The sequence below is a fragment of the Puma concolor genome, chromosome B2 (genome assembly GCF_028749965.1).
Source record: "Puma concolor isolate L17-30 chromosome B2, mPumCon1.1.hap2, whole genome shotgun sequence".
Classification (NCBI taxonomy): Eukaryota; Metazoa; Chordata; class Mammalia; order Carnivora; family Felidae; genus Puma; species Puma concolor.
The window spans coordinates 140,358,507-140,430,595 of NC_141671.1; positions in this window are offsets into that span (position 1 = coordinate 140,358,507).

Consider the following 72,089-nt stretch of genomic DNA (forward strand, 5'->3'; position numbering starts at 1 on the left):
AATTAGGTAACAAAAGCTGATGAATGCAATGTGTCAAGTTGGAGATAACAATAATAATGCTAGAGACGTAGGAATAATCCCACATGCCAGCGACCATATTTTTGCAACATCATTTTTTCAAAATTTCAACAATATATGAAAAAACATACTGAATCATTTCAATTTACCTTTGGTAGAGCACATAGAATTAAGAGTATTCACAAGAATTCACAAGAATTAAGAATCCACAAGTTCTCTATTCATGTTTTTAATTTAAAAATGGTAAGTATTGGGGCACCTCCATGGCTCAGATGGTTGAGCGTCCGATTTCAGTTCAGGTTATGGTTTCATGGTTCATGGGTTTGAGCCTCTGGTCAGGTTCTGTGCTGACAGCTTGGAGCCTGGAGCCTGCTTTAGATTCTGTCTCCCTCTCTCTCTGCCCCTCCCCCACTCGCACGCACGCGCGCTCTCTCTCTCTCTCTCCCCCCAAAATAAATAAACATTATGTAAATAAATAAATACAAATGATGATTATTAAATGTAATCTCTCTGCCCCTCCCCCACTTGCGCTCTGTCTCTCTCTCCCTCCAAAATAAATGAACATTAAATAAATAAATAAATAAATAAATAAATAAATACAAATTATTATTAAATGTAAGTTACCTTAGGATAAAATTTAAAGTCCCCCATTTTAATTCTGATGTTTAATAAATATCCATGGCAACTGAAGTATTGTATTAAAAGCATCCTTTTAAAAAGTTTCTCTAGGGGCGCCTGGGTGGCGCAGTCGGTTAAGCGTCCGACTTCAGCCAGGTCACGATCTCGCGGTCCGTGAGTTCGAGCCCCGCGTCGGGCTCTGGGCTGATGGCTCAGAGCCTGGAGCCTGTTTCCGATTCTGTGTCTCCCTCTCTCTCTGTCCCTCCCCCGTTCATGCCCTGTCTCTCTCTGTCCCAAAAATAAATAAACATTGAAAAAAAAAATTTTTTAAAAGTTTTCTCTACAAAAACAAAGAAACTTCAGCCATAGAAAACTAAAAGTCAGGGTAAGATCTTATATTCCATTTGGTCCCAAATGCTGATCCATGGAAGCTGTCTAACTCACTAAGTATATCTCACAAGGGCACCTTACTAAAGTTATAAAGTGCCTTGTGTCTCACCATGAGGTGTCATTTTTTTCGTAAGTCTTAAGACTTGTAAGAAATCAGAACCTTGTAAGAAATCAGAAACTTAGCCCCATCCCACCCCATTTTAAAGGATCCTCAGGAAATTCATACATACGTGAAAGTTTGAGAAACTGCTCTTAAGATGCTGGTGGGTTTTTCTGTTTGTGTTTTTTTTTTTTTTTTTTTGTATTGCCTTTTGTTTGTTTTATTTGGTTTTCAAAACACACAGCTAAAGGTCATTCAGAATTGCCAAAACTTGGACACAACCAAGACAACTTTAGTAGGTAAATGAATAGATAAATTGTGATACCTCCAGACAATGGAATATTATTCAGTGCTAAAAAAAAATAAACTATCATGCCATGGAAAGACATAGAAAAATCTTAAATGCATGTCGCTAAATAAAAGAAGCCAATCTGAAAAAGCTATATGCACTATGATTCCATCTATATGACATTTTGGAAAAGACAAAACTATGGAGCCAATAAAAAGATCAGTGGTTGTCAGGGGTGAGGGTGAAAGGGGAGAGAATAGGCGGAGCACAGAGGATTTTTAAGAGAGTGATGGATAATGATGGATACATGTCACTATGCATTTGTCCAATCCCATAGAATGTATAACACCAAGAATGGGCCCTAGTGTAGTCTATGGACTTTGGATGATGATGATATATCAGAAAAGATTCATCCTGGGTAAAAAAAAAAAAAAAAAAATGCCATTCTTATGAGTGATGTTGAGGATGAGGGAATGGGGTACATGGGAAGTTTATGTACCCGGGCTAATCCAATTTCTCATAAGTGGTTTCTGATCTTCAGAGAGGAGACTACCAGGTGGCATCATTTTTCATAGACCAGTTGAAATCAGGGTAGCAAAGGATTCACAGAATTATAACAGGAAGATGTTTTTGTGCTTGCTCACTTTCTTTTTCAAAGTCTTTTTCTTTAAGCCTCTTCTGAAATGTGAAGTAGAACCCGGCCAGCTGGGAGCACAGACATTCCTGGGTGAATGGACAGAGTGTCAGGCAATTTTTGCAAAGGGACAAGCTGCAGAAATCAATTGCTATAGACTGTACCTACAGCTAATTTTGAGGAAATCATACATACGGATGGAATTTAAGATTTCTGAGAGGGAAAACAAATGCTCTCCCTGAGTCACCAGGCTTAGGAAAATATAGACCATGCCCTCAATGTGTTGAGAGTTATTTTGGACAAATAAAACTAATTCAAATGTCTTGAGGTCTGGGGCAGGAGAGTACCTTTATACAGAAAGTGCAAAGCTTGCATATGGAGAATAGCTATTGTGATGGAAAAATACCAAGTCACCTTTCATTTTCGTAGTACTATTTGCGTATTAAATCACTCAATCATCATTATGTCTACTGAATATTTACCTATGGAATTAAAGATTTCATTTGAACTTGACAGGCTTTTTATTTTTTCCTGCTTTACTAGTTATTTGCCTTCGTTGAAAAAATAGTGAAAGGCCATTGGAATTTCCTAAAGCATATTCTACACATGTGGGCAAACAATTTTTAACTGTTCTCTTCACACCAAAATCTGCCTGCTTAAATGGATTGAAGTTATTTTGGGGTGCCTGGGTGGTTCATTCAGTTAAATGCCTGACTTTTGATTTCAGCTCAGGTCATGACCTCACAGCTCATGAGTTCAAGCCACATGTCGGGCTCCCTGCTGACGGTTCAGAGCCTGCTTGGGATTCTCTCTCTCTCCCTCTCTCTCTGTCCCTCCCCTGCTTACTCTGTCTCTCTCTTTTTTGCAAAATAAATAAATAAAAACTTAAAATCTTTTTAAAAAAAGAACTGAAGGCATTTTTCCTGAAATTTTTCGGAAGTCGAGTTATTATAACATATAAAGGAAAACAGAACTTGTAGTTCCTTCTGGGATAAGAAGGAAAGCAGGCAGGTTTGGCAGAGAACTCCACAGCATCGGTGGATGTGAATTTGTGTGAGCTCACTGGAGAAGACAGAAGATGAGGTCTGTATGTCAGGAAAATTATATAATTGGTGAGGGGCAGGACCATTGCAAGAGGTACCAAGTAGGGCCAGCAAAATTTGGGCAAAGCTAGAACAGAAATTTAGAACAGAGATAACAACCTAGCCAAATGGTTTTATTTTTTTATATCAGATCTTGCTAAGCGATTATGACAATGTAGAGGATATGGACATGTGTGTGTATGTGTGTGTATGTATGTTGGTGTGTGTGTATATAAAACAAATATATAGGGAAAAATCGTAAATGTGTTTGTCACCTATGTATTCCGGCAACAAATGTGGGTTTATTATCAATAATGAACCAGACAGTACATGCTGGAATGGGAATCAAATACAAATAATGGGGGCTCCTGCCATTAAATACTTCATGTTCTCACAGAGGGAGATTGGAGTGTGTGTAGACAGAAGGAACAGTAGGGTACGGTTGGGGTTGCAGGAGGGGACTAGAGCAGCATGTAATACTTGACAAAGGAAATGCATCTTGATGTGAATCTTCACAGAGGAGAAGGCATTAGCCAGCACTAGAGAGACAAGGGTGAGCAGGGTCATGACAGGCGAGAAAATTCCAGAGGGCCAGAGACTTGGAAAAGTTCATGCCCCTCTGTAAAATAAGCAAAAGACTTGCTTTTTATTTTCAGGATAAAGTATGTAATCAGCAAAGAGAAAGCATTTCTGGAACTTTAATCTTTTTTGGATCGTAAGTAAATAAATAAGAAGCCTTTCACAGTTGACTTCCCTCTCTTCAAAGTTAAGGAGAGGGGAAAGGTCATCCGGCTAATAAACAGAAAAACTAGACCGGCCTTTTCTGTAGTGGCCCATTTGGGACACTTTCATTTAGTCTACTTAAAATTTTAGAGTTAACCAGCTCTAATTGGTATCTCTACAAGATGCTTGCCTGTCATTCATGTGTGGTTAATGTCAGTGCCATTAACAGACAAGTAACTAAAATACAGAAAAACATGATTAAATGGAAGTCTTTTCAAACATGCAGACTCTTTAAAAAGCCATTTAAAGAAATGGTTCACTTTTTTTTCCCCCAAGATGTGAGTTGGAATTGAAGCAAGGCTACTGTTTTTCCCTGGAGATCGATTTTTCTAAGCTTGTAGTTCAGATCAGTCAATGTGATTATCCCCCCTGCCAAACAAAGTGCCCACCTGTTCGAAGTCACACTGAGTAAGAAAGATGTTCTTTGTGCTGTCATAGGACTCCACGTAAATAAGGAGAATAATTATGTTCTCACCGTTTGTGAAATGTTTCTGTCATTCTAAAGGAAAAAATTTGGATCAGAGCCTCAAGTACAACTGCACTAAAGACTTCTTAGAGTTAGCTAGATCACCCTTTCTAAGGGGCAGAAAAGTCTAAAAGAGAAATATTGCTTTTTCTAATGAAATCCTGAAGACCACTCAACTTCAAATCACAGAAAAACAATATAAATTGAAGAGAGCTAAATATAAAATCTTCCTGGAGCCTCTGAGGGGCTTAGTCAGCTGAACATCTGACTCTTGATTTTGGCTCAGGTCATGATCTCACAGTTCATGGGATCCAGCCCCGCGTTGGGCTCCATACTAACAGTGCAGAGACTGCTTGGGATTCTCTCTCTCTCTCTCTCTCTCTCTCTCTCTCTCCACTCTCTGCCCAAGTTCACTCTATAAAAATAAATAAATAAACTTAAATTAAAAAAAAATATATATATAATCTTCCTGTCTGGAAAAAAAATGTACCCTCTTTCCCAGCTGAAATACTGTAAATCTGTAGAAACGGGACAATTGAGAAATGAGAAATGAAAGAATGTTATTCTCTATTTCTTCTGAATACTCCACAGCCTGCCACTGCCTGGGAGGAAAGGAAAACTAAATAATCTTGAAATTTCCCCAATCATGGGATATTACCAATAGAATAAAGGAGGCTTGAAATATCAGAATGGCAAACATATCTTTTTCAAAGTTTCTTTTTCTCTTGACACCAGAAAAGTCTGGATTTTTTTCTTTTTCTGAGAAACTACCAGAGATAAGAAACGCTTCTCCAAATGCAGAGGATCCTTGAGTAGAATTCACCACTTGCCTTGAGAAACAGTTTTACCTAGTGTGTTTTTGTTAGGCTGAATAATTTCCTGGTAAGAGATTAATGCAATATGGACTTTTTATTCAAAACATATATGTGATTCATACCCTGTTTCTTATTAAAAGTAGCATAATATTTTGAATAGTTCTCTTAAGTTTTAATTGAGTTATTATAAGAGATTTATTAAAAGAGACAAAATTTGATATATTTATAACAGGAGTGAGTCTATTTGTGAGTCTATTAATTAGCTTAAGTGATTAGAGCAATGTAGGGAAATGGGAACCCACTGTTTAGGCCAGATTATTAGAGTCTTAAGTTGACATCACTCTAAAAGTAGGAGTATTTAAGGCCACTTTACAAAGTAAGTGTCAAGGACGAGTCCGTAATAAGACAATAATTTATTTTTCTGTCACTGCCATCACCTTGGGGTTGGTTAGCTGTTTCATCATTGCAACAGATAGATCAGAAAGTTTCAAAGACAGCCACAACGTTTCCCTGCTAAGCCATTTCCATCTCTCAGTGTTCAGAAGGAGATCATTTGCAGTCATGGGAGAATTACGTTTAGTCATACACAAGACAGCGCAAAACTAAATCTGATTTCTTGTGACTGGGAAAAATGTCACAATTTCAATGTTTCGTGCCAGTAGATTCTCATTCTCATATGACTGTACATTTCATTTTCATCACTGATGTTGTGCTTGAGTGGAAAGAACAAAAGCCTAGCGTCAGGGGCCCTGAACTAAGTCCCCTGCTCATCTGTGACAACCGGTGGCAGGGCACTTAGTTGCCATTCCTGTGGCGTGGTTACTACACCAGTCAAAATGCAAGAATGGACTAGATGATTTCTAAGATTGCTTTAAACTCTAGAAATCTATGATGTTATGATCATTAACGTTGCTATTGTTATCATTTAGGAGCCCCATATTGTCTTCTATTGGCCATTTCAGAGAGCAAGCCATATAGAGTACTTCCAACTTAGATATAAATTTATAACTATGATACAAAATGTTACATTTTGTTACAAAATGATGCTCGAACTTCCCAGAGATTGAAGTCTTTTTTGGCTTGGAACACATAATGATTGATTCAGCACATAGCTCAAGTTGGAGAATAAAATGTGGGTGTCTCAGTAATTGTAGCAGCAGGAGGGAGGGAATTATGGACGGTGTCCCCAATATGAAGTATGTTGTATTACCTTCTTTAGACATTTGGGAGCTTGCTAACAGAGAAAAAGACTTCAGTTCATGAAAGTGTAGTATGAGATCTAGTCCCTAGGAAAGAGTAGTCCTTCCCAATTACCTTATACATAAAGGTTAAATTTACATCAAGAGATTAAATGGTTTGTTTTCCAAAAGAAAGTGCTACTTATAGCTAATACATAATAGTGCCCGTATTTGTTTGCTAGGGCTACCATAACAAAGTATTCCAGACTGAGTGGTTTAAGCAAAGAAATTTATTCTTTCAGTCCCTGGAGGTTGGAAGTCCAAGACGATGGCATCAGCAAGGTTGGTTACTTCTGAGGGTCAAGAGAAAGACCTCTTCCAGACCTCTGTCCTTAACTTGTAGATGTCCTTCTATACCCTATGCCTTCACACAGTCTCCTCCACGTGTATCTATGCTCAAACTTCTTCATACAATGACAGCAGTCAAATTGGATTAAAATCTACCCTAATGCTCTTGCTTTAATGTAATGACCTCTAAAGACCTATCTCTAAATACAGTTGCATTCTGAGGTACTGGGGTTAAAACTTCACCATATGAACATTTGGTGCACATTCAGCCATTACAGTGTCAAACCAGCGCAAAGCCCTTTTCAAAGAACTTCACATATACTAACTCATTTGCTTTTCACAAGAACGCTGTAAGTTCTACTCTTACACAAAGAGGTTATATGTTTTGCTCAGCAAAGATGTGGCAAAACAAGGATTCTAACTCAGGCCATCTGGCTTCCACATATATGTTTTGAACCAGTTTGGCAAATACTAGCTAAAAGTTCCCTAAATTCCCTAAAGGTTCCCTAATCCCATTTTCTCTTCCTAGGCGTAAAAGAAGCCTACTTCCCCCGTATTCTCCTGTAGTTAGTTTGGAGCTATATGATAGAGGATTGGCCAGTAGAGTGTGAGCTCAAATGACAAATGCCACCTCTCAACCTGGCATCTAATGTACCCCAATATTTCTTGCTCTCTCTACTCTTTAGCCTACTGAACAGAACTATTGTTCTGTGGAACGATAAGGAACCAGAAGAGGCCTGGGATATGGTGGCCCCCAAAGATGGAAAGACCTGGGACTGCTGAATCAGTCCATGAAGAGGTTATTAAACAGTCAAATGGAGCATAAAATTAATGAAAAATAAAATTTTATTGTATTAAGCTACTGAAATGCTGGGATGCATTATATCAGCTAGATCACTTACCCCTGACCAATAAACATGCCAGCATAGACACCTTTTACTCAGAAGAAACCTAAAATGACATAGACTTCTCCTTTTGTAGAAGAAAAAAAAGCTAACATTTAGAGAAGTTAAGTCACTTCTTCAAGTCAGACTATGTAGGTTACATAATGATAGATGAAAAAAATTAGAATAAGAAAATACACTGTCATCATGAGGCTTGCTGTCTATGGGAAACTACTATGACAATAATATGCCCTAGTTTTGCCACCTCAAAATTATTCCTCAAGAAAAGTCTTCATTTTTATGGTACATAAGGAGTTGAATACATGGTTGTGAAAGATGGACACTTGGGCTGCTTTGGTTGCATAAAGTGCATCTTTCTAGGACCAAGAGAGGGTGGGGAGCTGTCATATGAAAGTACTTGCTGAATATCCTTTCTATGACATTTATGAACAGCTTCGTGACTCTGACATGTGAATGAAGTGAGCTGTTGGTTGATAATGCACTAAATTGGATAAACCATCATGAGCAATTTTCCTTTTTCTCCTCCATTTTAGGTGCTTTCAAATTTTCGCTATTAAAATTATACTGAGATGATTGAAACCTTTTCTCTTCAGATATATTATTGTCATTTAATATATTCCAAAAGGTGGAGATTTACTCAATACTCCAGGGAATTACCAGAAATGTAGCATTCTACTTCACCTTTCTGTTTATGTTCCATGATGTTACCTGTTAGTGTCGCATGCATTTCCTTTATTAGGTCAAGGAAACATGCTTCTATGCCTAGTTTTTACACACTGGCATTGAATTTTGTCAAACAACTTTACTCCATCTATGGTATGATAATACGCTATTCTTCACATTCATTCTATTAATATGATGAAGTCCATTGATTATTTCATCAGTGTTGAACGAACATGGCATTTCTGAAGTGAACATAACTGGTGGTGATGAGTTATCCTTTACATATATTGATGGATTCAGCTTGTTAATATTGTGGTAAGGAATTAACAAAAATCTTTCATCTGTTGAGGAAAGATATTGGTGTGTAGTTTTCCTCTCTTGTAATACCTTGTGATTTTCGAAAGCCAGACTTATTGTTTAGATAAAAGAGACTGAGGAAAATAGTCCTTTAACAGAAACACTTATGTCAATATGGTTAAGAGTTGTACTGTGTTTACTGATTGTTGTAGCTATAGGTACCAGAGATTCCAGTTTTGTCTAGTGTTTTTGTTTTAATCTTTTCTCTTGGCCCTGCTTGGGTCTTCCTTTAGAACTTCTCAGAGTCTATGTCTATAGTTCTTATAGCTGTCATCCACTTTTTTGTTTGTTTAACTATCTATCGATCTATTTATTAATATTTATTTGAAAATATTTTTAATATGTATATATTTTTGAGAGAAAGAAAGAGAGAGAGAGCACAAGCAGGAGAGGGGCAGAGAGAGAAGGAGACGTAGAATCAAAGCAGGCTCCAGGCTCCACGCTAACAGCGCAGAGCCTGATGCGGGCTTGAACCCATGAACCAGGAGATCATGACCTGAGCTGAAGTCAGACACTCAACCGACTGAGCCACACAGGCTCTCTATTTTAAACTGTTTATTTATTTGTTTGAGAGAGATAGAGCAGAGGGAGGAGCATAGAGAGAGAGAGAGAGAGAGAGAGAGAGAGCAAGAGAGAATCCTAAGCAGACTCTATGCTGTCAGCACAGAGCCCAATGTGAGGCTTGAACTCAGGAACTGTGAGATCATGATCTGAGCTGAGATCAAGAGTCAGATGCTTGACCGAATGAGCCACCTAGGTACCCCAATCCACCGTCTATTATTCTAGAGTCCTGTTGGTGGCATCCTAAGGAGTAGGAGATGGGGAGTTCTCTAATCTTCCAATTAAATCTTAGTCATTTATTGGGCCATAGTCAAGATGTAGCCTTTGCAAGTATTTAAATGTCTTCCAGCACTACAGCTCTTTTGGCCCTGTCCCATACTCTCTTCCCTGGCTGTAGCTTTCCCAAACTATTTCCTTGAATGCCTGCCCTCATTGACCATGTCTCTCTCACTCCTTTAGGTAAGAAAGGAAGACTAGAAGAGGCAAGAGAGGAAGGATTCGCCTTCCTCCACTAACATAAGATTTCAGAATTGCACTCTGGCAAATATTTCCCCTGGGGAGTAGATCTTTGTGAGGAGAAGACTCTGAACATGTTTCTTTCCTTCCCTCTGTCAGGGCCACCAGAGGACCATTGTGGGATCTCCCCATGAAAGCCTAATAAAGTCCTGGAGATAAAACCAATGCAAGTGTGAAAGCCCCCTAACACTATAGTCCCAGGAATTGTCCCGCTTTCCAGCTGCCCTCAGCCATCCTAAGCTATTCACACATTTAAGTTCTGCTACAAGTTTATAGTTCCATTGGCTTCTGCTTCTGGTAAGTGGATCTTGGTCGCTGTATGTCTTTCGATGCACCTTTCTAGACTTGAAGACTTACCCTGTGACCTCCGTTCTCTCACAGGTTTAATAAAAGTCACTGATTTTCAAGGGTTTTTTTTTGGGGGGGGGGTTATATTTGTTGTAGGAATAAGAGTGATGAGTCCTAAGTTCTTTACATGTCAGAGATGATACTGGACAATAACTGTCTTTTTAAGTTTAGTAAATGTTTAAAACTTTGACATTCATCTCTACAGAAGGGTCAACTATTCAATAGCAAACTTACAGAGTTGAGCTTAACTGGACTTTAAATAAAAAAGTTCAAACTCTTGGGGCGCCTGGGTGGCGCAGTCGGTTAAGCGTCCGACTTCAGCTCAGGTCACGATCTCGCGGTCTGTGAGTTCCAACCCCGCGTCAGGCTCTGGGCTGATGGCTCAGAGCCTGGAGCCTGTTTCCGATTCTGTGTCTCCCTCTCTCTCTGCCCCTCCCCCGTTCATGCTCTGTCTCTCTCTGTCCCAAAAATAAATAAACGTTAAAAAAAAAAAAAGTTCAAACTCTTGATTATATTTCTTGTATTGGAAGGTATTTTAATCTTAGAATGGTATTATTCAAAATGCATAGGCCGGCATTGTTTTATTTTTTTCAATTTTGTGAAATACAGCACGATATGGTGACATTTCCTATTGCAGCCTCACATTAAAAAAAAAGAAAAATATTGCCAGGAGGTTGATATATGTGTGCCTCACAAAACACAATGTTTTATGCTTTCTGCTGGAAGTTCCATGTTAACCTGTGCATTCATGTGATTGAGATTACATATGGGAAACAGATTTGGTTACTGCAGAGTCAGATGAATTATCTTTTAAAAAATTTATTATGATTATAAAACTAATACAGAAAAAGAAAACTCTAAAAAAGCATATTTTGAATTCCTTACAAATCTATAACAGAAAAACATTGCTCACATTTTGCTATTTTTTATAATATTTTTTGTTCACTCCTCACATATTTTAGGGAATAGCACTCTAAAATATGTCCCACTGGCTTCAGATATTTTCAAAGCAGGAGCTTATCCAGACATTATTATGTGTGTTTAGATATAATTTAATGTCTAAAATTATTTTATCATTTATATAGCTACTCTGTATTATTAAATATCTAGATTATAATCATTTCATTATGTTTTGTCCACATTTATTAACATATTTTTAAAATTCGTCTCCCAGATTTACTGAGGCAAGTAGCTTTATTGGTTTTTCAGAAATAAACTTAATAATTTTTCATTTGCATGAGCTATATTCTACTGAAGATACCATTAATTGTTTCCTATGCGTTGGGCAGTAGTTTTGAGTGCTTTACCTGTGATCAACTGAGGAACCGTATAATGTTGATTTTGTTGTCTTTTCCATTTTAAAGAGGAACAAACTGTGGTACAGAAACATGAAATAAATTGTTTAAGGTTAGCCAGAAGGCAGGCAGTGGAGCTAAGATTTGAAGCAAGAAAGTTTGGTTCTGGTTTCTGGAAGCCTCTCCACAATGTTTCATTCCTTTTTCCATTTTACCACATCTTCATCATGTAACAATTTTCTAATTGAAAAAGTTAAAGTAGCGTACACTTTATTCAATAAGTATTCACTAACCAATTACTATGTCTTAGACACTGTTCTAATTGCTTGTGATACATCCATGTACAAATCAGACCTAGATCTCTGCTCCCATGAAGCTTACATTATAGGAAAGGTAGAGAAAATACAAGTTATGTAATTAATGAGTACATTATATATTATGGTAACACTCAATAAGTACGTCTGTAAAATCAACATTAGGGGCGCCTGGGTGGCGCAGTTGGTTGAGCGTCCGACTTCAGCCAGGTCACGATCTCGCGGTCCGGGAGTTCGAGCCCCGCGTCGGGCCCTGGGCTGATGGCTCAGAGCCTGGAGCCTGTTTCCGATTCTGTGTCTCCCTCTCTCTCTGCCCCTCCCCCGTTCATGCTCTGTCTCTCTCTGTCCGAAAAATAAATAAATGTTGAAAAAAAAAAAATTTAAAATCAACATTAAACTAGGTTTGGGGAATAAGAACTTAAAGGGACGGCAGGTGGTAGTACTAAGAGAATAGGAGAACTTTAAGCAAAGAGAGTCATGAGCAAGCTGACCAAGGAGGTAGGGAGAGACAGAGGAATAGTGCGAGGTAAAGATCTAAAACTGGAGGATGCCTGGTGTATCTGAGAAATAGCAAAGAGGTCAGTGTGAGACACGTAGAAGAAAGTAGATGTCAGGATATTAATGAAGGCAGATTTTGAACTGTTAAAATTTGACTTTTACTTTGCATGAAGTAGGTTGGGAATGATTGTAGAGTTCTTTCTTTATATAAAAATTTTAATGTTTATTTGTTTTTGAGAGAAAGTGAGAGAGACAGAGAGAGAGCAAGTGGGGGGGGGGTGGAGGGACAGAGGATCCAAAGTGGGCTGTGTGCTGACAGCAGAGAGCCCGATGCACGGATCGAATTCAGGAACCGTGAGATCGTGACCTGAGCCGAAGTTGGCCACTTAACCGACTGAGCCACACAGGCATCCCAAGAATGATTGTGGGATTCTAGGCAAAGATCCAACTTACTGAATTTATGGCATATCTTTGATTGCTAAGGAGGTTAGCTATTTTGTTCTTTAATATCATTTATTTTCCTGCTTTATAAATTACATATGGAAATCTTTTCTTTATTTTGGTCACTTGGAGTAAAGTTTCCTCTTTGCCCACAATGTAAAGCAGTGCCTGGTAACTAATGCTGAAAGTCTCAAAGCAACTTCATGATGTAATATGGGATAATTTATAGATTCAGAAAGAGCTGAAAAACCAAGGTTCTTGGTGGATGGAAACCAAGATAGCTCTTAGACTCAAGCTCTTAGAGTCAAGAGCTCTTAGACTCAACCAAGATAGGTCTTAGACTGGAGACCAGAAACACCACGCAACACAGCTCCAAGTGCCTTCGAAGTACCTTCAACTGTCAGGAGAGAATTTGGTTTATTTGCGTAGGTCATATGCCTACTTTTTTGATTGGGGGTTGGGCTACTGACACTGGTAATTTACCAGAATCATGGAAATAGAAATAAGGTCGCTTTGCCAAAAGAAGATATATCAGATAGACAAAGAAGAATATCAAACCTAGTGTTCAAAACATTAATTTGTAAGAAATACTTACATATAAATGGTATGAATCATTTACTTGGCATATTTGTTGTAGCCTGCCAATTATTTTCCAGTTTACAGTAATGTTCTTCTTTATTAGATGGGTATACAAATGTGTTCACTGTATCATCTCCTAACTTGGATGGTTTTGGAAAATACTGTTTTATCAAAAGCTCTGATTAAAGGTGAGAGGTTTTCTTTTATGGATCTTTGAAAATGATGTAGAAAGATGGACTCGCATTTGTATTATCATGGGGATAGTTGGATGGCTAATAAGATGCCACGCTTTCTCGGTAGCTAATAGCTTTTCTGGGCTAGTTGTTGAATTGTTTTCAACACACACATTTCTGTATTGTTATGAAGCCTATTTTTTTTTCCATATGCTTTATATTTTATAAAGCACTTCTACTTATTTCATCTCTTATGAACGAGAGCCACTTGATGTAGGGGGGCAGGTGTTTCTATTTCTATTCAATAGATAAAGCGAAGCACGGAGAAGACAAGGTAAGGCTTATCCGTTCTCCTGCGAGACCCTAGCCTAGATCCAAAGACTCCACATTTGATTATCTCAAAGACCTATCCATTAAGGGAGTTTTTGCCCTTAAAAGTAAACAGTACATTACGTGAAGTATAAATTTTAATTGAAGTATAATTTTACTTGGATTATAAATAAGAATACTGTTTATTAACATATTACATTAATACCAATATAGTGATGTATTCAAATAAAATTGTACACAATTTATGGAATAGGGAGAGCCACGTATCATCTTTACCTTCTTCAGAACGTGAATTAAATAACCACTGTTTTTATAGTACTCCTTTTCTGTGACTCACCTCTTCCTTTCAGGGTGCATCTGTGAGAAACCCTGAAATTCGTAAATCAGCTCCAACCTTCAGTTCTGTAGGATAGTCATTAATTTCACAAGAAGGCAGGAAGTTAATTGTCTTATAGTAGACTGCGCAAGCATAAGCCCAGTAGTCTTGCTGAGTGTTATATGCCTGACCACAGTCATATCTGATGGCAAACAGCAAGTATGTACAACTGGGTAGAGAGTTTAGTCAGAATTCCAAGATTCATCAACAATTAAAGCTCTGCAACTTGGGTTTATAACTGGGGAACATAACTTTGCAAAACCATTTTATATTAATTATCTGGTTTCTTCAGTTCTTACACCTGAGATGCTGTTTGATTACACAGAATTTTAGCTTTATACTTAGACAATACATGAAAATGATTAAATTTAGGATGACAAAAACTTACATTTATTAAATGCTTACGAGCCAGGCATTTCTTCTAGGTGTTTTACATGTATTAATGCATGTAATATTTACCGCGTTACTGTGAAGAAAGGTCTGTTGCTGATCCATGTGTTCCAGGTGAGAAATTGAGGCCAAATGTTCTGTTAGCTTGCCTATGTTCACACAGCCAGTCGTTGAACTGAGGAGTAGTTCTCAGGCTATTCCTAAAGGCTAAGCAGCCTTTAGACCAGAGCATTTGCACTAAAAATTACACTGTTGCCTTTCAATAAAGAAACATATCAAATAACTTGGATTTTATTGGTCAGAATCTTTCTCATTTTGCTAAATATGAGAAAAAAAATGTGTGGGTCCCAGCTCAGGTTTTGGCATTATCTGTATTCAAACTCCAGCTTCATTTTTTGAGTCAGTTTCTTATCCTTAAGCCCAAGTTCTCAACTATAAGACGAAGGCAAGAATATCTGTTTTGTGGTTATAAGAAGTAAAGAATTAATAATATAGTATTATTTATATTATTTATTTTTATTTAATTTTTTTAATGTTTACTTATTTTTTGAGAGAGAAAGAGAGAGAGAGAGAGGGAGAGAGACACAGCATGAGTGGGGGATGGGCAGAGACAAAGACACACACACAGAATCCAAAGCAGGCTCCAGGCTCCAGGATCTGTCAGCACAGAGCCTGATGGGGGCTTGAACCCACGAGCCCAGAGATCCTATTCAGAGCCAAAGTCAGACGCTTAACTGACTCTGCCACCCAGGCGTCCCTTTGTATTATTTATTTATATATATTTTTTCTAATATGCTTTTCCCTCATAAAGACTATATGGCAATTACACTTAAACCACTCCAAAAAACAGGTCAATAAGAGAAAATTCATTTTGATGTGAACAAGGAAGAGAAAACACAGTAATTATTTTTACCTTTAGTAAATAGATAGGAGTCTCAGAAAAATTGCATGAGGTCAGGTGAACCTTGTCTTATTCAAAGCTGGTGCATTTTGAAAACAAATGTATACAATGATTATTATCATTAAATAAACAAAAAAACGGGCTTCCCTGGCATACTTAAGTTTTGGCTTTATTTTGTTTTATTGAAGTATAATTAACATATAACATGATTTTAGTTTCAGGTGTACAAAATAATGATTTGATATTTGTATACATTGTGAAATAATCACCACAATAAGTTTAGTTAACATCCATCACCACACGTAGTTACACTATTTATCTTCTTGTGATGAGATAAGGCCTTTTCTCTTAGCAACTTTCAAGTATGCAATATAGTGTTATTGGCTACAGTCACCATGCTGTACATTACATCCCTATGAAGTGTTTATTTTACACTGGAAGCTTGTACCTCTTTAACTCTCTTCACACATTTTGCCCACAACCCAACCAACAATCTGTTCATTGTATGAGCCTCTTTCTTTTTGCTTGCTTCTTTTTAGTTTTTTAGATTGCACATATAAGTGAGATCATATGGCATTTTTTCCCTGCCTGATTTATTTCACATAGCATAATGCCCTCAAGGTCCATCCAAGCTGTCACAAATGGCAAGAATTCATTCTTTTTTGTGGCTGAATAATATCCCCCCAATTTATATATTTCACATTTTCTTTATCCATTCACTCATCATTGGATATTTAGGTTGTTTCCATGTTTTGGCTATTATAAATAATGCTGCCATGAGCATGGAGGTGCATATATCTTTTCAAATTAATGTTTTTGTTTTATACCCAGAGGTGGAATTTCTGGATCATATGGTAATTCTATTTTTAATATTTTGAGGAATGCTTAAACTATTTTCCTTGTCTTTGGACTAGAACCTTCTCACCAATAGTGCGCAATGGTTCTCCTTTCTCTACATCGTTACCAATACTTGTTATTTCTTATCTTTTTAATAATAGTCATTCTAACAGGTATGAAGTGATAATCATTGTGGTTTTGATTTGCATTTTCCTGATGATTAGTGATCTTTTCATGTACTTGTTCATCTACCTGTCTTCTTTGGAAAAATGTCTATTCAGATCTTTTGTTCATTTTTTAAATCAGATTGCTATTTTTTTGCCTTTTTTTGCTATTGAGTTTTATGAGTTCTTTATATAGCTTGATTTTAAATTATCATCATTAAAATACTTTGTCAAAATAAGTCCCGATGTTGCCCAGGTATTGAATTATTGCCTGATTTATTCATTTAGGCTTATATATCTACATAGGTTACTCAGATTTTGATTAGATCAATTTTCTGACATATAATCTGAAAACAGAAGTAGGTCACTGAAAAGAAAGAAGGTACCACTATCTGGAGGAAAACCCAATCTTGTAATGGCATTTATTATTTTTCTAACATTAAACACTACTTTTAAAAATACAAAGTCTGGATAAATATTAGGAGGTCTGCTTTTTTTTGTCCATTTCCTAGTGGCTTCACTTCATACATGAAAACTCAAAATTCTGGCATCTCCTTTCATATCTTTATTTATCTCTTTGATCTTTCCAACTGCACATTCCCATTTGTCTCACTCCACACCATCTCTAACATATAATATACATCCTATTTTCCATTATTATCTTGGGTTAATCAAATCACAAAAGTTGGGAAATACTGTTATCCAAAATGCACAAAGAACCCTTAAAACTCAACAACAAGAAAATAAACAACTTGATTTAAAATGTTGCCAAAGATCTTAACAGATACTTCACCAAAAAAGATATGCGGATGGCAGATAAGCATATGAAAAAATACCCCAGATCATATGGCATCAGGAAAATGCAAATTAAAAGAACAATGTGGGGGCACTTGGGTGGGTCAGTCAGTAAAGCGTCCAACTCTTGGTTGTGGTTCAGGTCATGATTTCACAGTTTTGTGAGTTTGAGCCCTGCATCGGGCTCCGTGCTGGCAGTGTGGAACCTGCTTGGGATTCTCTGTCTCCCTTTCTGTCCCTCCCCTCACACTGTCTTTGTCTCTTTCAAAATAAATACACTTTTTTTTAAAAAATAACAATGCATTACCACTGCACACCTATTATAATGTCCAAAATATGGAACACTGTCAACACTAAATACCAGTGAGAATATGGAGCAACAGGAACTCTCGTTCGTTATGTGTGGGAATACAAAATTATACAGTTACTTTGGAAGGCAGTGTGGTGGTTTCTCACAACACTAAACATTCTTATCATATGATCCAGCAATGGGAGAATGGGTAAATAAACTGTGGAAAGTTGAGGAAGATGGCGGCGTAGGAGGACGCTGGGCTCACCGCGCGTCCTGCTGATCACTTAGATTCCACCTACACCTGCCTAAATAACCCAGAAAACCGCCAGAGGATTAGCAGAACGGAGTCGCCGGAGCCAAGCGCAGACGAGAGGCCCACGGAAGAGGGTAGGAAGGGCAGCGAGGCGGTGCGCGCTCCACGGACCGGCGGGAGGGAGCTGGAGCGGAGGGGCGACTCGCCGGCCAAGCAGAGCCCCCGAGTCTGGCTTGCAAAAAGCGGAGGGGCCTGATGGACTGTGTTCCGACAGCAAGCGTCTTAGCGACTTAGCGACAGTCAAGCGACTTAGCGTCTGGGAGGTCATAAGTTAACAGCTCTGCTCAGAAAGCAGGAAGGCTGGAGGACGAAGGGAAGGAGAGCTGCTGAGCCCCCTGACGACAGAGCTCAGTTTGGTGGAGAACAAAGGCGCTCGCCAGCGCCATCTCCCCCGCCCATCCCCCAGCCAAAATCCCAAAGAGAACCAGTTCCTGCCAGGGAACTTGCTCGCTCCGCGCAAACACCCAACTCTGCGCTTCTGTGGAGTCAAACCTCCGGCAGCGGATCTGACTCCCTCCTGCTGCCACAGGGCCCCTCCTGAAGTGGATCACCTAAGAGAAGCAAGCTAAGCCTGCCTCTCCTGCCCCCGTGCACCTTGCCTACCCACCCCAGCTAAGACGCCAGATCCCCAGCATCACAAGCCTGGCAGTGTGCAAGTAGCCCAGACAGGCCACCCCACCCCCACAGTGAATCCCGCCCCTAGGAGAGGGGAAGAGAAGGCACACACCAGTCTGACTGTGGACACAGCGGTGGGCTGGGGGCAGACATCAGGTCTGACTGCGGCTCTGCCTACCAACTCCAGTTATACACCACAGCACAGGGGAAGTGCCCTGCAGGTCCTCACCACGCCAGAGACTATCCACAATGACCAAGCGGAAGAATTCCCCTCAGAAGAATCTCCAGGAAATAACAACAGCTAATGAGCTGATCAAAAAGGATTTAAATAATATAACAGAAAGTGAATTTAGAATAATAGTCATAAAATTAATTGCTGGGCTTGAAAACAGTATAGCTGACAACAGAGAATCTCTTGCTACAGAGATCAAGGGACTAAGGAACAGTCACGAGGAGCTGAAAAACGCTTTAAACGAAATGCATAACAAAATGGAAACCACCACAGCTCGGATTGAAGAGGCAGAGGAGAGAATAGGTGAACTAGAAGATAAAGTTATGGAAAAAGAGGAAGCTGAGAAAAAGAGAGATAAAAAAATCCAGGAGTATGAGGGGAAAATTAGAGAACTAAGTGATACACTAAAAAGAAATAATCTACGCATAATTGGTATCCCAGAGGAGGAAGAGAGAGGGAAAGGTGCTGAAGGGGTACTTGAAGAAATAATAGCTGAGAACTTCCCAGAACTGGGGAAGGAAAAAGGCATTGAAATCCAAGAGGCACAGAGAACTCCCTTCAGACGTAACCTGAATCGATCTTCTGCACGACATATCATAGTGAAACTGGCAAAATACAAGGATAAAGAGAAAATTCTGAAAGCAGCAAGGGGTAAACGTACCCTTACATATAAAGGAAGACCTATAAGACTCATGACTGATCTCTCTTTTGAAACTTGGCAGGCCAGAAAGAATTGGCACGATATTTTCAGTGTGCTAGACAGAAAAAATATGCAGCCGAGAATCCTTTATCCAGCAAGTCTGTCATTTAGAATAGAAGGTGAGATAAAGGTCTTCCCAAACAAACAAAAACTGAAGGAATTTGTCACCACTAACCCAGCCCTACAAGAGATCCTAAGGGGGACCCTGTGAGACAAAGTACCAGAGACATTGCTACAAGCATAAAACATACAGACAACACAATGACTCTAAACCCACATCTTTCTATAATAACACTGAATGTAAATGGATTAAATGCGCCAACCAAAAGACATAGGGTATCAGAATGGATAAAAAAACAAGACCCATCTATTTGCTGTCTACAAGAGACTCATTTTAGACCTGAGGACACCTTTAGATTGAGAGTGAGGGGATGGAGAACTATTTATCATGCTACTGGAAGCCAAAAGAAACCTGGAGTAGCCATACTTATATCAGACAAACTAGACTTTAAATTAAAGGCTGTAACAAGAGATGAAGAAGGACATTATATAATAGTGACAGGGTCTATCCATCAGGAAGAGCTAACAATTATAAATGTCTATGCGCCGAATACCGGAGCGCCCAAATATATAAAACAATTACTCATAAACATAAGCAACCTTATTGAGAAGAATGTGGTAATTGCAGGGGACTTTAACACCCCACTTACAGAAATGGATAGATCATCTAGACACACGGTCAATAAAGAAACAAGCGCCCTGAATGAGACATTGGATCAGATGGACTTGACAGATATATTTAGAACTCTGCATCCCAAAGCAACAGAATATACTTTCTTCTCAAGTGCACATGGAACATTCTCCAAGATAGATCATATACTGGGTCACAAAACAGCCCTTCATAAGTTTACAAGAATTGAAATCATACCATGCATACTTTCAGACCACAATGCTATGAAGCTTGAAATCAACCACAGAAAAAAGTCTGGAAAACCTCCAAAAGCATGGAGGTTAAAGAACACCCTACTAACGAATGAGTGGGTCAACCAGGCAATTAGAGAAGAAATTAAAAAATATATGGAAACAAACGAAAATGAAAATACAACAATCCAAACGCTTTGGGACGCAGCAAAGGCAGTCCTGAGAGGAAAATACATTGCAATCCAGGCCTATCTCAAGAAACAAGAAAAATCCCAAATACAAAATCTAACAGCACATCTAAAGGAAATAGAAGCAGAACAGCAAAGGCAGCCTAAACCCAGCAGAAGAAGAGAAATAATAAAGATCAGAGCAGAAATAAACAATATAGAATCTAAAAAAACTGTAGAGCAGATAAACGAAACCAAGAGTTGGTTTTTTGAAAAATAAACAAAATTGACAAACCTCTGGCCAGGCTTCTCAAAAAGAAAAGGGAGATGACCCAAATAGATAAAATCATGAATGAAAATGGAATGATTACAACCAATCCCTCAGAGATACAAACAATTATCAGGGAATACTATGAAAAATTATATGCCAACAAATTGGACAACCTGGAAGAAATGGACAAATTCCTGAACACCCACACTCTTCCAAAACTCAATCAGGAGGAAATAGAAAGCTTGAACAGACCCATAACCAGCGAAGAAATTGAATCGGTTATCAAAAATCTCCCAACAAATAAGAGTCCAGGACCAGATGGCTTCCCAGGGGAGTTCTACCAGACGTTTAAAGCAGAGATAATACCTATCCTTCTCAAGCTATTCCAAGAAATAGAAAGGGAAGGAAAACTTCCAGACTCATTCTATGAAGCCAGTATTACTTTGATTCCTAAACCAGGCAGAGACCCAGTAAAAAAAGAGAACTACAGGCCAATATCTGATGAATATGGATGCCAAAATTCTCAATAAGATACTAGCAAATCGAATTCAATGGCATATAAAAAGAATTATTCACCATGATCAAGTGGGATTCATTCCTGGGATGCAGGGCTGGTTCAACATTCGCAAATCAATCAATGTGATACATCACATTAACAAAAAAAAAAGAGAAGAACCATATGATCCTGTTAATCGATGCAGAAAAGGCCTTTGACAAAATCCAGCACCCTTTCTTAATAAAAACCCTTGAGAAAGTCGGGATAGAAGGAACATACTTAAAGATCATAAAAGCCATTTATGAAAAGCCCACAGCTAACATCATCCTCAACGGGGAAAAACTGAGAGCTTTTTCCCTGAGATCAGGAACACGACAGGGATGCCCACTCTCACCGCTGTTGTTTAACATAGTGCTGGAAGTTCTAGCATCAGCAATCAGACAACAAAAGGAAATCAAAGGCATTAAAATTGGCAAAGATGAAGTCAAGCTTGCGCTTTTTGCAGATGACATGATATTATACATGGAAAATCCGATAGACTCCACCAAAAGTCTGCTAGAACTGATACATGAATTCAGCAAAGTTGCAGGATACAAAATCAATGTACAGAAATCAGTTGCATTCTTATACACTAACAATGAAGCAACAGAAAGACAAGTAAAGAAACTGATCGCATTCACAATTGCACCAAGAAGCATAAAATACCTAGGAATAAATCTAACCAAAGATGTAAAGGATCTGTATGCTGAAAACTATAGAAAGCTTATAAAGGTAATTGAAGAAGATTTAAAGAAATGGAAAGACATTCCCTGCTCATGGATTGGAAGAATAAATATTATCAAAATGTCAATACTACCCAAAGCTATCTACACATTCAATGCAATCCCAATCAAAATTGCACCAGCATTCTTCTTGAAACTAGAACAAGCAATCCTAAAATTCATATGGAACCACAAAAGGCCCCGAATAGCCAAAGTAATTTTGAAGAAGAAGACCAAAGCAGGAGGCATCACAATCCCAGACTTTAGCCTCTACTACAAAGCTGTCATCATCAAGACTGCATGGTATTGGCACAAAAACAGACACATAGACGAATGGAATAGAATAGAAACCCCAGAACTAGACCCACAAACGTATGGCCAACTAATCTTTGACAAAGCAGGAAAGAACATCCAATGGAAAAAAGACAGTCTCTTTAACAAATGGTGCTGGGAGAACTGGACAGCAACATGCAGAAGGTTGAAACTAGACCACTTTCTCACACCATTCACAAAAATAAACTCAAAATGGATAAAGGACCTGAATGTGAGACAGGAAACCATCAAAACCTTAGAGGAGAAAGCAGGAAAAGACCTCTCTGACCTCAGCCGTAGCAATCTCTTACTCGACACATCCCCAAAGGCAAGGGAATTAAAAGCAAAAGTGAATTACTGGGACCTTATGAAGATAAAAAGCTTCTGCACAGCCAAGGAAACAACCAACAAAACTAAAAGGCAACCAACGGAATGGGAAAAGATATTTGCAAATGACATATCGGACAAAGGGCTAGTATCCAAAATCTATAAAGAGCTCACCAAACTCCACACTCGAAAAGCAAATAACCCAGTGAAGAAATGGGCAGAAAACATGAATAGACACTTCTCTAAAGAAGACATCCGGATGGCCAACAGGCACATGAAAAGATGTTCAGCGTCGCTCCTTATCAGGGAAATACAAATCAAAACCACACTCAGGTATCACCTCACGCCAGTCAGAGTGGCCAAAATGAACAAATCAGGAGACTATAGATGCTGGAGAGGATGTGGAGAAACGGGAAGCCTCTTGCACTGTTGGTGGGAATGCAAATTGGTGCAGCCGCTCTGGAAAGCAGTGTGGAGGTTCCTCAGAAAATTAAAAATAGACCTACCCTATGACCCAGCAATAGCACTGCTAGGAATTTATCCAAGGGACACAGGAGTACGGATGCACAGGGGCACTTGTACCCCAATGTTCATAGCAGCACTCTCAACAATAGCCAAATTATGGAAAGAGCCTAAATGTCCATCTACTGATGAATGGATAAAGAAATTGTGGTTTATATACAGAATGGAATACTACGTGGCAATGAGAAAAAATGAAATATGGCCTTTTGTAGCAACGTGGATGGAACTGGAGAGTGTGATGCTAAGTGAAATAAGCCATACAGAGAAAGACAGATACCATATGGTTTCACTCTTATGTGGATCCTGGGAAACTTAACAGGAACCCATGGGGGAGGGGAAGGAAAAAAAAAAAAAGAGGTTAGAGTGGGAGAGAGCCAAATCATAAGAGACTGTTGAGAACTGAGAACAAACTAAGGGTTGATGGGGGGTGGGAGGGAGGAGAGGGTGGGTGATGGGTATTGAGGAGGGCACCTTTTGGGATGAGCACTGGGTGTTGTATGGAAACCAATTTGACAATAAATTTCATATATAAATAAAAAAATAAATACATAAAATAGGAAGTTGATCTTAATAAAAAAAATAAATAAACTGTGATACATTCATATAATGGAATATCATCCATTGCTAAAAAGTTATGAAACATTAAGTCATGGAAAGACATGGAGGAAACTTGAATGCGTATTGCATTACATTCTGTGTTACATTCTGGAAGCAGCAAAACTATAGAGACAGTAAAAGGATTAGCGGTTGATAGGGGTAACAGCAGGGTGGGGGTGATGACGAGGCAGAGCACAGACGATTTTTAGGGCAGTGAAAATACTCTGTATCATACCATAATGATTAATACATGTCATTATACAATTGTCCAAATATATAGAGTGTGGAACACCAAGAATGACCCCTAATGTAAACTATGGCCTTTGGGTGATAATGATGTGCTACTAAAAGTTTATCAATTGTAATGAATGTACCACTCTGATGGCAGTTGTTGACAGTAAAGGAGGCTGTGTATATGTGGGGACAGGGATATGTGGGAAATTGCCATACCTTTACCACAATTTTGTTGTGAAACTAAAACCATTCAAAAAATGTAAAGCCTCAATTAAAAAAAAGAGTAAAGGATAGAAAACTATACTTCATGCAAATACTAACCATAAGCAGAATTTGAGGCAAGGACTATTATTAGTAAAGTGAAACAGAGCATAATTATAAACGGATCAATTCCTCATCTTCATTTTCCTCTTCATCTTCTTGAATGTCTATAACAGAAGCAAAAATTGACAGAATAAAGAAAAGTTTAGTAAGTCACAAATATATTTGTATATTTTTACCCTCATCTTTCATTAATTGATAGATTAAGTAGACAAAAGACAACAGTAAAAAAGAGAATGCTATCGCCAAACTTGACTAAATAATATCCACTTCACTCCACACTTACAAATGCAAAACACATATTATTTTTCAAGTTCTAATTATTCACCAAGAAAGACCATATGCTGTGTGTCAGAAAGAATTAATGATTTCAAAATATTGAAATGATACAAAATACATTGTTCAGACCACAATGGAATTAAATTACAAAGCAATAAAATACCCAGATTTCAGAAACAAAATCACATTTAAAATAAAATCAATGAGTCAAGGAAGAAACTGAAAGAAAGCATTTCAAACTCAAAGGTAATGGAATCACAATTTATATGATGCCACCAAAGGCCATGCCTGGAAGGGAATTTCAAACTTTTAATGTTTGTTTTGGAGAAGAAAAATTTTAAACCAACAGCTTAAACTCACAGTTGTAAAAGTGAGAGAAAGAAGAGAAAATTTAGCATGAAATAACACGAAATATAAAAATGATGCAGCTTACAAAACATACCCCAAAACAGAGGTAAATAATGAAGCCAAATTACTTCTTTGAAGTCTATAATAAAATTGAAAATCATCCATCAAGACTGGCAACGACATAGGAGAGAAAAAGAAGCATATAAAACAGAAATGAGGACATCACTATAGACAGTAAAAGGATAAGAAAGGTTCTGCTCTTAGGAAATGAAGAAGTAAATGAGAAACAATGAGAAAAAGCCAATGATCTACAAAATAACTTTTTTGAATTCATCGGAAAGCTGAGGTCATAAGACAACAGGTGAACTGAACACCAAGGAGGACAAATCTGATCTAAGGAGACATGAGGAACTATCACTGGCCGAGCATAAGAAAAAAGAGGTGGCCTCCATAAAAGTGTGTAAGAGGCAATCAGCTACAATTTACTGAATTCTTAGACCAAGAGCAGGTTGGCATGTCAACTTCAAATAACTCCCCAGGCACAAGGGACTTAACATTCAATCCCAAGCTCATTCACACAGGGCGCAATGAGAAAGTTTGAGGGCAGGACAGAAGAGTGAGCACAGGTCTCATGGACGGTGAGGAATGCAGGAAGTGATTGGCAGCAACTGAGGGAGACACAAAGTTTTGTTGACTTCCCTGAAGCCCTCTCTCTTCTTTCTGATGAATCAACAGCTTCTTGTTCCCACAAAGTCTGAAGAAGGAGAAGTGCGATCTGTCTGCCTCTAGGCAAAGATCTGTCAACATAGGCAAAAATATACTGTTTGAGAGAAGCAAAAGCAAAACTATCTACCACTGAGTGGGGAGAGAAGGAAACCTCTGAGGCCCAGGATTCCGCATTAACACCAAACAAACGTCTACTGTAGCTTTTGAGGGATGAACAAGAAAACGCCGCCTAAGGTCATTGGTAGGTAAAAGTCAGAGTTTGTTTGCCAAAGCAAATAGGAGCAGGGATGCTGAGAAGGGAGGCATAGGGCCTGGCTAGAAGACACTGGGCCAGTGATTTACAGTGAGGATGAGGTGTCAGGAGAAGGTCAGGACCACTGAGAAATACTCTCTCTGAGACACAGGCATATAGGGACCATCAAAATTGAAGAGAAGAGCTGGAACACTGAGAAAATCTTTCTGGAAACCCCAGAGCTCGCTCTAAACACCAGGTAACAAGCTACCACCAAACTTATAACGCACTGAAGGTAAAAATATCAACAGTGAAACTGAAGCCAAGCTTAACTCCTATTTGGATTGATTCAATCTTCCACCTGCCTTCACACTACTGCCATGACAAAAGCAGGGGAAACCTCATATGTGGAAATATATAATATTTATTACAAATATGAGCGACTTTTGATACAAAATTATAAGACAAACACAAAAAAGAAAAAAACACATAATTTTGGTTATTAATTTGCAATATATATATGCATCAAATCATCATATGTGCACCTTAAACTTACATTTGTAACGTCTATAACATATCAGTAAATCTTGGGGGAAAAGAAAAATAAAGCCCATATTAAGCAATAAAACAACAGAAACAGATGAGACTATTTTAGATGTTAGAAAGATCACATAGGAATAACAAGGAAACATTAATGTTATAAATCATCTAATTGAATAGTTGGGCAATGATTGGGGAATTTCAGCAGAGAGCAGAAATTTTAAGAGTCAAATGGAAATGCTACCAAAAAAAGGAGAAAAGATATGAAAGCTGAATAATTCCTTTAATATGTTAGCTTAACAATAAAGGGGATAGAGCTGAGAAAGACCAGTGATCTTGAAGCTAGGTTATTAGAAGCTATCCAAACTCAAAGACAAAGAGAAAAAAAGATGTTTGATATTCTTCAAACATCATCTGAAGAATAAAGTAAAACTTCAGTTTATTGATCTTAAGTTCAGGAATAATAAAGTAGACGCACATGGGTGGCTCAGTTGGTCAAGCGTCTGACTCTTGATTTTGGCTCAGGTCATGATTTCCGCTCCGGTCATGATCTCACAGTTTATAAATTTGAGCCCCACATTGGGCTCCCCATTGACTGTGAGGAGCCTGTTTGGGATTCTCTCTCTCCCCCTCTCTCTCTGGCCTTCCCGCGTGCACACTATCTCTAATAAACAAATAAACTAAAAAAAAGGAATAATACAGTAAACTAAACCCGTCGTGTTATCATTTTTGCTGTAAGTAGCTATGGGTTGAATTATGCAACTCCAAATTCATAGATTAAAGTTCAAATCTCCAGCACCTCAGAATGTGACCTTGCTTGTAAATAGCAGATATACTTAAGATGAGCTCATTTTCTCAGCTTTGCTTTTTATTTACAGTTCTGTCTGGAAAAAGCTAAGAAGATCTAGGGATGCCTGGGTGGCTCAGTCCGTTAAGGGTTCAACTTTGGCTCAGGTCATGATCTCAAGGCTTGTGAGTTCCAGCCCCAATGGCTTGTGAATTCGAGCCCCACGTCAGACTCTGTGCTGACAGCTCACAGCCTGGAGTCTCTTCAGATTCTGTGTCTTTCTCCCTCTCTCTCTTCCCCTCCCCCACTCACTCTGTCTTTCTCTGTCTCTCAAAAATAAATAAACATTAAAAAAATTTTTTTAAAAAAGAAGATCTATTATGGGCTCTTTTCTGGGGGTGGGGGGAATATTACATGAAGAACCAGTATATTCTAGTAACAAGTCTTTCTGCATATCATTTAGAATTTCAGCTCCAGATATTAACTGAAGCAATAGTTCTGTAATTTTGTGTATTTTTTTTTATTTCTTGGAAATATTTAAAACTCCAGGGAAGCTTTTGACTATTAAGTGTGTTTCTAATGGAAAGAAAACTAGAGAATACTTTGTGAACTGTCAAGCGTGAACAAACGCCGTAGTTATAAGGTTAATGTGTCATTTTACAGGGTGAACTTTCTCCAGAATCCTGGCAGTGGAGTGACAAAAAGAGAGGGGAGCTGTCACAAAAGAGCAGTGAACAAGTACAAAAGCCAAACAAATAAGAAAGCCTACCCCCATCTTTCCCTCTGAGCAGCCGACATAGTTAGATGAACATCATCAGAAAGACTTAAAAGACGTGAGAGGAGGGAGCATTGACCATTTTCCAGAAATTACAAGAGGAGAAATGCTCATCATTATCCATTAAATTCTCTTCTGTTTTGCATTTTGTTTTGTCTTTGCTCTGAATCAGTAAGGGCCACTTCAGTTCAACAAAGCAAACGACAGGGTGAAAAATATGAAATCATTGTGAACACAGCACAGAATAATCTTTGCTCTTCATTATATGTTCCTTAAATAGACATGATGAATTGATGCAGATTAAGTACATGACAGAGAAAAAATAGTGCAAAGCATTACAAACAGAACACTGATATGAAGAGAGTAGAAATGTGGTATTTTGATATTGAGAAACATAAATGCATTAATAAAAAAGACAAAGTAAATGAGATTAGAAGATTAGTATCCAACTTAAGTAGGTAAAACATATCCAAAAAAGTGGAAGGAATGACGTGACATAGAAAAGGAATGGCAATAATGAAGGAGAAAATAAATATATCATATAAAGGGTCACAAAAGTCAGAATTTGCTTCTTTGAATAGATCAATTAATCAGGTAAGTTTCTGACAATGTTGGTTAAGAAAAAAGGGGAAGTCTCAAGTAAACTATACAAGTAATTAAAAAAGAAACATGTTGGGGCGCCTGGGTGGCTCCGTCGGTTAAGCGTCCAACTCTTGGTTTTGGCTCAGGTCATGATCTCACAGGTTGTGGGACTGAGCCCTGCATTGGGCTCTGCACTGTCACTACAAAGCCTGCTTGTGATTCTCTGTCCCTCTCTCTTTCTGCCCCTCCTTGCTCATTTTCTCTCTCTCAAAATAAATAAATAAGCATTTAAAAAAACAGGGAAACATATTATGGATAAGATAGAGATGAAAAGAAATTATGGTACAATACAATAAATGCTTTATCCAAATATAATTGCACTGTAGACTAAATAAACAAGTTTTTCTAAAACTTTAATTTGTTAAAATGAATTCAAGAAGATACAGGATATAAAAATAGAAAATATCCAAAAAAATGAGTAGTGTAAAAACATATGAAAATCTGAATATAAAAAAAATAAAAGCACTAGACCAAGATGAATTTAATAAGTAAGTTTTACTAAACATTTAGGTAATACAAATAGCCTCTTACAACATCTTCCAGCAAACTGAAAAGGAAAAAATCCTAAACCGTGGAAACATAGTCTATGAAAGTAAAATTGCTCGTATTCACATACATACAAAAATTAAAACAAAAATTCCCACACCAAATCCAGCAATCCTCAGAACTGACATCATGAACAAACGTCATTATATTTGGGAATAAAGGATAATTTTCCTCTAGGAAATTTACTGTGACAAATCATTATATTGGAACATGTGCATGGATATCCACAGATGTAGTTAGAGTGAGGAGCTCCTCAGCAATCACAATGATGCAGCATATTACATCATGGATAAATTTCTGAAATATCATGCAGAGTGAAAGAAGCCAGCTATGACAGATAAAGTACGTACTCATATAGCTCACTTTACAGGAAGTTCGTGAACAGGTGATATTTAATGAGGTCAGCCTGAACCAGTGTGAGGGGGTGATTTTTCCCATAAGCACAGTCAACGTATTGGATTTTTTTCATCTCCTCTGAGCTTTTATATGAACTCTGCTTCCATTTTCATTTCATTTTACCTGCATGCTTGTTCTCATTGGCACCTCTGACTCTCTCATGGCTTTTTGTACTTATCAAACGTGATGGGCTTAAATTATTCATAAAATACTTCAACACTTAAGGACAAAATGAGCATGATTAGATTAGAAACAATGTGACAAAGGACACTATAATGACAGTGTACAAATTATAAGGCCCTCTGTGGCAGACAGGGGTGACATTTTCTCCTCAGGAGATAATCTTTGTTCATAACTATCAAAAGTTGTAATTTGAGATGTCACAACTGAGGGGTTTATGGGGCCAATTACATAAAATGATAACTAAGTTTTCCGATCACATTAAAATTAACATTGTGTTTGTAATTAACAATGCTGTATTGTACAATCAAAAATGTGTTAAGAGGGTAGAGCTCAATGTAAGTACTCTTACCACAATAAAAAAAAAAAAAAACAATTACTTGAATGTAGCTATTTCTATTTCATTTCCAAATGCTGCTTTTTTAAAAAATTTATATCTGTTATTTTATAATAATAGTGTCTTGGTCTGTCTGAGTTGTTATAACAAAATACCATAAACTGGGTGACTTGTGAACAATACAAACATTTCTCACAGCTTTGGAAGCTGGAAAATCCAAGATTAAGGCACAGGTAGACTTGGTGCCTGGTGAGAGCCAGCTTCTTGATTCATAGACACATCACTCTGTGAGCTATAACCTCCGAAGATGGAATGAGCTAGGCACTGTTTTGGGGCCTGTCTGGGAAGATTAGGGCTCTTCCCTGATAACCTAATCACCTCCCAGAGGCCCCATCTCGTAATATCATCACGTAGGGGGTTAGCGTTCAATATATGAATTCAGGGAGCAAGTGAACACAAGCATTCAGTCCATAGCAGATAGCCAATTAATATTACGGACTTGATTACTGTTAATTTGGTGTCAGAGAGTAGTTTGTAAAGGATTAGTCTGCACCTGCCACTTAGCGATATCATGGGACTCATTCTACAACTCTCTTGATTCAAATTTACTTACCTATAAGGATAAGATAATAAAGCTACACAGCAAGGTCATGAATAGGACTGAAAGTACATAAGACACTTGATATCACACCTGAAACAAAAGAGACTCATTAAGTGAAGGTAATATTTTTAACAATCACAACAATAGTAATCATAAACTATTTTTTCAACCCAACTTATGTCTTCATCCTCTGAATCAGTTTTAGAAAATGACAGTCAATGATTCTGTTCAAAAATATGTGCTTTTCTCCCAAAGTTTTCAGAAACTGATGAATGTGTTCCAGATGAGAATAACTTTGAATATAGAAACATCAAATAAATGTAATCCAATAAATTGTGGATGTAGTCACCCTTCCCTCAGTCATAACATGAGTCTCTGTAGAGGTTGGGGGTTTGAAGCCAGGAAACTAGAATCTTGAAGACATAGCGAGAGGACAGTTGTTTATCTTTTTGCTATTCCGAATTTTCATCATGTGAATGCAACACATATTTCAAATACCAACAATAAGCCAACAATGATGACAAGGCAACAATAATCATTTGAAAACACAATAATGCAAGTTGGCTGAGCCGTCTTCCCAAGATGCTTGCATTTCTTTATTCTTCAAAATAAGAGGTTTTGGTAATATTATAAAAGCTGCTTTGTGGATTGTATTTCCACACTCCCACAACTCTTTGTTTTCCAGACTTTACCCGTGAAAGCAAATACAGCTTTGTTTGGCGTTAATATCTAGACCCTGGATGACTATGCCTGTTCACTTGGGGTATGAAGGTATGTTGCTCACATGTCCATGTTACCATGCCTTTTCTTTTCAAATATGTCCTGCTTGTATTTACCCTCAGTGTATAAACTGACACAACTTCTTCTTGATGGTATATTACTTTGTAAATTCAGCTTACCCCATTCGATGGAGGGCTTCCCACTCCAGGGAAGAAATGCGCCAGGCAAATGAATTCAAGCAAGATCATCCCAGTTCAAGCTGAGCGAATATTCTTCTATACAAATTCTTCTTATCCTTCTCTTTTCATATTGCTTATAAGATCAGTCTTGTAACTGAATAAATTAAGTAAACCAATTAAGATGTAATTTAAGATTATAAGAAGGACACTGTGATTAAAATACTTTTTAAAAGTAAAGTTGTCCATGGAAGGTAATCAATCAGACCAAAGTTTAGTGACACTTTATACGCACTTCAAGTGGTAACTTTCTATTTTTTGTTACACAGGACACAGAGAATGTTCCTGTCCATCCCATTCGTACCATCATCCTCTGCCCATCCACTTGCTTACAGTGAAATCAAAATGTTAACTTTCAGCTCAACAAAGTAAGGAGCAGAAGAGAAAGACAGAATGAAGAGCCCTGGATTGGAGATTTGGAGGTCTGGGGTCTCTTCCGCGTGTGCCAGGACTTAACTTTTGTCATTTTGACAATTAAGCTTGCTAAGTTTCCTCGTTTGCAAAACCGGAGTATGCTAAAAGGACTCAGGGATTGTTTTCAGAGCTAAATTTGAAGTCCTAGGGAAAACTAGAGTCAATAAGCAAAATTCTGTTCTGCTGGTCTTAATCCCATTTGGTCAGCTCTCAAGACCTCCGTTCTTTTACACTGGCACAGTTGAAAAATAGACATCAAATCTGATTATACTCAAGCATTCTCTGCAGTTTGAAATTAAGAGACATTTGATGCACTGCGACATTTCATATTGATATTGATTTTTTTCTTTTTTTTTTAATTTTTTTAATGTTTATTTATTTTTGAGACAGAGAGAGACAGAGCATGAACAGGGGAGGATCAGAGAGAGAGGGAGACATAGAATCTGAAACAGGCTCCGGGCTCTGAGCTGTCAGCACAGAGCCTGATGCGGGGCTTGAACCCACAGACCGCGAGATCATGACCTGAGCTGAAGTCGGACGCTCAACCGACTGAGCCACCCAGGCGCCCTGATTTTTTTCTTTTTAATAAACTGGAGACCTCCTTAAGTTTGCAATAATTTGATAATTCGCTATAATACTCCTTAAACTGATTTCTTAGAAAGTTGTGTTCTAGTTGGTTGGAAGTGTTATTTGAGGCCACAAAAGATTCATTGAAGCCTGTGAGACCGACTAACCATTGCTAAATATTTTTCAGGGTAGAACAACAACAAAAAAAAGGAATTTGGGACATATTTTGTTTTAACAATACTCACGAACAAGTGTCACGCAAAGATGCACACATACACATTTTATCACTTTACCTTAAACATCTCAAATCAGACTAAGAAATACAATTTTATTCTGAACAAATCAAATGTGTAGAAGTCTACTAAAATTATGTCACATGAATAGATTCAATTCCACGTATATCCCAGAGGTATCCTTGATAGAAGAATCCATGCCCCCTCTTCCCTAGAATATGTGTAAACCCCAATTCTTCTATTAATGGTATTTATGCGGTAATGGTTCCAAACGATGTGTCATAGTTTGGTAATTACAGAATACCCATTTCTTCACAGATTTTTTTGACCAAACTGAAGCAAAATTGTAAACAGTTTTTTGACAAAAGACTTATACACAAGCATTTACAGGAGTTATTACAAATTTTTTTTAATGTTTATTTATTTCTGACAGAGAGACAGAGTGCAAGCAGGAGAGGGGCAGAGAGAGAGAGAGCGAGGGAGACACAGAATCCGAAGTAGGGTCCAGGCTCTGAGCCATCAGCACAGAGCCTGATGCGGGGCCTGAACTCACAAACCATGAGATCATGACCTGAGCTGAAGTCAGCCACCCAACCAACTGATCCACCCAGGCGCCCTTATAGGAATCATTTTTATTTAAAATTAAAAAGAACAATTTACATGATTATCATAAGTGTGTAAATATTATATACGCATATACACACATATGCATACACAAATATTTGCACATATGTATGTATGTGCATATTTTTACGCAATCATTTTTATATATCCATTCCATAATCATCCTGGGTTATTCATTTATTCTTATAAATTACAATTCACCCTGTGCAGTTCATCAAATGTATTTTTGCTCAGAGAAAAAGCTCTACTGCAGATTGAGTTTGCCTGACTTTCAACTGGCAATTATCTACTAACCTTGCCGTAAAGACAATGGCTGAGAAATTGGCACCATACTGTGGCTTTAATAAAGGAGAGAAAAGTGTCACAGGAAAGCAAGATAATAGGGCGTCTTCAAAAGTGTTTTTCCCTTTAATGGGGAAATATTTAAAAGGTGTAGGAAGTAAAATCTTACTGTTTCTCTCCATCCCAATCCCTGAGTTCATCCATTGTTAACAGATTGACCTATGTCATTCCACATCCTTACCTTTGTTCATGTAAACATATACTGGCACACACACACACACACACACACACCACTTCTTTATTGTTTGGCTGTTGCTCGCTGAACTATTACTGTGTTAGTGCTAGAAGCAGAAAGTATTCCAACAGAGTTCATGAAAATTCACTGGCAAGAGAATTCAGTACTTCGGGAAAGATTAGAGAAGCCTGTAGGAGGTAGAATTGAAAGGAATAATGAGCAAATGAGTGTGGGAGGTAGAGAGGGTAGAAAACGTTGGTGACTGGGTCAATGCTATTTACATTTTGAACAGAAGTATAAAAGATGAGCAGAGCTGATAAGCAAATATGACTGTTCTGTTTTGGGTGTGTTTATAGGAATGATCAGGAAAATAAGTCAAAGAGGTATTTAAATGGTTTAGGGAAACATTTAAGTCCTACAATTCACAAACAAGGAGTTTATGTTTAACTGATCATGCACTTGGCTTGACATAATTTGACAAATTATTAAATCTCCATTTCATTTGCCAACATAAGATCCATATGCTGTAACCAGATCATTAAAAGGTTAGGACTGCTTAAACTAAATAAAAACCTAAAGCTTAGAACACAATACACTTAATTTTCTTGTTCAACTTTGAGTTAAAAATATCAATATTAATCAATGGAAGCTAGGTAATGATCTTTTTAACAACTATATAATTTTGTTGTATTGAAACAAACCACCTTCTACTAACTCTACAGAAAATTTCATTAAAAAACAAGTGTTTTAATCCCATACTGGTTGTATCCTATATGTCTCCTTGTAAATATGCAAGCCAATGTTTTAATTAAAAGAAGTTGTATATTTGGGTCCATATATTTTCATTTGGAGAAACATAAATACAGGGCTAGCATTTGAGTTTAGTGTGAAACACATCTATTGTCTTTGCTCTGAGCCATTTTTTAACTTGAGAGAGAGAGAGAGAGCGAGCATGAGCATGGAGCTTGATCTCACAACCATGAGATCATGACCTGAGCCGAAATCAAGAGCCAGATGTTTAACCAACTGAGCCACCCAGGCATCCCTCTCTGAGCCCTTTTAGGTAGCTTTGTCACCACAAAATGTAAGTAATACCAATGGAGTCCAATTCTTGAAAATTTTAGATATGTCTGTTCCTCGTGCATATAGCATTCCCGTGCAAATTCAGAAAAGGCTCTTTTCCTTTTCTCTAGGAAGACAAAATGCTATAAAATAACAGCTTAGCAACTGAAAATTATCTTGTACAAATTATTTTATTTACTTATTTATTTTCTTGAGGTAAAATTGACATATATATAGCATTATATTAGTTTCAGGTGCACAACATGTTTCAATATATGTATACACTGAATGATCACCACAATAAGTCTAGTTAGCATTCATCATCACACAATTTTTGGGAAGAGTTTGAGGACAAGTATTAAATATTCTTTGAGTATTCGGTAGAATTCACCAGTGAAACTGTCTGGTCCTGGACTTTTGTTTGTTGGGAATCTTTTGATTACTGAATTAATCTCTACTAGTAATCAGTTGATTCAAATTTTCTATTTCTTCATGAGTCAGTCTTGGAAGATTGTTTCTAGAAATTTATCCATTTCTTCTAGGTTGTTCAATCTGTTGGCATATAATTATTCATAGTAGTTTACTATGATCATTTGTATTTCTTTGGTATCAGTAGTAACTTCTTTTTCATTTCTGATTTTATTTGAGCTCTCTCTCTCTTCTCTTTGTGAATGTAGCTAAAATTTTGTCAATTACGTTTATCTTTTCAGAGAACTGGCTCTTAGTTTCATTGATCTTTTCTATAGTCGTTTCCATCTCTATTTCATTTATTTCCACTCTGATCCTTATTTTCTTTCTTTATACTAAGTTTGAGGATGATTGACCAATAAATGTTACTAATTTAAAATGAATTTCCTCAAATTAAAGAAATAAAACTTGCACTGTGGCATTTGAACTATTTTCTTCAAAAAGTATGAATCTATTTTAACTCAATTTCACAGAAAGACCTGGGGCTTAAATATAATAGTTACCTCATCTACTTCAAAAGACTATGGAAAGAATCAATTAACACCGTACTATGTTTTTGAAAAGTAAAAAAGGCTTTATAAACCAAAAGTACCGTACAAAGTAAGATTATTTTTCATAAAGATATGAACAATTCTTTGTTTCGTTCACTTTAAAGGCACTCAATTAAAAGAAGTGCAGATAAAATGAAAATGAGCTCATTTTATATTGCTCATCAGCTAAAAATAGTGTACATACATCTAGCAATAATTTGATTTTTTAAGAAATGGGAAGAGTTTCAACAAATAAATATGAACAGGGAATAGCTCTTTATCCAGGAGAAATGAAAAAGATGATCACTCTTGCCACTGGCATTTTGCTCTGATATTTGTAGCAATAAAAGAAATCATTTCAGCAGTGCCCACTCTTTGAGACATACCTTCTTAGTGAACTATGAGTCAGACAGAGTTAACTTATTCTTTACAGTCACCTTTGAGTTTGTTCTGCTTATTTTAATTCAACTTTTTTCTAAGTTGTAGTAAATGGCCTAAATGATCTAAAACATAGAGCATTTTTAAATGCTCTATATCACATGGTATCAATGTCAACTGCTATGATTAGGAAAGTTTGAGTTGCCAAGGTCAACATGAAGAATAAACCTGATACTTTAAAATAATCTCCAGGGACACCTGGGTGACTCGGTTAAGCACCCAACTTCGGCTCAGGTCATGATCTCTCGGTTCGTGGGTTCAAGCCCCACGTTGGGCTCTGAGATGACAGCCCAGAGCCTGGAGCCTGCTTCAGATTCTGTCTCCCTCTCTCTCTGTCCCTCCCCTGCTTGTTCTCTCTCTCTCTCTCTCTCTCTGTCTCTCTCTCTCTTTCAAAAATAAATAAATAAACATTAAAAAATAAAATAACCTCCAGGAATAGCAAGCTTATTTTAAGTAAAATGAAATCTTCACATTTGAATCAGTAATCAATATTTAAGTTTCTTTTTTATTCTAAATAGATATTTAAGTTGCAATACAAAAGCAAAAATTTTAAAAGAATGTCTTCAATGATAGTTGTTCATAAGTCTCTCATTTACATTCAGTTATAAAATTTTAAATGCTATCAAGCATATTCAACTCAGTTAAAGATATTGTTATTTATTTGACAGTTGTCTGACACTTCGTAGTTTGCTTCTAACAGCAACAGTGCTGAGATGTTACATTCAAGATTAAGTAATAAATGATAATGACATCCATCGTGTTTTCACATTTGCATTCTCTCTCTCTCTCTTTCTGGCTCTTTCATACTAACTCCAATGACACAAGCTGTCATGTTATGCACTGCTCTATTGGGAGACCCACATGGCAAAGAACTGGGGAGGGAAGGCTCTAACAGCCAGTGAGGTACTGAGGTCTCCAGTCCAAGAGTGATTGGCGAACTTAACCCTACCAAAACCAGGTGAGTGGATATGCAAGTGAATCCTTCCCCAGTCAATTCTTCAGATGATACCACAGCTCCAGTCACCATCCTGAGTCAGTCTTTTGAGGAATACTGAAGCAAAGGACTTAGCTAAGCTGTGTCTAGATTTATGACCCACAGACAAGAAAATAATAAATATATGTTGTTTCAAGCTGTTACATTTTGAAATAATTTGTTACACAGCAATAGACAACTAATATTAGCATGGTAGTTAAAAACAAATAAGGTGGCAGAAAGAAATCCAAACACACCCTTGACAGAGAAAGATACATGTGTATGTGTCTATGTATCATTCTACATATGTAAATTACATATAAAAATAAATTGCATGTAAATATTTAACCTATATTTTAAATCTATATCTATATTATCCATATCTATATCTATATATGAGAGACTGACAGAGGCAGAATGACACCGTATATGTTAAAATCCGGTTATTCAGGTTCACAGAAGACACACTGAAAAAAACAGAATTGTTGAAAATAAAGGAAGAACTCACATACAGACTTATATCCAGAGGATAGTAAACAAAACTATGTACAATATTCATATGAGATATTATATTAGCAAAATATAGCTCAGATCCATAACAAGCTCCTCCTAACACCTTTAATACTACATATGCTATAAAATGCCACTTTGCTGTTTTCTCCCTCCTTGGAATGAAACATTAAATCTAGCTTTATTTGACTATCAGCGTTTTCCTGCTGGATTTAGATGAAGAGTACCAACACATCTTACAAAATCTAATAGCTAAGGCTGCCAATATTATCAGTAACATATTTTTAAGCACTTGGACATCAGCAAGCTAGGTGGAAAGAAGGAAATGTTTTAAAGTAGGAAAGTCACAAATTAAAACAATAGGAATTAAGACACCTTAGCTTTCTAATAAAATGTATCTCTCCAGTCCAAAGTCTTCGCATAAAGAAAATGTTGATACGTTGCTAAAATACACGTTAGAACTTAGTCCATTTTAACTCGATCAACATTAACTGACTTCCTGGCTTAAAATGAAAACGCTGCCTTTTAAAAAAAAAACTTTGTCAAAGATATTTTAGAGAGAACAATGATAACTAACTTCAAGTCAACTAATCTGAGGAGGTGTTGGAAGCTTTCTGGTGCAATTTACTCTCTTTTCTGTTTTCTTCAATATTTTTGTGACTCAACAAGTGCTTTCCCAGCAGAATAAAATGGCCTGGCATTTGTCCCCATTTAAATCGACTAAGTTATTTTTTCTTCTTAAATGTGTAGTAAAAATCTGTATTAAATAAATTCTACAGGCCTTGGGTTTTATGGTAAATGTTCATGCTAGTAAATAGATATTATTCTAGATATTGGTGTGTTTTTCTAATAACTGACTTTAAATGCAGTCATTTTTTCACATTTTTTCCCTAAGCACTCCAAAAATAAAATTGGGATAAGTTATCTAGTGGTATTTTTTCCTAATGTTTTAATCTAAATTTAATCTTCCTAAATGTAACAAATAGGCAACGTTTTCACATAGTAATCTATATCTTCAATTTTTATTTTATTGAAAATTTATTTTTAATACCTGTTACAATTTAACTTTTCGTACATTATTCAATATCCTCAGGATCAAATACACAGTCAGTTCTGCAATAACATGACATGTATTCCTAAAGATTTCTGACCTATCTGAAATCAATAATAAAACTTTGGGAAGTATGAGAAAAAATGAGGTTAGGAGCACAACGTTCAAAATCCTTGTGATACATATTAAACAATAGAGAACTAATAAAAACAGCAAAGTTTTACATATTAAATTGTTTAAAAATATATAAATACTACAATAAATATGGTACTTTACCTGGAAAAAGACTAGAAGTGGTTATCAGAAGGGTTAAGACTTGTGAATTTTTGTGAAGGGATGACAGATGGTTATCTGGAAGAAGATAGAAATTTCTAACACTCGATGTGAATGGGTGTGGTTTGTAATATGCACTATAGGCTGAGGTAGCAAATGGATGTTTGAGGCGCGTGCCTGTACGTGTGTTACGGGTTTTGGTGCTATTCGGTTCAGCTACATATAGTGCTCCAGTTATCTAGCGTTTCCTACAGAAATCATATATTAAAAACATCAAAATCATATTATACTCAAATTGTTCCTTAATATGAGTCACGTTTGAACAGATTTGTGTTTTCCAAAACAAGAGTTAAGGCAAAACTGACTGTAATACCTTTCCATTTGGATTTCAGAATCATAAAGTTTGAAAGCTAATGAAAACCTTCATCTTTTATATCGTTTTCTCACTTTGCTTTCTTGTATGACTCATTCTGTAACAGAAGAGTAATTCTGATCTTTCCAAATTTTATTAAAGCGCTGGTAATATAACAGATCTGGGCTCAGTAATAAACCACTTTAGCACTTTTGTTACCAGCATTTCTCTGGCCTTGAACCTCCTGTCTTGTTCCTGAATACATGATTTCACGTCATACACAGTTCTGGTAACTGGTTTCTTTCCCCATATTTTGAACCACATACGCATAATGGTGCTAATGATCAGGGTAGGCAAGAAACGTCTGCAGGCGGATGATACAAAATTGCCTATTGGAGGCAAAAAGGAAATCCTACTGTTGAATGAGACAGATGTTCATCTTCATCAACATCGGAAACAGAAAGATAACTGTAAGATGATTTCATCCACTTTATCGCACATAAAAGATTTATCTAAAAATGGGCCAGTTATCTAATTATTGCAGAAATGAAGTGTTGTAGATTAACTGCAGTAAAACTATGTCATCATGATCATTGCAGTAAACAATAATAAGTAATAAATAACCCATGTATATTTTACGGAGACTAAGATTTATTTTAACAGAAGCAGAACACTAAAGACTGAAAGGAAGTATTTCAAAATGTTACCAGTGATGACTTTGAGTTGGCTTACCTAAGTTTAATTTTTTTAATTTTTCTAACTTCTTAATTTTGGCTTTGTAATTTATTTATCTCTACCTTTTAATCTATTTTGATTAAAAATTAAAGCAATTAAAATTCTTACAACATGTGAGGCTCAGAATCATCCGCTAAGTACAGTGTTGCCTAATCACTGTCTTGATTCCATGACTCCCCATCAGGGTCCCAGGATCAGAGTGTGGCCATTGGACTCTATCTCCATTTGCTATGGGATCAAAAGGCAAAGTGAGAAGGTCAGAACTCACAGCCACTTGGATAAGAATCAAGAAATGCCACTAGAACATTACATCAGGTGGTTCTTTCGGAAGGCCACTGAGGAAAACATCATAATTAGGCAGTGTTACATTCAGTTGCATAAATTGCTATTACAATGCCTATAATGATTGATGCCACCACTTTGAGTTTAATTTTATATTTTTTTTTTTATTTATATATGAAATTTATTGTCAAATTGGTTTCCATACAACACCCAGTGCTCATCCCAAAAGGTGCCCTCCTCAGTACCCATCACCCACCCTCTCCTCCCTCCCACCCCCCATCAACCCTTAGTTTGTTCTCAGTTCTCAACAGTCTCTTATGCTTTGGCTCTCTCCCACTCTAACCTCTTTTTTTTTTTTTTTTTTTTGTTCCCCTCCCCCATGGGTTTTTCTTAAGTTTCTCAGGATCCACATAAGAGTGAAACCATATGGTATCTGTCTTTCTCTGTATGGCTTATTTCACTTAGCATCACACTCTCCAGTTCCATCCACGTTGCTACAAAAGGCCATATTTCATTTTTTCTCATTGCCACGTAGTACTCCATTGTGTATATAAACCACAATTTCTTTATCCATTCATCAGTTGATGGACATTTAGGCTCTTTCCATAATTTGGCTATTGTTGAGAGTGCTGCTATGAACATTGGGGTACAAGTGCCCCTATGCATCAGTACTCCTGTGTCCCTTGGATAAATTCCTAGCAGTGCTATTGCTGGGTCATAGGGTAGGTCTATTTTTAATTTTCTGAGGAACCTCCACACTGCTTTCCAGAGCGGCTGCACCAATTTGCATTCCCACCAACAGTGCAAGAGGGTTCCCGTTTCTCCACATCCTCTCCAGCATCTATAGTCTCCTGATTTGTTCATTTTGGCCACTCTGACTGGCGTGAGGTGATACCTGAGTGTGGTTTTGATTTGTATTTCCCTGATAAGGAGCGACGCTGAACATCTTTTCATGTGCCTGTTGGCCATCCGGATGTCTTCTTTAGAGAAGTGTCTATTCATGTTTTCTGCCCATTTCTTCACTGGGTTATTTGCTTTTCGGGTGTGGAGTTTGGTGAGCTCTTTATAGATTTTGGATACTAGCCCTTTGTCCGATATGTCATTTGCAAATATCTTTTAAAATTTTGAGTTTAATTTTAAAATTTAGTTTCAATTCATAAGTCTTTGCTACCTTGCATAACCCTTTTGATCATTTCCTCTTTACCAGCAACAGTTTCCTCATAATTTATATTGTGTATACTCATACTGGATTTATTTTAATTCTCTTTAAAGTTCCCTCCCAAAGCCTGAGCTCTGATTCTTGGGACATGCATGCCAGCTGAATTGTATAAAAACATGATACTCTAATCAAATTTTTATGCATTTTAAACTTAATTTAGCCTCTGATCATAGCTTCTCTCTTGAAACTAATATAACAATTGTAAAAGAAAAATTTTATTGCATTATGCTGAATATCACTCTCAGGGACCTTCCGAGAGCCTTAAGAAGTTATGTGGCAAAACTCTCATTAGAAACAGTACCAAATGATTCAAGAGAATGTCTTCAGTTCTACAATAAGGATCAAATCAGTACCTTCCTTTAGAAAAGTGCTATTGATTTCTACTCTGCCTCTCAGAAATTGCTTTTTTTATTTCTTCATCCGGTATCTGATGTCTAAAAAATGTCACCTCTCGCTTTGAGATCATTCAGATGATCTATAAAGGCTATACCATGAGGCAGCCAAGAATAAGAAACATGAGTAAAAGGCATTTCTCATGTACTTTGAAACCACAAAACTCTTGAGAAAATTTTAGGTTCATAGTACTTCAGATATAATAAGATTTCATAAAAGAAAACCATCTTTTTACAAGCTTTATATTCTTGACAAATACTAGGAGGGGAAGCAGGATTTTTATGAAATGAACCTAGAAATGAAGGATGATTTATCTTCATGATTTCACCGGGTGATGATGATGAATGCTAATAACCTGAAGACTGAAAATAATATAACACAAGTAGGGTTTTGTAAAAGTGAAGAATAAAGGAGACATTCAAGGAACTCATAATGTATTTGGAGTATCATCTTTTTTTCCCTTCAGTGTCCATTTCAGTTAAGAATTAGAGCTATAAGGGAATTCTAAACAATTATGCCCAGCAAATTTAAAGAAAAAATAAGGAGGCCTCAAATTTTTTTTTCCATCGAGGAAAGAAAAAAAAAAACCTTGATAAATAGAAAAGGAAGAAAAAACTACTTGACAAAAATCATTACAATGGAATAAATTAAGTCAGTCCATATTAACTTGCTTAAATTCCTACTTTGCCCATTTTGCCTGCCTTTGTCTGAAAAAGCCATCCACGGTAATTATTTCTACATCACGTTTACAACAGAATTGGTTAATAGACTAAGAGTTTGAAGCCGGTTTTGGAAGGCTCACTGCCTGCCATTTTCAAAAGTCTGACTACTTCAGCTTTAACCCTTTTCCCTGATAACATGAGTGTTTCATAAACAATTTTCCCTTCCAGCAAAATTTATCCCCCCACAACAAAAGGGGAAAATGTCTTACGATGCAGTGATCACTATATTGCAAAAGGTGTCACATCTAAATCGGTGCTGGCCTATTCTTCACTGTGTTTGCCGGAATGAGTTTTAACAGCACCTCTTACATAGAAGTCCTAGGATTTAGGACTCAACCTGCAGGTAAATTGGCACACATGGCAGTCATGAAACGGACAGCATAAAAGGTCTCTGTTATTAATGCAGTTTATTAGAAGATACAATCACAGCCCTGGTCAAACTGCATACCACTCACTCTCCCCTTTCGACCTTGCCAACAACGATGATAAATACAAAAAGAAAAATTGCATTCGTAGCCAGCATTAGGAACATTAAGAATACAGTCTTGAATTTCCCTATTATAAAAAATGTGTTTCTGGACTAGGTAATAAGACTTAGGCTTTCTTTGCGAGCAAATCATGTAACCTCTGAGCCTCAGTTTCCATGTCAGCAATTGGGGCTGATGTGAGGATTAACTAGTTTGATTCCTATAAAGTGCTTAGAACAAGGTTTGACACTAAGTCAGCACCCCCTCGAATGTTAGCGATCATAAAATAGACTTAACAAGATAGTATAAAAAAGCATTACTTTGAATGGGAAAGATGTACCGTATATTAATAACTTGTGACTCACTCAGTAAAGGTGGGTTTTTTTCAGATGATCGACATCTCAAGTACAAAAAAAGATGCACTGTCTAGAGTAAAAGAATTTTTAATATAGTTTGTCTTTGTTAAAATAAAATATAATTGGCATATAACATAAGGGCTATTATTCTGGAGACCAGTATCACTAAGCATCAGGAAGACATAATACATTAATTAAAAAAAAAATACTAGATTGCATTCTGAAGGATGAATTTGAAATCTTTACAGTGGATGATTTCAGCACTATTTCTATAAAGAAATATGGCTACATCTTTACCGTGGGAAGAAATAGCTATTTCAGAGCTTATATGCACTATTCCAAGGTACTAGGAATTGAATCTGAAAGGGATAAAAAAAAAAACCTTTCCTCTAATTGCTTCCATAAAGGTGCTCTCCATTGCTGTTTTTGGTCTAAGGCATCAGGGTTGGGAGAATTTAGCCCCATCTCGAGTTGCAGCAGGGGCTAAATACTGGGATGTCCACTCACACACTGCCATCACTCAGAGCGACCTCTCTACCCTAGGTCAGCATATTTGTATGGGCAGGAGGTAGTCCGTATGCAATACCAACCGAAGAATGATTGAAACTTGGAATCAAGATAAATGAGCTCTCGTTGGATTTTTACAACAAAAATATATTGGAACATTGAAAAGTCCTTCCATTTTATTTGTATCAGCAAGCCTGGTGAGCTAGGAACACAATTTTCAAATCTTACGTAGGCAATAGCCTCTTTGAGCAAACAAATTCTCATTTTGATTCAACATTTCTTATCATAATGCTAGCGAGGCCATAGACTCCGTCTTTCACCCCTTGGCATCTGTGGTCCAGAATGGCTTCCAGGCAGGCAGTTGGGACACACAGAGCCCATCTCATTTGCTTCACTTCCCTCCAGGATCACAGTCATGTTGTCCCTTGTCCCAGTGTCTGACGATAGGTATTTTATGTTTCTCAGTTTTCTCTTTATATCGAGAGGCTAAGCCGCGTGACTGTAGCTCCCTCATGACCAGAATTAGAAATCTGAATAAACAAAATGCAAACGTGGAACGATTGAAACAGAGCAAACAAAACTCACTCAAGTTAAAAACAAAAGGTATACCAAATGTAAAAATGTTAGAAATACACCAAAATGGTATATAGACATATTTGGCCATCTCTCCACTCATCCTGTATCTTTTTTTTATGTTTTATTTATTTTCGGGAGAGAGTGCACAAGCGGGGGAGGGGCAGAGAGAGAGAGGGGAACAGAGTCCTAAAAGGGGTCAACCCTGACAACAGAACCCTAGGCGGGTCTCAAACTATGTAGCATGAGATCATGACCCGTGCGGGAGCCCCAAGCTCAACCAACTGAAGCACCCAGGTGTCTCTACTCAACGTTGTATCCTAGGCAGCACCTATAATCAAAAGAAATTCATAGAAGAGATGTTCAGGTCCAGAACATTTGAAGGTCAAGGATGTCACAAGTACATGAGTCAAAGAACATTAAAATGGTGTTATTTTTGGAGCTAAAACCCCAAATAAATCATGTTTTATTCTTATAGTTTTATACAATTATAATATAAAAAGTTAAGATTTAACATGGATTATACTCTATATGTTTCTTTCACCAAATATGCAAATGTTTGAGTCCCAAATGGATTTAAATATTTTTACCTGATTTAGTAATCTACTAAGATCAAATTAACTGTTAAAAATGTGTCTGTCATATTTTTAGCATTGGTATGATAATGGCAAATAATGATTGAGTCCATATCCCGTTTTGGATACATTGCATTGTCACTCCTTATTTCCCCTAATATAGTCAGCCACATACATCACATGTATATAATAAAACTGAAATTTTAAAAAATTACCTTCCTGGAAAGCAAGGAAGATAAAAGTAATTTTATTTCTTTTTTTTAATTAAAAAAAATTTTTAACGTTTATTTTTCAGAGCGAGACAGAGGGTGAGTAGGGGAGGGGTAGAGAGAGAGGGAGACACAGAGTCCGAAACAGGCTCCAGGCTCTGAGCCGTCAGCACAGAGTCCGACACGGGGCTGGAACTCACCAACCGTGAGATCATGACCTGAGCTGACTAAGGCTTACTGACTAAGCCACCCAGGCGCCCCTTTAAAACTTTTAAAAAAATTTTTAAATGTTTTATTTATGAGACAAAGAGAGACAGAGCATAAGCAGAGGAGGGGCAGACAGAGAGAGAGAGAGGGAGACACAGAATCCGAAGCAGGCTCCAGGCTCTGAGCTGTCATCACAGAGCCTGTCGTGGGGCTTGAACTCTCAAACTGCGAGATCATGCCCTGAGCTGAAGTTGGACACTTAACCGACTGAGTCACCCAGGTGCCCCTTTAAAATTTTTTAAACGTTTATTTTTGAGAGAGAGAGCGAGAGAGAGAGAGGAGAGACAGAACGTGAGCAGGGGAGGGGCAGAGAGAGAGAAGGAGACACAGAATCCCAAGTAGACTCCAGGCTCTGAGCTGTCAGCACAGAGCCTGACGCGGAGCTCCAACCCACGAACCGCTAGATCATGACCTGAGCGGAAGTCCGACTCCTAACTGACTGAGCCACCCAGGTGCCCCAAAAGAATTTTATTTCTTTATTTAAATTTGATTTTAAGTAAAATTAGTTCCAAGTTGACTTGTCTAGAAGTGATAATAAATAAAAGTAAAAAGTCTGAAGAACAACAGCCATAGGATGAGACAAGTTTGAGGCACATATAAGACACAAAGTAGGTGCCCTCAGGAAGTGATTGGCAATAGTGAAGTCCAGTGAGAAAGGCAGTAGACAACGGTGGTTAAAATAATAAGTTTGGGTATCAAATAAATTTAGACTACAGTTTCAGCTTTGCCATTTAATAACTATGACAGAGGCAGTCAGTATCACTCCATTTATCTTTTTCTTCTTATTTTGGGAACTAGAGTAGATGGGATTATTACATGAGATAATATAATCCTTGGATTTTACTGGATGCTAAATAACGGATACAGATTACATTTTGACAGTGATGATGATGATAACGATGTTGTTGTTCATGTTGGTGGTATTTAGAAAATAACCGAAGGCTTGCAGCTTAGAATATTTTGTGACATAGGGGGATGAAAATAGCCAGGAATTTTGGAGGAATAGTTTCTTCAATGTCTATCGGACATCTGGATTAATTCAGGGGGAGATTGAGGCTGGAGGTAAAAATGTAAGATCACCATTAAATAGGTAATATCTGGAGTCTTTGCTCCAATGAGTGTGTTAAAATCAATTTAAAACATGATCAAGAATGAAATCTTGAGAATAATGGTATTTAAAGAGAGGAAAGAGTTCTCATAGAAAAATGCTAAAAGATAATATTATCCAAAGGCCAAGGAAAAATAATTTCTTGATTGAAAGAAGATGGTAATGCCAAGTGGGGAGGATATCTCAAAAGAGTGAAGACTGGGAGGAAATATTTGAATTTGGCAATTAAGAGATCCAATTAATTATCATGGAAGTTAATTTGGTCGAGTGGGGATGAAGGATAATAAGGTAATTTGGTTGAGAACTTAATAAAGGGCATAAAAAAAGAAGACGGCGAACATTGGTTAATCTTCAAAACACCCTTCTTAGCCCTATTTTATATATGAGAAAAATAGAGCTCAGAGAGATTAATTACCCAAGATCATAGTTCATACGTGGTGGAACCAGCATTAAAATATAGTTATTATCAGAGTAATTGAAATCACAGTCCTTATTAATATATTTATTTCAAGTTAAATTTAACAAAATTAATTTATCTGCATATAATGAAACCCAAATTAATTTCTTCTGGCTTCTAGACAAAATTGGGATATATTGTGCTAGACATGAACTCTAGTAGAAAGTAAACGATTTTCAAAGGGAGAAATTGTTCTAAGAGCCTGTCAAAATCTCACTTAGACACAGTAAATAATTAGGTCAGAAGATTGTTACATTGCCGGAGCTGCTTCAAAGAAAAAAACTTTATTAAACATGGAACGTGGCATCATTGGCCAAAGAGAATTCTTTCTTTAATTCTTAATATTGTAACGTGTCGGTTTTGAACGTGCCTCGTGACATGCTTAGAACAATTAAATTGCACCTGCTGTTCTGGGAGATCATAAAAGAATTTACTCCCAGCTTCTCTTTCTCTTTACCCTTCCTCTAGACCCCAAAGTAGTGATGTATCCACTGTAGTAATTATAACGGTAAGATAATTTCCTCAGAATTGATCCCAGGGATTATATGATTAAATCTCACAGATGGTTTGGAAGGGAAGGGTCATTCATTGGCTAAACTGTTTTAGGATTAATCTAATGCGTCAGGGGTGTGCCAGACCAAATAGTGACAACTCTCCCAAACACAAACATGCCAGAACTTGACTTACCTGTAAGATTCTTTCATTCCCTAGGACAGGAACTAAACATGTGAGTATACTATATTATTAGAAACAAGAAATGAAGGAAGATGATGAGATGGAGGTCGAAAACTTCTATTTTCTCAAAAAGTTTTATAGGAAACAATTTAGAAATGGATATGTATTATTGCATTTGAGATATTCAGGCCTTTTGCATCCTTAAAGGGACAAGCAGAGTCCAGGATTAAAACTTCAGTGTCTAAGAGAGTGTGTTCTTCATCAATTAATAATTTGTACCTAAAATTAAGAAATAACATTAGCATTAACTTACACATACGTAGAATGGTATGACATATAAACCGTTTCCATGTACACCGGATCTTATTAGATCCTGTCAGTTGCAATAAAAAATCTATCCCTCCCAAAGATACCGCTCCTAAATAAACTCTCGCGCTTTCCTAAATCATTAAAGGAAAAATTCAATCTCTAAATTCATCCAACAAATATAGTTGAGCACCTGGGCTGGCTCAGTTGGAGGAACATGCTGCTCTTTTTTTTTTTTTTTTTTTTTTTAACGATTATTTATTTTTGAGACAGAGAGAGACAGGGCATGAACAGAAGGGTCAGAGAGAGAGGGAGACACAGAATCTGAAACAGGCTTCAGGCTCTGAGCTGTCAGCACAGAGCCCAACATGGGACTCGAACTGACGGACCACAAGCTACTGAGCCGAAGTCAGATACTTAACCGACTGAGCCACCCAGGTGCCCCCAGGAGCATGCTGCTCTTGATCTCGGGGTCATGAGTTTGAATCCCACATTGGGTGTAGAGATTACTTAAATAAGTAAGTAAATAAAAATTTAACAACGTAGTTGAGTGCCAATACTTTGTGTAAGACACTCTCTTATGCAGTGAAGATTCAATGGCAAGCAAAATAGATAAGTTGCCTGCTCTCGTGGTTTTATTGTATGCAGATGGGAAAGATAAAAAATATATACGTACTGGCACATCAGATGGACATAAGTACTATTGGGGAAAAAATAAAGAAGGGTAATGGGGATAAGAAGTAATGGCAGTAAAATGGTCAAGGTACGTAAATGTTTTCAATATGCATGTAAATTAGTCGTCTAGATGAGAGGGGGAGTGAATGGAGAGGAGAAAATGGGTTTGGTTTTGGAAAACCCTTAGCTCAGTTGAAGTTAAGGATCATAAATTAAAAGTGAAACCAGCCATCATAGCTGTTTTTCCTTTTTTCAACTATGTTCCTTCTGCAATAGACAGAAAGTTGTAATTCAACCAGGATAGTAGTAGCTGAGGTATGTTCAACCAAGAGAGGCAGGGCCAAAGGATTTAAAAATACATGTAAAGGAATGATTACAACTATGGACTATGGAATCTAAGCAGAAGGGTGGAAAGTGAAGACATAAAAAGGGTTGAAGATCAGTAAAAATCAGTCAATGAAATATAGATCTCAACCAAATTTATGAATTATTGGAGTTATAATCCTAGAAGGAGTAAAGAGCAAACAGAGAAGATTTGGGTGCTTAATATTTCATACATGCAGCGAGTTGAATTATTAGTTGTAACGGTTTTCAATATGAACTTGGGAGTGGAAAGCTTACATTGGATAGAGGATTATTACAGTAGAAATTGTCAAGGAGTGGGGAGGTATTGTGGGGAGGGGGATTATCTAAATGAGTATTTAAATCACCAAAGTTATGAGCCAATATTGGATAAAGTTGGATACAGAAGGTAAAATCTTCACAAAATTAAGGGGACTAATACTGAGGTCTGTAGATTCACTAAAATGTGAATAGAGGGATGCCTGGGTGGCTCAGTCGGTTAAGCATCTGACTTCAGCTCAGGTCATGATCTCACAGTTCTTGAGTTGAAACCCCACGTCAGGCTCTGTGCTGTCAGCTCAGAGCCTGGAGCCTGCTTTGGATTCTGTGTCTCCCTCTCTCTCTGCCCCTCTCCTGCTCATGTTCTCTCTCTCTCTCAAAACTAAATAAACGTTAAAAAATTTTAAAAAGCATGAATGGAGAGTGTCTTATATACGCTGATGTATACACTGTGGAAATCGGCTTCAGAACAGTAGGCTTTCAGATAATATTTCAGACTAATAATAGTTCAGGCTTTCAGGTCTCGTAGTGACAATAAGGAGTGAGGAAGACAATTCTCTACTCAAGGCCCAGTGACATGACCATTGTAAGAGATGAATCAGCCACCATTTGAAAGAGCTAGAGAGGAATCAGTGTTATTAGAAAGAATAGAGTAGGTTTTATTTAGGGTTGTAAGTAAAAAAAATTTTTTCAGACAAGGCCAGGGCACAGGGAATTCTATTATTGACTGATTGTGAGTCTCAGAAAGCAAAGTGCATGGTTTTGTGTGGAGGGTGAGAATGAGGCATATGAAAGTTGTAGACAGTTCTTTGTAAATCAAGTATATGTGATGATGATCTGGAAGTCACTGGCCTTTTCATTACCAATGTAAAAAGGAAAAGTAAAAAAAGAAAAAAATTAAAAATGGAAAAAAAGGGTGTGTGTGTGCGGGTGGCTCAGTCATTTAAGCTTCCAACTCTTGACTTCGGTTCAGGTCATGAGTTGACCATTCACAGAATGAGGCCCCACTTGGGGCTCCGTGCTGACAGTGAGGAACCTGCTTGAGATTCTGTCTCTCCCTGCCCCTCTGCGTCTCCCCTGCTCGCTCTTTCTGTCTCCCTCTCTCTCTCAAAATAAACAAATAAACATTTAAAGAAAGAAAAGAAAAGAAAAATAATGGGAGATGAGTGCCAGTGATACGGAGACACATGGTGGTAGGGAGACTGACCAAGTAGGGGTGGGAGGGTTTGGATGTTGGGTGGAAGAACGTTGATGCCAGAGTCTGGCCAGAAATGGCCAGAAATCTGTGGAGTTCCACAGGTCCATCTTTAGTTGGTCTACTTGTGATGGTTGTGGGCAGGGCATTCTTACAAAGAATAGAATACAAAAAACCCCAGTCTTAGGAACCCATTCCAGAGTAGAGAATGCAACTCCATTATATGACTTTTACTTACCCAAGTACCAGATAGAACTGGGATAGCACAGACCACCATGAATCAAAAGCTTATGACCAAGTAGGATTATCTTAAAATTGCTCAACACTAGAATTATTCTTGGTGTAAATTATTAAATTAACCTAAAGGAAGAATGTTATATGTTTTCCTCAATGGAAGGTGGGAAGCATTTTATAAAATGTAACATTCATTCATGATTTTAAACACTAAGAACAAGGCAATTTTCTTAAAATGATAAAAGTTGGGTCTCAGACACCTAGACATATATACTTGATATAAAATAATAGGACCATTACCATTAAAGTAGAAATAGTACAATTACTCCTAAACCAGTACAAGCATTAGTCATTGTATTGGAGATATAATCAAACAAAAACATAATAAAAAAAAAGAGTAAATTTTAATATTGGAAATAAAATGGCATGCACACCTATGTGTAGATGAGATGCCTATCTACACAGAAAATTTAAGAGAATCGTTTCCCAAACTAATAGAGCTCATCAAAATAGAACTACAAATCAAGAATAACATATTTTTGGGGGTGCCTGGGTGGCTCAGTAGGTTAAGCGTCCAACTTCAGCTCAGGTCATGATCTGGCAGTTCGTGGGTTCAAGCCCCGCATCGAGCTCTCTGCTGACAGTTCAGGGCCTAGATTCTGCTTTGGATTCTGGGTCTCCCCCTCTCGCTGCCCCTCTCCAACTCATGCTCTGACTCTCTCTTATAAATAAGACATTAAAAAACATTTTTATGCAGAGTAATGATCAATTGGGAAATGCAATCAAATTAAATTTCATACTTGAAATAATCAAAAAAATGTTCCTTGGTATAAAGTGCATATCTAACAAGAACTATGTACCTTATATATAAAAAGAGAATTAAAACACCTTACTGAAGAGCAAAAATAAAAACCTGAATAACTGAAATGTTATCAGGTTTACTGATAGATATGCTTAAATTTTAGAGATCTCATTTCACCCTAAATTAAATAGGTCAAGAAATGCTTAGATAGTTTTGTTGAAAAGAAGGAAGAAATTGTAACATATAGAAGTACACTATAAAGTTTGAAAGAGTATGGGGATTTCCAGTTCAGCTCAGAGATGTGGAGCCCTAGATAGAATATACATGAAAGTTTGGATAACATGCCCATTGGCAACTTTTCTTGAACACACGAGATTGGCAAATGACTAATCCCAAATCTAGAGGAAGACAGGTGTCTCCAAGGAAGGAAAGGAACTGGACATTTATTGACCTGGAATAGGTTCTGGTTTTGCCTTGTTTTCTGATTTATTGGTGTTTGTATGTATTTGTAGCAGGAAAGTAATCTAGTTCCTGATACTCCACCAGAACAGGAAGCAGGTACCTCCTTTAAAAAAGAAAGCTAGAAATAATTTCAAAACTTTAAGATTTTTATTTTACTGTGCCCAAGACTTGATCATGGAAGAAAAATGCATTGCAATGCATCAGGGCTCTCCTGCTCCAATTAACATACTTCTTTGCATTTTGAATTAAGCTTTCTCTAATTAGTGCTTTAACGCTAAGTACTGGCCTGTGATGGCCTTTCACCATGAAAGATGGTAATCGGAGATATTTTTGACAGGTAATTATTCGTTAATGTTTAAATATCCACTTACATATTCAGTTGTTTTGTGTCTCTGGACACTGGAATAAACCATGTCAAATGTGCAGTTTTCTTTTCAGGTGGCTCTGGCGATATTGATCATCAACTGATTTGTCCCCACCTCCTTCAGTGCCCCTCCATTTGAGCTGTATTCACATGTGTTGAGTACGTTTAGTCCATCGGTACAGATGTCAAGATATGAAGTGAGAAAAATACATTCTAGGGGCTCCTGTGTGGCTCAGTCAGTTAAGTGTCTGACTCTTGATCTCAGCTCAGGTCATTATTTCATGGTTCGTGAGTTCGAGCCCCATGTCTGGCTCCATGCTGATGGTGTGGAGCCTGCTTGGTGTATCTCTCTTCTTCTCTCTCTGTCCTTCTCCTGCTAAAAATCAAAAGAAAAAATTTTAAAGAAATGTACATTCTACACTTTTGCATTTCTTTCCTCTTGTAGTTGTCCCCAGTCCCTAGAGTTACAAGATCCTCTTCTGTAATTTCTTGACTAGTTGAAACAGCCAAAAGTAGAAATATAGCCATAATCTTTATTGAATAGGAACAAATTATAAAATCCTGAAACTTATTATATTTTTCCATAATATGCTTTAGGCATAAGATAAAATTCTGTTCCTTTGAAGATTTTCATAGCTCTTTCATGCCTTTCTTTGCAGACTTACTTTCTTTTTTCATAATTTATAGTCTTTTGGCTGTGATTTATATGTAAGAATCTTCTCAGGATGATGATCTTTTCTCGATGCTATAAAAATACATATATAATCTTTGATATTTTATATTGCCTTTTTGGAAAATAAAAACAGAAACTAATGGCATTACACAAAATAATGTGGTTAAAATTTTTCATATACTGATAAAGTATTTTTTATTATCACCATATATATAAGTGAAGAAAAAGATTGATAGATATCACCGTTTTCTATAAGTATGATAGTTAAACAAATCAGTTTTTCTTAACGTTGAGTTCATGTTTAGCAGTGAAAATAATTCTAAGTTTGTGCAACAAGTTAGATTTCACAGGGTTTATCTGCTGTTTCCTGACTAAATGTAACATTTAAAGTTGCCTTGTTCAGGTACAATTTCCCCTTTTCAGGTCTGCACTTCTTTTCCTGGCTGTTTTCCCTAAAGAACCAGAAAAAGTGAAAAATAGCACTCCATGTCCCTCAAGCCAGACAATCATTAGATGTTTCTGGCATTTGTGTGCAACGTCTGGTACGGTCGGATTAGGAACACACAGAGCGTGGGGGCAGATTGCATTATTGGCCCCAATCCCTGATGCCTTTTGCCTTGTAACTTTGCAATTCCTCACAGGGAAGGAGGAGCGTAGATTTCCCTACGCTTTGACTTTGGGCTCAGTCGTATTACCTGGACTGAGACAAAGAAACAAGACAGAGTTGCTGGCATTCTAGCTCTAAGCAAAGCTAAAGAATTCTAAAGCTTCTGCCTGCACGCTCATGCCTCCCTTACCACCCTGTGTAGAGTTTCTCTTAGACATCTGCTGCCACTGAATTGCACAGCAAACCACCAGAAGTTTGCTTCTGGCTTCTGCTCTCGGGAAACCATCCCGATGCTACTGGAGCCCACAGTCACTACTGACCTCCCCAAGACACAAAGGAGAGCATAGAATTCTGGGAATGAAGCTGAGAACCAAGGGAACAAATGGAGTATTCTCAGAGAATTTCCGCACTCTGAAATTCTTCTACATGGAATTTTACGAAAGGCCCATGTAGCATCCAATCACTTAAAATTCATCCATTTAAAACCATCCCCACCTTGTATAAATTCCTTAAATCCCCTACAGATCATGTCCATCTCCATGGGTTCCTTTAATTAGAAAAGTTTTGTTTGTTTGTTTGTTTTATTTTTTGTGTTTTGTTTTGTTTTGTTTCATTTTTGGCCAGATTAATAATAATTCTCTCTTAACCCTTCAATTGGCCTCTGGTTTATGCTTGCCTTATTTCCTCCAAGATCAACAATGGATCATCAATAACACTAGGAAATAACCTGGCTAAGTCCATAAAATATCTGCTGTCTGGTTGTTGGCTATCACTGTTGATTATACCTTCGTTGCTACCTAGTTTGACAAATTCTCTAATAACTACAACACAATAGTTCTGCAAAAGATTATTAGAAATCAAATTCTCTCAGGCACCTGTGTGGCTCAGTCGGTTGAGCATCCGACTTCAGCTCAGGGCATGGTCTCACAGCTTGTGAATTCAAGCCCCACGTCGGGCTCTGTGCTGACAGCTCAGAGCCTGGAGCCTGCTTTGGATTCTGTGCCTCCCTCTCTCTCTGCTCCTAACCCACTCGCATTCTGTCTCTGTCTTTCTCAAAAATGAATAAACATTAAAAAAATTAAAAAAAAAATCAAATTCTCTTTTTTTAAAGTTTATTTATTTTGGGAGACAGAGGTGGGGTGGGAGGAGGGGCAGAGTGAGAGAGGGAGAGAGAATCCCTAGCAGGATCCACGCTTTCAGCACAGAGCCCATTGCAGGACTTGAACTCAAGGACCATGAGATCATGACCTGAGCTGAAAGCAACAGCTGGATATTTAACCAACTGAGCCACCCAGGTGCCCTGCAAATTCTCTTTGTTCTCATTTCATAACAGTGTCACCTGAATAAAATGGTGAAAGATGTCCCCATCCAACCTGTAGTTATTCCACAATCTTACACATTAATGACTAAATGACCATGTCCCAAGTCACCCATGTCCCAAGTCATATAGAAAAGTAGCATCTTTAATGCCAAATTTGAAATGGTCCATATTCCTTCTTATCCTTGTAGACTTTGTATACAGAGAATTAAAGACAGAAGAAATACCACTTGCTCGTCCAGAGAAAGGCATGCAAAATTGCAGACATTTAGAGGGACAGTCAATATTTAAAGGGGAATGAACGAGACAGAAAAGGCCTTCCTACACCACATGTCCGAGCCAGCACTCTACCCATCCCTCAGGAGAAGAACTCTATTCTCTGTTCTCCTGCACTGGTGTTAGGGGAGAGGTACTCAGAGACATCAGGGTTTCACTTCCTCTCCTCAACTGCCAAAACACCAAGAGCTACAGGAGGCGGTAACTCGCAGTGGGCCCTCACCGCTGAACTCATGCATTACTACTCCCCGGTCCTGAACAGGCCTCCATATACAGATGAGAAAGTCTTGTATTAAAATATTCAAATAGGGATACTGTATTCAATACGTAAGGGATAATTTATTTGATTGTGTGTTCAATGTGCAGGTGTAATACATCAACAGAGATCCTTGCAAAGAACAGCATTTTTTTTTTCACTTGGTACAAAATGTAAAAATTATCTTCAGGTTCTTCTGAGTCATTCTTCTGAATCATACAGTTTTTATTCTACCATGAAAGTTCAAGTTTCTGAACTACTTGCATTTAAAAAGCATCCATTTATCACTTCTCTAGCCTGTATATTTCCCCAACTAAGGAAAGTCATTTGACCACATTACTGTGGACTAATGATGTGTCAAATTTTCTAGTTAAAATGAAACCATTTGTCATTTTTATGAATGTGATCAATCATTGCATTCTTATTTTTAATCTAATTCAGGAAGTCTTTTTAATAACTTTACATTCATAATAGTTGTGATTTTTTAGAGGCAATATTTAGCAGGGGTTTTGTTCAAGATTGATTTTCAATGCTATTTATCTTTAAATGTCTATTTTAAAAGGGGAAGTAAGAAAAAGGGCTATTTTCTTAGATCAGAAGTCTCATGTCACTAGGTATCTGCATGTCTTGAAGAACAGATGACAAACTTATATCTAAAGAAGTAATTTCAAATGCTTGCAGGTTGATTATATATTATTTAAAGTGAAAGAAATCTTAGAAATCATCATTACCACCCCTAATTTGTTAGGACAAATCATAATTGCCATTCTCCATATTCATCGAGAGTTGTGTATTAATGCTATTAATAGTTAAAATTTATTAAAGAGTTAATAAAGGGTCACCTGGATGGCTCAGTCAGTTAAGTGTCTGACTCAGGCAGATAGTCACAGTTTGTGAGTTTGAGCCCTGTGTTGGACTCTGTGACAACTCAGAGTCTGGAGCCTGCTTCAGATTCCATATCTCTCTCCCTCTCTCTCTGCTCCTCCCCCACTTGCACTCTGTCTCTCTCTCTTTCAAAAATAATAAATAAATATTTGTAAAAAATTTAAAAAATAGTTATTAAATAGTAGGTAATTTGCAACTAGTTTTCAATGGAATAATTCATATAAATGCTGACAACTACCTCATGAGGTAGGTACTAATATTACCTACATTTATCAAATGGGAAACAAATTCAGAAAAGTTCAGCAATTTTTTCCAACTTTTTACAGCTAGTTAGTCACACAGACAGGATTTTAATCCATGCATTTGTCTCCAGAATCTATATGCATAGCTTCTACGGAACTAGAAAGAAAATTAAATCTAGCCTGGAGGAAATAAGTGAGGAATGAATGGATGAAATACCAGACCCAGAGAAAAAACTAAAAAATGGCCAATGGAAGAAGGCAGCTGAAAAAAAGAATCATAAGTTTCTCTACAAGTAACTTTAAATTGATAATATTCATTCACTGAAAAAAAAATTTTAAGAACCAAGACAAGGCTTTCCAAACTGAGTTGGCAAAGTTTGTTTTTAAAACACACACTTTTTGGGGCACCTGGGTGGCTCAGTCAGTTAAGCGTCGGCTCAGGTCATGATCTCATGGTTCGTTGGTTTGAGCCCCGTGTTGGGCTCTGTGCTGACAGCTCAGAGCCTGGAGACTGCTTGGGAGTCTCCCTCTCTCTCTGCCCCTGCCCTGTTCATGCTCTATCTCTCTCTCAAAAGTGAATAAACATTAAAAACAATTTTTAAAAAATGAAACACACTTTTTTTTTAAACAATACTACCTCTATCTATAGTGATAGGTGATGATTCCACCATACTATTTAATAAAAAGACAATATGTTGACACATTTACCATGATAATATTATTAAAGGAGGGAGCTGTTACAAAAAAAAAAACACGCATTTCCCCATAGTACAAACAGCTGTGGATGTATGAAAACAAAATTGATGCAAAGAGTATGTTGATCAATTTGCATAAAAATACTGCGTTGACAAGGAGCAAAGGAAGAGCCTGTACTCAGGTCGGGAGGCCAGGTACCAATTCCCAGATCTATGGTGAGCCTGTCAATCATTTTCCACAAATATTTCACCTCTTAATGTCTATGGTTTTCCCAACTTAAAAATATGATGGGCAACGGGGCGCCTGGGTGGCGCAGTCGGTTAAGCATCCGACTTCAGCCAGGTCACGATCTCGCGGTCCGTGAGTTCGAGCCCCGTGTCAGGCTCTGGGCTGATGGCTCAGAGCCTGGAGCCTGTTTCCAATTCTGTGTCTCTCTCTCTCTCTGCCCCTCCCCCGTTCATGCTCTGTCTCTCTCTGTCCCAAAAATAAATAAACGTTGAAAAAAAAAATTTAAAATATGATGGGCAGTAATGATGATTTCTAAGGTTTCTTTCACTTCAAATAATATATAATCAATCTGCAAGCATTTGAAATTGGTTCTTTAGATAGAAGTTTGTCATCTCTTCTTCAGGACATGCAGTTACCTAGTGACACGAGACTTCTGATCCAATTAACACAAATCTATATTAACTTAATAAAGGGACTATAATTCCTAAATAAAAATTGATCTAGGAAGTAAATGTTCCCAAAGCAACATGAATTCATTGATAATAAGTTGTCCCATTGGATGAAAATGAGTTTAATAGTGATTGGGAGAAATGTGGCTTTCCAAGGAAGATTTTCTACAAGATTGCCTTCCCAGTGTACAGTAAGATACTATAATCTAGACTACAACAGTACGTCTTTCTTTGAGTTACTTGCATTTCTTTCTCTTTTTTAGTACTTGCATTCTGTGGCTTCCATGTCTGTCAAATATTGTTGCTTCAGGTGCGGATGACCTTGCAGCAGGGTGCAGTGACCCAGCAGTCAGAGAAGCTGGACCTCTGTACCTGATGTCATTACACTTCTCAGGTCCTCAATTTTCTTGGTTCTTAAAGGAATCTGATGCTTAATAAGCCTAATTCAACATGGATATAAGAAATACAGGGGGCACCTGGTGGCTCAGTCAGTGGAGTGTCTGCTTCTTTATTTTGCTCAGACTGTGATCCCAGGGTCATGGGATTGAGCCCTGCATTGCGCTCTGTGCTGGGCATGGAACCTGCTTAAGATTCTTTCTCTCCTTATGTCCCTGTCTCCCTCTAGCACGTGCTTTCTCTCTCTCTCTCTCTAAAAATAAAAAAAAATAAATAAATGAATTAATAAAAATAAATCACAAAAGAAATACATGACCTGATGCATGAGAAGTATTTTGAAAGCCGAGTGTTGAAATGTTCATTCATTCATTCATTCCCTTACTCAGTCATTAAAAACAGTATTTGTCGAATACCTATTTGCAAGATACACGCCAAAGAACAGTACAATTTCCGAGCACGACGATCTCTCTCTCTCTCTCTCCAGTGAATTAGGAAGACTAACTGCATTACAATTGAAAGTAATAAATGTGAATAGAAGCAGGTAAAGTGCTTAGCGTAAATAAAAAATTCTGCTTAGCTGTATTTTGGGCCCAAAGAGGTAGTTAAATCTTTCCGGAAAAATTCATTCTGAGTTTGATTTTGAAATGTCGAGAAATTTTCCCAGGCGACAAGGAATAAAAGGTTTTAGGGAAAGACAAGGACTGTGAAATCATAGAATTCAGAGACATGCGATCACTCTCTTATCGTTGAAGTCTCCAGGTTGATGGGAAGCAGCAGAGGATTGCCTTACGGATGACGAAGATGCAACGTTTTTGGTGCATGAGCGTCATGATGTGATACGTGATTTCGAAAGGTCACTGTGAAGGAAATGTAGAAGAAATGTAATAGATTATTTGCTTTTAAGTTCAGAAGAAGATGTGCTCGCTTTGGATTTATTTACTTCTTATTATCTGTAGCAGACTCAGCTAGGGGCTGAGGTAACTAAGCGAGAGGACTGACTGTCCTTCCAAGAGGCTGAGAACTTAGTGAGGGGATGTAAATGGAAGCAGACAACTAGAGAAATCGACATGGACAAGGTGCAGTGGAAGTACAGAGCTGAACACACAAACACACCCGGCGGGGCATCGGCAACACTTGGCAAGAGAGGTTGAAAGTCTGCTTGGCAGATGGACAAGCGCTGAGCAGGGGTGGACACACAAGACGGAAGGCTGACACCCCACTTGCGTTAGGGAGCTTCCCCGTCTGCCAAATGCCTTGTGCAGTAACGTGAGTGGGGGCGTCGCAGGCCAGCGTTTACATTTTGCTGCGTTCTCCTTTCTGAGTGCAAAGCCAGAGATCTTATTGCTTTTGGCTTTATTCAAGCTTTAGGAAGAGAATCAAATTACTAACAGTGAAGTCTACTGCTTAGTATTTAACTGCTCTCATATCACATTCTTCACCCATTCCCCACCGTAAACAAGAGCAGTAACTTACGCGGTTGTGTGAAATCAGGGGACTGAAAGCAGACCTTGTGCTCACCTCGTTACACCTCATTTTCCTTCTAAACAAAGCACGCCTATCTCCAGGCTGATAAGCCAGATTTTGGTTGTTACGGGGCAAGATACTAAATGCTTTTTGCATGTAACCTTCTGTTTATATTTCTAGAATCAAGACCGCACCTAAAGTTTGAGAAATATGAACAGGCAAGATGAACTAAATAATTGTAGTTTGTGGTTGTTTATGGCAAATTGTTTTTATTTTGCCTTTATTTATTAAAATAGCTTTATTGCAATGTAATTAATATACCATGCACTTCACCATTTAAAGTATACAATTCAAAGGTTTTTAGTATATTCACAAATATGTGCAATCAACACCACAGTCAGTGTTAGGACATTTTCATCACTGAAAAAGAAACCCCATCCGTTTTAGCCATCACTGGCCTCACTGGCCCACCTTCACCTCCGGGCAGCCATTAACCACTTTCTGTCTCTATAGATTTTCCTGTTCTGTACTTTAAAATGAATGGAATAATATAACATATGGAATTCTATGACTATTTTCAAGCTTCATCCAAGTTGTATCACATACCAGTACCTTATTCCTTTTTTTATGAACAAATAATATTCCATCGAATGGATATAACATAATTGTTTATCCGTTCACCCATCGATTGACATTTGGATTGTTTCCACCTTTTATCTGTTATGAATAATACATCTATCAACATCTGTGTTTAAACTTCTTGGTTTTGAATATTTCTTAAACACAAAATTAACACCATGCAATTAATGGGACCTCTCTCCTTGGAAGGCAGTTAACAGCTCTCTGCTTTAAATTAAGTATGACTGTTTGCTCTCTCCTGTCATTCCAGAAGCGTATTAAAAATCTTTCATTCAGGATTCTCCTTGGAAGATTTCTGGCATATGGATACACTTCTCCCCAAATAAAGTCATGATTAGCATACCATGTGTTTCCTTTAAGACTTTTAAATATGCAAGCAATCGTAATAAGTTTGAAATTATAAAATATAGCAGTTATCCTACATAGAATCTTGAATTATTTTTTATTCAGGAATAAATGTGTAAATTGTCTGAAAACCTTCTGTATTTTGGCATATAGCTTGGTGCCATTGTTTCACAGTTACGTATAAAACTTTGATAAGCATTGATACATTTACATAAAGAATGACCCACATATGATTATATCCTTAAGGATTCCTAAACAAGATTTGAGAAAATGACATTTTTATATGGTATTTTTCAACACAGTACCAAATTACTTTCTAGAAATATGGTATCAAACAACATTTTCAATAGAAGTATATAAGATAGTCTTAATTTACTCTTGCCAATATCTAGCATCAAATGATCACATTTATTTAATATTTGACAGTTTCACAGTAGAAAAAATTAGGTCTTATTTTAAATTTTCATTTCGTTTATCATTTATAAGAGTGACAAGTTTCTGTGTTTATTGGTATTTTGTATTTCTTCTTTGTCATGTTATATATAATTTTTCTATACATCTTTCTAAATATAATAGATATTTAGAATTAGTTGTTCAATGCCTGCTCCCCCTTTAAATTTAGTTCCCATATAGACAGATAACTTATCTATCAATATTTACCACAGCTGGCATAAGGCTAAAAGAACCATAGGCACTCAGTGAATGAATGAATGAAATATAAATTATGGTTTTGATTCTGTCTCATATTTGCTGAACTACCTGACTTCACAATTTATATTTATTTTTGTTTCTATTCCATTTGGTTTCTATTATATTCTGTAGCCTACGGGAAGGTTTTTATTCAGGCATACTTAAGTTCATGTATTTTTCATTGTGATCATTTTTTGAAATTATATTGATATGTAACACTGTATCAGTTGCAGGTGTGCAACATAATTATTTGTATATGGCAAATGGCCACTACAATAAATCTAGTAAACATCAATCCCCACACATAGTTACAATTTTTTTTCTTGTGATGATAACTTTTAAGATTAATCTTAGCAACTTCCAAATATATAATACAATATCATTAACTAGAGGCACCATACTGTATATTACATCCCCCGGACTTGTATGTATGTATGTATTTTTAGTACTCATTTATTTTACCACTATAAGTTTGTACATTTTGACCACCTTCATCCATTTCACCCTTTCCCCAACCCCCACCTCTGGCAACCACCAATCTGCTCTTTTATCTATGAGTCTGGTTTTCATTTTGATTTGGTTTGGTTTTAGATCTCATACTTAAGTGAGATCATATAGGATTTGCCTTTTTCTGTTTAATTTATTTCACTTAGCATGATGCCCTCAAGGTCCATCCATGTTGATGCAAATGGCAATATTTTATTCTTATTTATGGCTAAATTATGTTCCACTATGAATAGATACCACATTTTCTTTATCCATTCATCCATCGGTGGACACTTGTTGCATGCCTTGGTTATGGTAAATAATGCTGCAGTGAACATGGGGTTCCATATATCTTTTCCAGTTAGTTAGATAAATATCCAGAGGTGGAGTTTCTGGATCACATGGTAGTTCTTTTTTTAATTTTTGAGGAACTTTCATACTATTTTCCATAGTTGCTGCAGACACTTACAATCCCACCAGCATGTGTAGGGGTTCCCTTTGGTCCACATCTTCATTGATGCTTGTTATCACTTGTCTTTTTTGAGTCTAGCCATTCTAATAGGAGGGAGGTGATATCTTATTCTGCTTGTGATTTACATCTCCCTGATTAAGGACGTCGAGCACCTTTTTATGTACATGTTGGTCACATGTATGTCTTCTTTGGAGAAAAAAAATCTATTCAAATCCTCTGTTAATTTTTTAATTGAATTGTTTTGATTGTTTTACTGAGTTGTATGAGTATTTTAGATATTAACTTCTTATAAGATATATGACTTGCAAATGTTTTCTCTTATTCGGTAGGTTACCTTTTCATTTTGTTAATGGTTTCTTTGCTATGCAGAAGCTTTTTACTTTTGTGTAGTCTTACTTGTTTATGTTTGTTTTTGTTACCTTTGTTTTGGTATCAAATCCAAAAAAGCATGTCAAGCAAGTCAAGAAGTTTATTATCTTTTTTTCTCCTAGGAGTTTTATGGCTTCAGATTTTACATTCAAGTCTTATTCCATTTTGAGTTGATTTTTTTGTACAGTATAAAATAGTAGTCTAGTCATTCTTTTGTATGTGGCTGTACAATTTTTCCAACACCACTTATTGAAGAGACTGTCTTTTCCCCATTATATACTCTTGGGTCTTTTGTCATAAGTTAATTTACATACAAGCATGGCTTTATTGCTGGGTTCTCTGTTCTGTTCCATTTACCTATATGTGTATTTTTATGCCAATACCCTATGGTTTTGATTATTTTAACTTTGTAACTTAGTTTAAAAGTAAGGAGTGTGATGTCTCCCCTTTAGTATTTGTAAAAAGCATTTTAGACAATTATTACCCAATATGATCCAATCTTTCTCATATACAAACCCGTACAAACTTCTCCTTCAGCATAGGTCCAAGAAAACATTTGTCTCAGTTGATTAACATGCATACATTTATTCTATTCCTATTGAAAAATATGTAACATAGCACATATACCTGTTTTTAAATTTTTTTAATGTTTATTTTTGAGACAGAGAGAGACAGAGCATGAGCAGAGGAGGGGAGAGAGAGAGAGAGAGAGAGAGAGAATCCGAAGAAGGCTCCAGGCTCTGAGCTGTCAGCACAGAGCCCGACGTGGGGCTCGAACTCATGAGCTGTGAGATCATGACCTGAGCTGAAGTCAGACACCCAACCGACTGAGCCACCCAGGTGCCCCACATATACCTGTTTTGATTTAGTTTCCAAGAAATTCAGAATAAAGACAAGCTTGTAACTCTGCTATTTATTTCACTATAACTGCCTAGAAATTTCTAATCCTTCTGGTTCTTTTTTTATGACTATATTTCTCTATGTGACATTATTACACATATATAGTCTGTCTTATGTTTTGTAAGATATTTCAAATCCATTTCAAAGTGCATGAGGAAAATGCATGAGTATAATTTTGCAGCCAACATGTTGGAACAGTTTGCTAACACTCATTTATAATCTCCCCCCAGTAAAAATTCACCACAGTTAGTGTGTCGTGAGTTAAGCAACTCTGATTAAATTATACAAAGCAGTCCTCCTAATAAATGTGACAGGACTAATTTATCCAATGGCAGTTTTTTGTTACTTTTCATAGTCAACATCATGATGTGCTATCTCTTCAATTTTATCATCAAAAATTCTTGAAGAAAGAGCCCTTATACTATTTACTATTGTGAAGTATGTAGAGAATGAGCCTGTTCTTTCAGTTAATCTCCCTCAAGATTTATCTTCTCATTAGTTGCTTCCCTGCAACCAGAGTGTAAGATATGGAAGATGGGTATCTCCTGGGAACTATAATTTCCAAGTTATCATCAGCACTAGAGAAATGGAGTATCTTTGGATACTCTTTCTGATCAGCCATCACAGGAATATTAAGGACTTCACATACTGCATAATGATACTTAATTTTTTAGGACATTGTGAGATGGAGAACAATGAAATAGAAAATAAATGGGTAAAAAGAAGTCTAGAAATAGGCATTTCATGTTTCCAACTAGTGCAGTCGGACTGTAGCATGGTTACTTTTTTATGCTTTTTCATTGCAAAGGGCCCAGAGAACAAAAAACGTAAGTGAAAATTGAAGGAAATGTTCTTTAGACAGAAAGGACTGGTATACTAGGTACAATCCCAGTGATATATTCAAATAAATAGCCCATGTAATGGAGTTGATATAATACTTATTCCTGCCCAGAAGAGCAGAGATAATTGTCAGGGGCTAATATTTTTTACATTAGCTAGCTGATTCCATGTATAGAATAAGAACTATTTTCTGCATTACGAAAGTTATGAATTCACAGTACTTTGTGTGTGTGTGTGTGTGTGTGAGAAGCCACGCCAAATTTTCAGCTCCCTTTCCTGTGAAACAGCAAAAAGGAAAATGTCTTGATGTTTTTGACGGACAGTATTCAGTACAGCTCAGAGTTTTGCAAGATGGTGCATGGAAATGCAGAAAGAGGAACTAAAATTCCCAACAGAAGATTAGAGTTTCTATTTTAAAACTGTATTTGACTCTCCCCACCCAAAAGCTTGGCTACTTATTCTTAAACTGAATTCACGCAATAACTAAATTTGGAGTTTAGTGACCCTGGGTAGGCTGCCAGATTTTTCTGAGCACAATATGTTTTCCACTTAAAAAATATGTGAAACTAAAGTGTGGTTATCAATCTCAAAAAGTCAAGATGAAGATGATATATGATAATAGATACAATATAAGGATAATGAGTAATTACTATTTTTCTCACCTTGAAAAATACGAAAGCCTCTGCCCTTCTTGGAGTATAGCAATGACAATTCATTTGTGGATAATACTGATAATTTATAGTTTTTTCTTATGTCTCTCAATTTTTTTTTAATTTACAAGGGGGTAAAATAGGCAATATTTTTTTCCAGACAAGAAAAAACACATTCTACAGATAAGAATAGAGGCTTAAGAGTTTTTGTCATTCTCCCAGGGCCAATGAATGGCAGAATTTAGCCTCTCGTTCTGAGCTTACCCCTCTAAGTTGAGTGTTCCCACCATGTTATGTTATCTAAATTTAATAGTGGTAGAGATACAGATAAAGGGTATGACACTTTTGATCACTTGGGAACTCTTGATTGATGACATATATATATAACTCAAAGGGGTTTTCTAGGAAAAAAGAAAACCTGCCCTTCTCAGTAATATCTTGCATTGAGTGTTCAAGATGCCAGAAGCTAATTATAAAAGGAGTTGAATAGAAGCTGATAATTTTTGATCATTGTTTCTTTTGTAATCTGTGTTGCCAGTGAAATAACTCAAATCTTATGAATGAAAGCCTGATGTCTTTATTTAAAAGAAAAGTATTTGGTATGGTCTGTCCCAAATCAGACCTGGAAAATGGCTAAGGACTTAAGGATCAGAGTTCATTATTCACAAAGTAAAGTACGGCTTGTTCATGGATATTTGGGATGGGGAGATTAGTAGGAAAAAGAAAATATGATGGCTGAGGCTCATTCTCCCTCATTCTTTTTTTTTTAATTTTATTTTTTAAATTTACATCCAAATTAGTTAGCATATAGTGCAACAATGATTTCAGGAGTAGATTCCTTAATGCCCCTTACCCATTTTGCCCATCCCCCCTCCCACAACCCCTCCAGTAACCCTCTGTTTGTTTTCCATATTTAAGAGTCTCTTATGTTTTGTCCCCCTCCCTATTTTTATATTATTTTTGCTTCCCTTCCCTTATGTTCATCCTTTCTGGGTCTTAAAGTCCTCATATCCCTCATTTTTTTTTTTTAATTTCTATTTCACTTCAACCTCATTCCATGTCCTTTCTTGTGTACATTTTCTGAGAGGGCTGTTACGTCTTTAGAATACTGCTGGAAAGTAGTTCAAAAAATAGAGACGCTTTGTGTTTTGGTGGGGTGGGGGAACTAAATATTTTCGTCAAGTGACCAACTTATTAAATGTATTTAATATCTGTTACATGCATACACCATCAGAATCATCTCCCTCAGTAAAACGTGGATGTATTGCTTTCACAAAGTGAAGGACATCTTTTCATAAATGTAGATCACAAAGGGGGAATAAGCAAATCTACAAGTTATGGGTGTTACTGAAGTTTCAACAAAAGGGAAATGCATTTTGATTTGTTGTTGGCCATTTATGCATAAGGAATAATATAGCTTGTGTAGTTCATCTTAATTCTTATGTTGTGAGGTAAAAACTGAGCCACTCACACTCCACATTACTATGTGTATTCCATTTAAGAATAAGTAGCCATACTTGGGAGGGGAAAGTCAAGTCTAGTTTAAAAAATTAACTTTAGGATAAGCATTTACTGGACACTTCCACATATCCTTTCTGCATTTCTATGTACAATCACTGAATGTTCTAGTTTCTACCTAGTTCCAGCTACCCCACTGCCTTATGGTACATTCTACTCCCTGAACCTCACATCACACTGCACCATGAAGTCCTGCCCTCTGTTCTATCCATGCTCTAAATCACTTCTACATTTGCCACCACATCACATTCTTGACACAAACCTCCCAATCCTTATAAAGAATCCAATTATCCAAAACTCCCACTGGGTTCTAACAGTGGTTCTGAAATCCTTCCACTATTAATTGGAAGAATATTTAAAATAATGTTCTCCTCAAACCATCTTTTACTACAATTTTATGGATTTCTTTGCTATTTTAATGAAATTAGGGTCACCTTTTGTGTACATGATGGTTTCCCTGCCCCTTAAAATTCAAAGCACTCTGCATCTTTACCATGTCTCTTTTGTGTCAGTTTTGCATCAAATGATAAAGTGTATCAGCCTTAGTTTGGGTTTTTCCAAAAGCAGACCCTGAGATGAAACATCTGTACATAGCATTTGTTAAAGCGCTTTCAGGAAAAACCAATAGGTCTGGAGAGAGCAGAACTGAAAAGGGAAAGAAACTAGGCAAAGGAACAATGTCGGGTGCAGTTGCAGCCTCGGATGGTCTTCTGGAGAGCTTAGGAGAATAAATTATACCTCCAAATATCTCTCTGCTGCAGCCAAGGAATATGGAGTTTTTTTTCCCAGAAGTTCATTTCCAGCTGTAGTTATTAAAAGTTATCCTCTGAAGATCACAGATGGGAGCCATTAGCAACAAAGGATGAGGAACCAGAGGGACACTGGGAGGAGCTGGTGCTCCAAGATGGCACCAATCTCGCTATAGGACCTTATCCTTCTTCACAGCATTAGCTCTATCTTATTTGCACTTTTATCTCCTCCTCTTAACAGGCTCTTTTTACTACATATAAAGATATGCTCATATATTCTAAAAAATTATTCTCTATAGATGTTCATTATTCTATTCCTGCCTTCTTTGTGGCTTAACTTCACAGACGTACTTTAACTCCACTTCCTTATTCATTCCTTAAATGCAAATAATTCGATATACATTTTCCTAATAAATTAGAATAATAAGAGATCAAATTGTTATAGGTAATAAAAACTGAGATTTCAATCTATTCTTTTAAATTATTTAATCTGTGCAGTAGAAATAATGATTGATCCTGCTTGTGTCTAAAGATGGTCCTGTTTTAGGCTCCAAGAGAAAACAGCATCTCCCGATGTAACGAATGGAGATTAAATCCTGACAAACCTCAGAAATGTCCCAATAGAATGTGGCTCTCCCAAATCACACACACGGCCATTATTAGTCCTTACATGCTTAGGAAATTTGGAGTGCGTTTTTGAATACTCAGTATTTTTAAATTGAAAAAATGAGAACCATGTGATTTCATGATAAGAAGAGCTACAGTGAAAACACATTATTGCTTTAACATTTTGCCTTGTGTCCAAAGAAAGAGGATCCTTTGACACCTATAAACATTCCCAGTACTGTAGCCTAGCGCTATGGTTACAGAGCAGATCACTTATCTGATGGGGCAGCCGGTATCGCTAAACGTTGCTTAGTGAGACAGTCATAAAGCAGCATTCATTAAGTTACATTTAAATAGTAAGATCACTTATTGTCCTTTTGTTTACATCATTTGCCAGAAAGTTAAAGGGGCAAAGAAGGAAGAACAAAAATCTTATAATTTTGTCTTACTTAGCCTGTAATAGAATATAATAGGGACACTTTAAAATCAGAGGACATTGATTAAGTACAATATTATAATAGCAGGAGGATACTGACCATCATTTCAAATGAAAATAAATCCTGTGGGAGAATAGCATTTGAACATTTTGGTCATCCTATGATTACAACTGAATAGAAGAAAATGTGTTTTGCCAAGGGTTACTTACAAAAATTCCATGTCAACAAAAAAAAGAAAAATGTGTGTGTTTTTGAGAAAGTGTTAGGAAGGGAAGGAAGAGAATTTTAGGAATATTTCACATTAATCATGAATATTTTCCTCTAGTTTTTATTGGCTTCTATAGTAGAAATTTGGCATGTGTCTAGCAACAAATTTGCAACTTCTAAAAACTGAAGGATGCTATTAAGCTTCTCCTTTGAGTTTCTGCAAAAGGATATTTAACAATCCAAAGCATATGTTTCTTTGATAAACAAGGGATCATAAACATAAATTCCTTAATGGTAGAAAGGTGTTCTGTATAATCCACCTTGTTTTCACAAGGCATCAGTCACTGAAAATAGGAATAATATTAATTACAATTTGGTATCAGAGAAATAAGGTCAATACGTCTGAAGATATGTATCCTCATATTTGTTCTCTTGCCAGACTAAATGCCTTGTGGGAAACCTTTCTAGGTCAACATTTCTTCAAGTATAAAAAGTTGGATCAAGTTTTTTAAGTGTCTAATTCTGGCTTGATGTGACTATAAGTAAAAGTTGTCTTTTCACATTTATTTGCATAACTAAAATTTATCAATGCAAATTTTACACAGCTACCTTTTCTATAAATAATCAGGGTAGAGTGGATTCTATGACCTCCCATCTTGGAAGTGAGGTCCTAATAAAGCAAGATGCCTCTAAGACCTGGCATCATTTTGATTGGTTGGTGCCATGCTCTTGTATGATTAAGTATGTTGAACATCACATACATTTGTGAAGATATACCACTTGTGTTGGCATTCTATGAAAAATATCAATTTTTAACTAAGTCGTTAAAAAATATAGAGTTTAAACTAATCTACTGAAAAATGTGCTTAGTTTTTTTGAGTGGAATTGATGAATGCATCTCAGAAAAATTGGAGTGTCTGTGATACTTGTACTAGAAAACTTAATTTTAAATTTGATTTGCATGATAGAGCAAGTACATTTAGATTTGATATAATAACAAATTGTAATTACTTTTTCACCCTGTGTATGAGCTTTGGTATTCTTTTATTACTATTCTTAATACTCATATTTATGGATTGCTTACCATGTTTCAAGCATACATTCAATGTTTTTGTGCATTCTTATATTTAATTCTAACTTTATCTAAAAAATACCATTTTATTGCTGTTTTCTATGCCATGAAAGCAAAGGTTCAGAGTTTAATATTTTATTCAAGGTAAAAAGCTTGGCAGTGTCCGAGTTCAGATTCAAGGCCAGGGAATCACATTCAAGAGCCCATTACTACTAAGCTACTTTGTTATTGAATTTCCTCTCTCACTTCTGTCGTAAAAATTTGCATACAGCCATACGGTTTGATTTCAGAAAATGTAGAAAAATGTTTTCAGATCATTTCATTCATTTACCAAACTTGTAGACGTAAGAGTTATTATCTTTGTAAAACACATGGGTTCAATAGTGATGCTTCCACTTTAATTTCCGTATTGGTAATTTATGTTTTCTCTCTTTTTTCTTGGCTAACCTGGCTAGAGGTTAATCAATTTCACTGACCTTTTCAAAGAGTCAGTTTTTTTTTTATTTTCTCATTTTATCTATTGTTTCCTTGTCATTTTAAATAACTTCTGCTCTAGTTTTCATTATTTCCTTTTTTTTTCTGTTTGCTTGATGCATAAATTACAGTTTTTCTCTAATTTCCTAAGGTGGAAGCTTAGGTTACTGATTTGGGATCTTTATTTTTTTTCTAATATAGATGCATTTGATACTATAAAATTTCTCTAAGCTTTGTTTTAGCTGCATCCTTAAAATTTTCATAAATTTTATTTTTATTTTCTTTTAGCTCAAAATATTTCTTGAAATTCCTATAAAAATTTTCTGTTTGACATATGTGCTTTTTAGAAGTATGTGGTTTAATCCCCAAATATTTGCGGATTTTTCCATCTAACATTATGTTATTGATTTCCAGTTTAATTGCATTGGGGTTTTTTTTTTCATTTTTTTTTAATGTTTACTTATTTTGGGGAGACAGAGAGAGACAGAGGACAGACAGGGAGGAACAGAGAGATGGGGGAGACACAGAATCCGAAGCAGGCTCCAGGCTCTGAGCTGTCAGCACAGAGCCAGACGCGGGGCTCGAACCCACGAACTGTGAGATCACGACCTGAGCTGAAGTCAGTCGCTCAACCGAATGAGCCACCCAGGCGCCCCTGCATTGGGTTTTGACAGTATAATTTTTATAATGTCTAATCTTGAAAGTTTGTTACAGTATGTTTTATGGCCCATAGTGTGGTCTATCTTGGTGACTATTCCTTGTGAACTTGAGATGTATACATTCTGCCATTTTAAGATGGAGTACTCCATAAATATCAAATAAATCAGTTTGATAGTATTATTCAGGTCATCTGTATCTTTATTAGATTCTGGATGTGTAATTTATCAGTTACTAAGAGAAAGACATTGAATCTTCAACTGTAACTGTGTATTGAACTACTTCTCTTTCCAGTTCTATCAAATTTTGCCTCCAGTGTTTAGTTTGATTCTTTTTAGAAACAAGTATGTTTAGAATTTTTATTCTTTAAGAATTGAGCCCTTTATCGTTATGGAATAGCCCTCTATCCCTGATCATCTCTTCTTCTAAAGTCTGCCCAACTTTCTTTAAAGAGAGAGAGAGAGAAGGAAAGAGAGAGGCAGACAGAGAGAGAGAGAGATTCCCAAGCAGGCTCAACATTGCCAGTGCAGAGCCCCATGCAGGGCTCGAATTCACCAACCATGGGATCGTGACCTGAGCTGAAATCAAGAGTCAGAGGCTTAAGCAACAGAGCCAAGCCGGCTCCCTGCCCTACTTTCTTTTGATTAGTATTGGCACTGATTCTTTACCCATCTCTTTACTT